The 72,089-nt window shown below is 44.7% G+C and overlaps 1 long non-coding RNA gene across 1 annotated transcript; it reads left to right on the forward strand.

Annotated features, from left to right (window-relative positions):
- Positions 1-31,120: 31,120 nt before the first annotated feature.
- LOC120990419 lies at positions 31,121-58,330 on the forward strand. The gene is made up of 3 exons (XR_005776414.1): positions 31,121-31,219; positions 57,823-57,830; positions 58,222-58,330. It is a non-coding gene; the product is annotated as an uncharacterized LOC120990419 (long non-coding RNA).
- Positions 58,331-72,089: the final 13,759 nt, after the last annotated feature.

Genomic DNA, 72,089 nt, shown 5'->3' on the forward strand with positions numbered 1-72,089 from the left:
GAAAGAATAAAGTTACGTTAAAACCAAGTTTTTCTTGTTTTTCTTGTGAAATTCCCAATAAGTTTGATGTGTCACATGACCCTCTTCCTATTGAAAAAACAAAAGTTGGATTCAAAATGGCCGACTTCAAAATGGCCGCCATGGTCACCACCCATCTTGAAAAGTTTCCCCCCTCACATATACTAATGTGCCACAAACAGGAAGTTAATATCACCAACCATTCCCATTTTACTAAGGTGTATCCATATAAATGGCCCACCCTGTATAATGTCAGCCTGTTTAATAGCGGAAATTGTGGTGACAGAAACCCTTTAAGGAGGTCATATTTAATCATTGTATGGTGGTAATATTTGATCAGGTTATAGTGGTTTTATTTGATAATTGCATTAAAATGCTTTTATGTGTGTGAAGAGACATGCCGTATACCTTGGGATTTTTCCGATCTTAGAAATGCCCCTGTGGACGCACTAGAGATGTGAGCCGCGGGTCTCTGAATGCCGTCTTCTCTGAATGGACTGAATGTGACTATATTGTTGGTTCACTATTTAAAAATTTGGGGTCCCACTTATAATTTTGCCCCAGGTAATGCTTGGTCTAAAACCGGTCCCACTACTAATACTACCCCAACACAGCCACACACACATCTACTTGCCGCCATGTCTGTTCCATGCTGTGCTGCTCCTGCTGGCTCTACTATCTCAAGGACAGGTGTATCTATAATATATTTATCTTTTTATTATTTTTATTTAGTATTTTTATTTATTTACATATTTTTCATTCCATTGTAACAATTTGGATTATTTTCTCAGGCCCATTACATAAAATCTAAATTAAACTCCATTTAAATTTCAGGTTGTATTGCAACAAAATAGAAAAAAAAAAATACCAAGGGTGCAACACTCTGTATATCTTCTGACAGTTTCCATTTAATGAAACACGTAACATGAAGAAGATAAAAGTCGCTATAAATACGAACAGCCAGCGATTTCTTCACTCTGGTGATTACAGACCTCAGATGTCCTTGTGTAATGTGTGTTTAGAATTTCTATACATTTCGTATTCTATTTCCTCCCCCCATTAAGGAAGTTCGTGCAAACTTTGCAAATGCAATAATTAAAAATCTTACAATTCCCAGTAAGATATTGATGCTCAAAAAAAAATTAAAAAAATGGAAAAAAAACCATCTCTCTTCAAAGAGTCGTGTTCAGCGAGACTGGCCGCCATCCAGAAGAGTCAATAGAGAGGCCTTTATGTCATTGTTAGATGAGCGTTATTAGTATCAGCATTAAACATGGCCATTAAAGCTCGGCACAGAGTCCTTTTGTTGCAGCATAATCTACAAGTCATTTTATTTTCTTGCTTTGCTAAAACTAGTTTCAGCTGGGAAGGGTGAACTGCTGAACACATGGAACACAGATTTTACATAAAAATAGTAACCGTAATTTGTAAATTGGCAACATACTCTACAGTGCTGTACAATCAGATGCAGCTGGAATCAGTAATACAAGAAGAGACAAGGGAGCCCTGCACATAAGAGCTTAATGTTAAAGGAGATGATGGGAGTGATACTTTATGCGATGGACCACCTACTGGGATCTTTTATGGCGGCACGTGCTGCCAGTGCCGGCACCCGGTCAGTAATGGATCCGGCAAAGGTATAAAACGCATAGTAATGCTATGAGGGAAGCAATTTTAAGGAGAGCAGATTTGGGTCAAATAGAGCAGAATCCTAGATTTAGGCCTCATGCACACGACTGTATGCATTTTGCAGTCTGCAAATTGCGAATCCGCAAAATAGAGATCCCGTCCGTGTTGCAACTACATTTTTCCGGAGCCATTGACTTCAGTGGGTCTGTGGTCCGTAAGTCTAGGTCATGTTCTATCTTTTTGCCTAATTAGTGTTGAGCGAGGTGCCCTTTGGAGCATAGCCCCGTCTCCGTACAACATTCAAATGTATGGGCTTCGAAGAGGGGAAATTAGTTACATCCGAAGTCTTCATTGAATAACTTCAGACTTTGATTATTCAACTTGAAAAACCATTTTAAGACCGGGATCCGAAGTCGCTTTAGTGCTTTAGTACCGGCTGGTCTGAAGCACGCTTCGATCAACACTAGTAACGGATATATGGCTGCAGAAAGCACACGGATCATCTGTCAATGGGTCCACACAAAAAAAGACAGCACACCAACTGTGTTCGTATTTTGCAGATCTGCGGTTTATGGACCACAAAATGGACATGGTCGTGAGCATGAGGCGTTAGCCTGGCAAAGAACTAGAGCTTTGGCCTGGAGCTGGACTGGAACTTGTTGCTGGAGACTGGATGAAGCAGTAGCTCCAGTTTGGAGCTGGATTAGAGCTGTGGCCTGGAGTGGGACGAAATATTGAAAGGATATGCCAGTAGAAAAAAAATAAGATCTTGGATGGCCATGAAATGGCTATGACACACCTCAGCCAGTGATTGGCTGAACATCATTCTCAGCGGGGGATTTGCAGTGGGGATCCGAACTTTGAAGGGACGGCAGGGGTGGATGATAGAGGACGTGAGTATAATCTAGTTTTTTCAATCATTTCATGGTCATACAATTTTTTATTTTTTTTGTCTACTGTTTTTCCCTTTTAAACCCAGAGCAGGACTGGAGATATGGCCTTGAGCTATAGTTTAGTGCTGGACAGGAACTGGGACCACCACTGATCACAAGAACCTTGTTGCCATATATAAATGGAGCAGATACTTCAATCATCTCATTGGGAATGCCGAAGAGAATGCAAGTATAGCACTTGGCCATTTCTGTCAGTCCCATAGAGTTGAATGGACCTGCACCATGTGGGCTTGACCACTACTCCAGTCATAAGGGGGTAGAGCACTCTCGGTAGTTGGGAGTAGTAGTCCTGTGGACAGCTTAAATCTTGGAACAATGCCTTGAAGCCTGTAGCAACACCACAGATGTAGTCTGCAGTAAAAATTGAGATGTTGCCTGGAGCATGACTGAATACTTAATCTGGACCTGTGCTGAAGTTGTGTCCTGGAGAAACCAGATGTGAACCCTAGAGAAGAACCAGAGATGTGGCTTAGTGTTGGACCACATATAATGCCTGAACCAGCACTGAAGCTGCAGCTTGGTGGCAGGACTAAGGCTATAGCCCAGTACAAGACCAGATGAAGCCTGGAACAGGACTGGAAATATAGTTTGGAGTGGGACTGAATCTACAACTTCGAACAGTGATCACAAGAGTGGGAAGGAATGGGAGACTCCCAACGTAGGTGCTCCAGTACTGCTTCTCATTGTGCCCCTTTCCCCAAACTGTCCTTTAGGGCATATAGTTGTCATCGATAGGTATCACTGGAACTCTACTCTTTGTGCCAGAATGCAGAGCTACTTTTTAAAGGGGTTATTCCATGATTAATGTAAAAAAAAATAGAACCAGCCCTGTACCACACATCGATCCAGATATCTCTCCATTCACTGTTCTAATTGCTCTCTCCCTATGAAAACTCAGGAGGGTGTCCTTTCTGCTTCAGCTCTCTCTATCACAACTCAAGGGCTGTATCCTTTCTGCTACAGCTCTCCCCCTGTAGTTGTCACAGCTTCTAACAGTAGATATGGTTGATGGCAGTTAAAGGATGGAACTCAGGATGTGTGACTACCTCAGAGATGTTATTTCGGTGGACAGAGAAATAAGTAAATAATAAATGGCAGGTGGCGCTATACAGATACATTTTATTGGATAACTCACTTGCTGTTTGAAAAATTGTAAATATTTTTTCTGGGGAAGCTCTCAAAGGGTTCAGTCACAAAAGCAACCCACAGGATAGGGAGCAGCAGCATACCTGCTCAACACGTCGCTCCATTCATGTAGGGGGCTGCTTTTCTTGTGATCACTGGGGTTATGAGTAGTGTTGGTCAAGCACTAAAGTGCTCGGGTGCTCGAGTAGAACACCTCGGGATGCTCGGTAGAATGGAAGTCAATAGGAGAACTGTCGGTGGGTAATAATTCAATTAAGAATTAATAATTATGGTCATAAAAATTATTAATCATAAAAAAATTAAATTTATAAAATTTGTCATAAATTCTTAAAATCATGACCTGGTGAATTGTAGACAACCTAATTGATACAATTCACATCTGAGTCCGACTATTTCCTCAGATAAATAAGTTCTTTTTGACGTGAGATGACGTTAATGATAAAATGTAGTTCTACATTATACAATAATACATAGGTATTATAAAAATATGCAGATTTATTGGTTACAAGGTTATAAACATATATAAGTAAATAAACACAATGATACATGCAAATGAATATATATATAGCGTTAATATAAAGCATTACAAGCTTAACAATATATGTGAGTGGAAATAACTTTGTCACATTATACACAAGCTATTATTAGGTTAGGATATCAAAATATGAACATAAGTTATATACATTACTTCTGTTCAGAGAAAACCTCATGATATCAGGATGGGAATGTCTAATCCTAGACATCAATATAGAATGCTAAATACATTCTGCCCCCCTAACCAACTACACATCACATGACTTCAGGCATGGGCAAATCCATTCAAGGATATAACTTAGAAGAGATAACTGTATCCTTCCGCCCCATCCTGGACTATTTTCAAATATATAACTTTGGTAAGACTATTAAGACAAATAACAGGGATCTAGGATTTTGCTAGTCCATATCTTAAATGGGAAGGATTTGATATAAGTCCTTCCTGTGGGAATCCATCACTTAGCTTGGCGAAGAATGTTCTATTTATATATATATATATATATATATATATATATATATATACACATACAATTATTTAATGCTTTGCTAGATTATGAGTCCAGATTCTTCTGCAGGTAGAATGAAGCTTCACAATATCCTAAAACTACATCTCAATATGGAGATGATCAATTAATTTAATTATTTATTTATTCGCCAATCTAGATGGTATAATTTCACCCACACTATCAAATTAGTCTTAATAAAATGAAATATCATTTTCTTTGTTTCTTACCAAGTCCTAGTAGGAATCTCACTTCTGCTCCTAGGAAAGCTGGGTGGTCCTTCATAGCACATCTCACCATGGCTTTCATCTTGATAGACCTCAACTTCTCCTCTCCTTCCTTCTACCTTCTCTTTCTTTCTTTCTTTCTTTCTTTTACCTTCCCTCTATGGCTTATGATCCCAAACTTATCAGTTAGACACACCTTCCTAGTTTGGGAACTTTCCAATCATTGTCGGATGGGCGTGACCATTGATAAAAATTGTGACATCATAACCCTACCCAGAATGCACTTTTGCTACTGTTGTAATGTCACCTACTGATACCTAGGGGGCACTGCTGTATAAGCTATCTGCATCATAGTATAAAGGGTTAACTTATGTAAGTCTGAATATACATTTTGACCTTAGAAGCTTTAATTCAAAGCTATAGGGATTAATTCTGACACTTGTAGCAATTAGAGACAGACCTCTAGGCGTCTCTTTTGAATGGTTCTCACACTTAATTTATGGATCGTAAATGGCTTGTTTTCTCACAGAGATATCAGTACCTCCTCTGTCATACCAAAGATGTGATTAATTGTTACAAAATACACATCTTCACAGACACTCTTCTAATGAGAAATATATACAATATACTGGATACATGTTGCCTTCGTACATATAACAATATAATATAAACAAAAATATATATGTCCTACTGATTGTCTTATGCTAAGGACTAACTAAGGCTCATTAAATGAATACATGAATATTATATATTTTGCTTCATTTATAAATGCCTAATTGTATAGGTAATTATCACCAGCTGCACAGAGCTTATCTTTTTCTCCCGTCATAAATTTAAGTAAGTAAACAAGGAGGCATCTTCTCAGACTGATACATTCATGAGAAGAATAACACTGAAGAGTATAAACCTTTGTGTGACCTTAATTTGGCCTACTCAAGACATACAAAATTGTAACTATAGTCGAGCATGGCTCTTAAAGGAAATGAACATCCATTTTGACAATAATGAATTGGATATCAATGCATTTACCTATGAAAAGGCACAACAGAACCCGAGCATTAAACCAGGCACCCCCTGCTCTGAAGAGGGGAGGGTGTCCGGTTCATAGTAAATGGTCAGAAATTAATGAAAACACCACTAAAATGGTTCGCGAACGGCAAAGGGAGGATGTCTGGATGCATCTTGGACTCCCAGGTCGCTGCTGAGAACGATGTTGTCTGAGTAGTACGCCACTTTTACAGACTGACAATAATACGCACCAAACCGAAGATAAAATCGATTTTAGAGGAAAAATTGTTAGGAAACATTCTTTCCTGTATATTTACTTGTATATAAAGTGCAAGTGCTGTCAAAAATTACAAGGAATAGGCACTCCGATACAGCCTGTATATCACATAAAGTAGGGCCTCATTCACATTGTGGTACAATTGTTCAGGTAGTGGGACTCCTACACTTATAAAGCCTATGCACTAAGTGAAAGGGCTGCCAAAAATTACAAGGAACCGGCACTTCAATACACCCTTTATTACACATAAAGGGGGGCATCATACACACCTTTGAAAAATTATAATTTATGGCCTGCTGGTGACCCTCAAAAACATTAGGAGCAAGAGCCTGCTGGTGACCATTTAAAACATTAGGGGTGAGGGTCTACTGCCGAGCTGACCATTTAAAAAATGTTGTGGGCGAGAGCCTGCTGCTGAGTTTACCATCTAAAAAAGGTTGTGGGCGAGGGCGTGCTGCCGAGTTGACCATCTAAAAATTTAGGGGTGAGGGTCTGCTGCTAAGCTGACCCACTAAAACATTATGGTTGAAGGCCCGCTGCTGAGCTGACCATCCAAAACATTAGGAGCGAGGGCAGCCTAATAAGCATGTTGATATGATGGAGGAGGAGGAGGACAAGAAAAGGGAGATTGAACCATATACCCTTTTTAGTGGTGGAAGGGGTGTATGGGAATACAGTGTATTCAATACACCATAAAAGCCACATTTAAAGTGCCTTTATGTTCAGCCGCTTTCCTTTAGTGGAGTAGAGCAGTCAGGGGCAATCCAGGCCTTGTTCATTTTTATAAGAGTCAACCGGTCAGCATGTTCAGTTGTCAGGCAGATGCGCTTATCAGTTACAGTATTATGCCCCCAGCAGCACTAAATACACGCTCTGACAAAACGCTGGCGACGGGGCAGGACAGCACCTCCAAGGCGTAGAGCGTCAGTTTGTGCCACATGTCCAGCTTGGACACCCAATAGTTGTAAGGCACAGAGGGATCACTGAGGACGCTGACACGGTCTATTAAGTACTCCTTCACCATCTTCCAAAACTTTTCCCTCCTTGTGACACTAGGCCGTGCATTAGGTTGAAGGTGCTGGCGGGGTGTCATAAAACTGTCCCAGGCCTTGGAGAGTGTTGCCCTGCCTCTATTGGAACTGCTGTGTGTTCTCCTCGTCTCCCCTTCTCGGTTGGCCAAGGAACTACATACTCTGCCGCCAGTGTTGTCAGCTGGAAATTTTTGGAGCAATTTTTCACAAGGACCTTCTGGTATTGCACCATTTTGCTCGTCCTCTCCGCCACAGGAATGAGAGATGAGAAGTTCTCTTTGTAGTGGGGGTCGAGAAGGGTGAACAACCAATAATCGGTGTTAGCAAAAATGCGTACAATGCAAGGGTCACGGGAAAGGCAGCCTAACATAAAGTCAGCCATGTGTGCCAGAGTCCCAACAGACAAGACTTCGGTGTCCTCATCAGGAGGATGACTTTCAATCTCCTCATCCTCTTCCTCCTCTTCTACCCATCCACGCTGAACAGATGGAATAAAACTTCCATGGGTACTATCCTCTGTAGCGGAGGCAACCGTCTCCTGCTCCTCCTCCTCATCATCATCCAATTCGCGCTGAGAAGACAAACTGAGGGTGGTCTGGCTATCACCCTGTGTACTTTCTTCCCCCATTTCCACCTTTTCCACATGCAAAGCGTCCGCCTTAATTGTGAGCAGCGAGCGTTTGAGTAGACACAGAAGTAGGATGGTTACGCTGATAATAGCATCCACTGTGCCACCGCTGTCAGGTGGGAATGCCACCAGCAGCGCGTCTACCAGCGTGCGCTTGTACTCGCGCATCTTACGATCACGCTCCAGTGACGGAATTAAGGACGGTACGTTGTCCTTGTAACGGGGATCCAGCAGCGTGGCCACCCAGTAATCAGCACAAGTTAGGGCAACTCGGCGGTCGTTGCGGAGACACTGCAGCATGTAATCGCTCATGTGAGCCAGGCTGCCCAGAGGCAACAAAAATCTGTCCTCTGTGGGAGGAGTATCGTCTGTGTCCTCTGTATCCCCCCATCCACGCACCAGTGATGGCCATGAGCTGGTCTGGGTGCCACCCTGCTGTGAACATGGTTCCTCCTCCTGCATCTCCTCCTCCTCATCCTCCAGAACTGTGCCCTGGCTGGACAATTGTGTACCTTGGGTTTGTGGGTGCAGGAACCCACCCTCAGAGCCACTTGGGAATGACTGGCCGGAAACCCTACGAAATGATCCCTCTTCCTCCTCCTGTGCCACATCCTCTTCCATCATCGCCATGAGCGTCTTTTCAAGGAGGCATAGAAGTGGGATAGTAACGCTGAGAACTGTGTTATCGGCACTGGCCATGTTGGTGGAGTACTCGAAACAGCGCAACAAGGAACACAGGTCTCGCATGGAGGCCCAGTCATTGGTGGTGAAGTAGTGCTGTTCCGCCGAGCGACTCACCCGTGCGTGCTGCAGTTGAAACTCCACTATCGCCTGCTGCTGCTCGCACAGTCTGGCCAGCATGTGCAAGGTGGAGTTCCACCTTGTGGGCACGTCGCATATGAGGCGGTGAGCGGGAAGGACGAAGTTACGCTGCAGACAGGCGAGCAGGCAGCGCAGACAGGCGAGCAGCAGCAGGGTGAGAACGCCTAAAGCGCGCACAGACGGCACGCACTTTATGCAGCAACTCTGACATATCGGGGTAAGTTTTAAGGAATCTCTGCACCACCAAATTCAGCACATGCGCCAGGCAAGGGATGTGCGTCAAACCGGCTAGTCCCAGAGCTGCTATGAGTTTTCGTCCCATTATCGCACACCACCAGGCCGGGCTTGAGGCTCACTGGCACAAACCACTCATCGGTCTGTTGTTCAAGGCCCGTCCACAGCTCCTGCGCGGTGTGGGGTTTGTCCCCCAAACAGATACGTTTTAAAACAGCCTGCTGTCGTTTACCCCTGGCTGTGCTGAAGTTGGTGGTGAAGGTGTTACGCTGACCGGATGAGGAGCTGGTAGAGGATGAGGAAGCAGAGTAGGAGGAGGAAGCAACAGGAGGCAAACTGAAGCGCCCTGCAATCCTCGGTGGCGGAAGGACATGCGCCAAACTGCTATCCGCCTCAGGCCCAGCCACCACTGCATCTACCAAGTGTGCTGTTATGGAGATATAACGGCCCTGACCTTGCTTACTGGTCCACGTCTCCGTAGTCAGGTGCACCTTGCCACAGATGGCGTTGCGCAGTGCACGCCTGATTTTGTCCCCTACTTGGTTGTGAAGGGAAGGGATGGCTCGCCTTGAAAAGTAGTGGCGGCTGGGCACGACGTACTGTGGGACAGCCACCGCTATAAGGCCTTTAAAACTATCCGTCTCCACCAGACGGAATGACAGCATTTCAAAGGCAAGTAGTTTAGAAATGCTGGCATTCAGGGCTAGGGATCGTGGGTGGGTGGGTAGGGGGGTACTTCCTCTTCCTCTCCAGCGTTTGGGATATGGAGAGCTGAACGCTTCTGTGGGACATTGTGGAGATGCTTGGTGACCCAGGTGTTGGTGTTGCTGGCAGATCCTCTGTTTGTGGGGTGACAGATGCCACTGTCACTCCAGAGGTGGATGAAGAGGCCGCGACTGCAGCAGAAGAGGAAGCAGGAGGAGCCAGAGACCTTTCTTGGTTTTTGAGGTGTCTACTTCACTGCAGCTCGTGCTTTGCACTTAAATGCCTGGTCATGCAGGTTGTGCTCAGGTTGAGAACGTTTATGCCTTGCTTCAGGCTTTGATTGCATAGCGTGCAAACCACTCGTGTCTTGTCGTCAGCACATTGTCTGAAGAACTGCTACGCCAGGGAACTCCTTGGAGCTGGCTTTGGTGTGCTCTGTCTCTTGCTGCGGTGGGCAGTAGGAGGCGTACTGTCTAGAGGACGGCCGCTCCGCTTTTGCACCCTGCTCCCTCTTCTGCTGTGCTGGTGGCTCTGTGCGACCACTGCCTCTTCCTCCGAACTACATCGGTCACTCGCATGACCTTGATTCCATGTGGGGTCGAGGACCTCATCGTCCTCCACATCATCTTCCACCCAGTCTTCACCCCTGACTTCCTTGTCTGTCTGCACGCTTTCGAAAGCCCCAGCAGTTGGCACCAATGTTTCGTCATCATCCGAGACGTGCTGCGATGGTCCTCCCATGTACTCATCTTGAAAAATAAGTGTCACTACCAGAGCTTTGGGAAGTTCTCACAGCTCTGTTTCTCCACCCCTGTGATGATGTCACTACTAGAGCTGGGAGGAGTTCTCACTGCTCTGTTTACTTTTGGTCTCCTTCCTCCCAGCTGTTCCTCATGCGTTTGATTTCCCTCTCTTTATATCACCCCTCCTCCTATTGTAGGGCGTGGATTATAGTTCTCATTTCAGTTGTAGCTCTTGCTTTAGTATCTTCACTTGTAGCTATCAGTTTACTGGACCTGTGTTCTGCTGCAGCAAGCACTCCGGATATTGCCAGCTGTCCTTGGATCCGTCTTCTCTGCGGCTGCAACACCTTCAGCTAAGTGTACAGACATTGTTGTGTACCTGTTTATTTTCTGAATGGATCTGAGGTGGCCACGGTTCCCTCCATATACTGAGTAGGGCACCGGTGGCCGTGCCCCTTCCACTATTGTAGGGGTTACAGTGGTCATCAGTCTTAGGCACGTGGGCATGCCTCGTTCCGCCATTTGGATCCGGGCATGTGCTTTAGCAGCATAGGGAGAGCTTTGAGGGTCAAACAGGGGTCACCCTTTATCCTCCCTAGTTTGGGTCCGGTCAGTAGCTCTTTTACTGTGTATACTATTGTTGCTCACATACAGCCGTGACAATAAGTGGTTGGGCATCGGTGCACTCAATCTCTTCCACTTCTGGGGCAGGGCTAGGTGGATGACCCTGGGAAACCCTGCTAACAGAGTCATCAAAAAGCAGAAGAGACTGCTGCATGACTTGGGGCTCAGACTGCTTGGCTGATTTGCAAGGGGGTGAGGTGAAAGACTGATGGACATCGGCTGCAGGTGCTAACTGTGGTCTTTCAGCAGGAGACTGGGTGGGAGACAATGTGAAGGAACTGAATCCACTGTCAGCAACCCAATCTACTATCGCCTGTACTTGTTCAGGCCTCACCATTCGTAGAGCAGCTTTAGGCCCGACCAAATACCGCTGCAGGTTTTGTCGCCTACTCGCACCTGAGGAAGGGGTTTCACTTGTGCATGTAGCTGGCACAGATCGACCACGTCCTCTCCCTGCAACAGGAGCTCCACCAGCAGCACCACGACCTGGTCCACGTCCCTTATTTGACGCTCTCCTCATATTTTTTGAATTTAGGATCTTGCCCTAAATGGGTGTTTAATTAATAGTAAAAAAGAACGACAGTATGTAAAGGGTGTATCTCACACGGCCTGAACCAGACTAGACCTCAATTAAAGATTTATTTGCACAAAAAGGCTGTATTTCAAAAGGCTGTATTTCAAAAGGCTGTATTTCAAATGGCTGTATTTCAAATGCCTAATTCAAACCCCTGTATGTAGGGGGGTATCTCACACGGTCTGAACCTCTGTAGGCCTGAATTCAATATTGGTGCACCAAATGGAGGTATTTAAAATCTCTGAATGTAACCCAAATGTATTAAGGGTGTATCTCACAATGACATCTGCATCAAAGGCTGCCAACTAAATTTTTGGAGCCCAAACGACTGTTTGTTTAACAACTGAATTTGACAGTAGTATATAAGCATATAATTTCACACGTGCTGATGCTGCAAGGCCTGAAAATAGTGTTTTTTGTCAAATAAGTGTGTTTAACACTTGCAGATCTGGCAAATACTGTTTTTTGAAGAAAAAAAGTGTGTTTTTCAAACCCCAGAAAATGATGGGTGTATTTCTACCTTAAATTGCACACTGACTAATCCAGATGTTGTAGTTTGCCCCCAAAAAATGGTGATTTGCAATGTCCCAAAAGCTCAGATGCAGTGCTGGTGCACTGAGCATGCATAAAATGGCCGCCGCCGCCACCCACCTAACTAACAGAATTCTAAAAGTTAGTATATTTGGTCAATGAGCTCAGGGCAGGGTAAAACGATAGTGCCCTGCACCCACAAAACTATTTCTCTGTAGATCGCTGAGTTAGATTCTCTTCTATGCTCTCCCTGAAATCACAAGTCCAGCAGCATCCTCTCCCTACACTTGTAACAGCAGAGTGACGTGCAGCGCTACGTGACCCAAGCTTATATAGAGCCTGGGTCACATGCTGCTCTGGCCAATCACAGCCATGCCATTAGTAGGCATGGCTGTGATGGCCTCTTGGGGCAAGTAGTATGACGCTTTTTGATTGGCTGCTGTGCAGCCTTTCAAAAAGCGCCAAGAAAGCGGCGAACACCGAACCCGAACTTTTACGAAAATGTTCGGGTTCCGGTCTGGGGTCCAAAAATCCTAAAGTTCGGTACGAACCCGAACTTTACAGTTCGGGTTCGCTCAACCCTACTGGTTTCGTATTAAGAGACTGGTGCTGAATAGCACTTGCCCTGTGCTTTGCCTTTGGACCTTTATTTGTGAGAACATTAGCGTTATGTAACATGCTATCATGTGTCTATTCACTAGCAGAAATAGCAGTGAACTAGTGATACAATGTTACATCATGACTTGCCAAGTTTTTCTCGGTTTTCCATCCACTGACACTTTCTGCTCTCACATCCCAACAGCTGCAGCAGATGTGATATTTAGCACCATCTGTGCCGGCCTCATGCTGTCCACAGATAGCCAAGACCACATTGTGCAATTTTATGACTATGATATTCTAGGAGCATTTAAGTCGATGGATGTGATACCAATTATAATAGATTCATGAAAAGCACATCTTTAACATAAAACCTGAACTTTATTTTACAGGAGGAATATGCCATAGAGTTGACCATATGGATGCTGTTGGGCCCATGTGCGGCGTGCCACCCCCCAGGGCCAATCGGGTCCCAGTGTTAGGAGGCCAAGTGATATGTTGTGATCTTAATCATTTGTGTCACAGTGCTCCTACCTGGATAATGTCGCTCCCCGGGGTTAGGCTCCGTAGCAACAAAGGAGTTGTAGTTGGTGGAGTAAGTAGAGTCCAGACTTGGTGAAGTTTAACAGTTTTACTGGAATAAACTTGCAATAAACTTGTGTAATCCAATCAATACTTGACCTTTCTTTTGGCTCCAGCAGGCTAAGGGTAAACTGTCAGGTAAATTTTAATACTTTGCTTTCCCTCTCTGCTGTGCCAATCTCTGGCTTCAGTCTGGTTCCTATCAGCTTCAGTTAATGTTTCTTATGAGAGTGAAAGTATTCTGTGACCCATTTTGCTGAGTAGGGGTCTTTGGCACCGTTTTCCCTCGCAGAGGTACTAAGTCCTTTTATATATCAGGAAGGGGCTGCTCTCTGAGCTACTTTCCCAAAGCTCCTGCAGCAGTGAAGGGAAACGCTCCCTCACCACACCGTGCTACTTCACTCTCTTACTCCAATCTTAACTCCACTTCTCAATTTCTCCACTCTTAATTCCACTTCTCCACTCTCAACTCCACTGTAGTTTGCTCCAACTCCTCCCTTGGTAGGAAACAGGACTAGCCCACTTCTAGCAAAAAGGGGGAGAATGGAATGGTAAGTTCCATTCTATCTAAAGATATTCTCTGCCAGATACATTGCCACCTGCTGGTCAACCAGTCACATTATATGTTATAACAATTGCATAACAATATTATTAAGGCACAGTATCAGAGGACCTGGAAATAAATACACAAATGACATTCTCTGCTAGCCATTAGAGAAAGTAGCTGTCTTTATGTACTACATATGGAGACAGGAGGCTTGGCCTCATCCCCTTGTAGGCAGAACTGGTGGTGTATGACTCCCCTTTCCAAAGAAACTGCATGTTGCCAAATACAGATTGGTGGGAAATTGGTCCAAAGGGTCAGGGAAAGGGGGTGGAGAGGGAAACAAATACTTGGTCCATTTGTCCTGGGTGGCAACAACTTTTACCACAATGGGCCTCCTCTCTTCTATGTACAGTACAGACCAAAAGTTTGGACACACCTTCTCATTCAAAGAGTTTTCTTTATTTTTATGACTATGAAGGCATCAAAACTATGAATTAACACATGTGGAATTATATACATAACAAACAAGTTTGAAACAACTGAAAATATGTCATATTCTAGGTTCTTCAAAGTAGCCACCTTTTGCTTTGATTACTGCTTTGCACACTCTTGGCATTCTCTTGATGAGCTTCAAGAGGTAGTCCCCTGAAATGGTTTTCACTTCACAGGTGTGCCCTGTCCGGTTTAATAAGTGGGATTTCTTGCCTTATAAATGGGGTTGGGACCATCAGTGGCGTTGAGGAGAAGTCAGGTGGATACACAGCTGATAGTCCTACTGAATAGACTGTTGTAATTTGTATTATGGCAAGAAAAAACCAGCTAAGTAAAGAAAAACTAGTGGCCATCATTACTTTAAGAAATGAAGGTCAGTCAGTCAGCTGAAAAATTGGGAAAACTTTGAAAGTAAGGGCTATTTGACCATGAAGGAGAGTGATGGGGTGCTGCGCCAGATGACCTGGCCTCCACAGTCACCGAACCTGAACCCAATCGAGATGGTTTGGGGTGAGCTGGACCGCAGAGTGAAGGCAAAAGGGCCAACAAGTGCTAAGCATCTCTGGGAACTCCTTCAAGACTGTTGGAAGACCATTTCAGGGGACTACCTCTTAAAGCTCATCAAGAGAATGGCAAGAGTGTGAAAAGCAGTAATCAAAGCAAAAGGTGGCTACTTTGAAGAACCTAGAATATGACATATTTTCAGTTGTTTCACACTTGTTTGTTATGTATATAATTCCACATGTGTTAATTCATAGTTTTGATGTCTTCATAGTCATGAAAATAAAGAAAAAAGGTGTGTCCAAACTTTTGGTTTGTACTGTACATTACTGGTCATTTTACTTGGTAGAGCAGCAGCTCTAGAGCTGAGACAAGGAATTGCAATAGTTGGCCACCATTTTTAGGCTATGAAGAACTGTCTCTTGTCACCCAATAACGTGGCCTACATACAGTTATAGACTATTCTCCTCTACCCTACTATCTGTCAATTGTTATTTACAAATTTACCCTATTGTACCTACTGTGTCTACACCAGTCCTCCTATTTTACTGCCCTAGACCATCATCAAACTCTTGACTGGCCAAGATCACACGGAACTTGTGATCCATCAAAGGAGATGACCCTGCACTAGGTAGAGCACTTTGTATTCAGTTTTTCTAAGAGTGTTTCTTTTATTGAAGAGACCTACTGGGTGCATGAAGGCACATTTTCAGGCAATGCTCCATGGGGAAAAAAAAAGTATGCAAATTAGACCATCAGCCCAACCAGAGACTCCTCCCAAAGGAAGTGATTTTTTATATTTTTATTTTTGTTTATTTTTTTAATATTTGCTACTTTCTATATGCGATCGTCTGATACTTTCATACTAGTATATTAGAATACCATTGTAGTCCAGAGATTTTTTCTGGCTGCCTGTCATGCCTTGCCTCAGGCAAGGCTTAATGGGCAGTCTACTGTGGCAGGCTTGGGAGTCTTCCATCAGAGGGCAGAGGGAGCCTCCTTTCTGTGTCTAACTGATCAGATGCCACAATCTCTATTGACCAGTTTGAGGGTATAAAATGACCAGGATCGAAGTTATCTCCAATCCTAGTAATTTTATGGAGTGAAATCAGCTAATTGCCCCTCTCCATATACCTCAAGCTCCCCGCTAATGTAAGGTTAAAGGTGAATTATGAAAAACTTCTCATCTAAGTTTGTTAATGTATCTGAGGTCAAATCCAAATGTATTACCTGAAGGTCTTGCCATGGAGTTTTTTTTCCGAATTTGACCACATATTTTACGCTTTGTAAAATCTAAGGCCAGATTTGCAAATGCTTATAGACTTAATATAGCTGCCATCAGTTATCTTGTCGATAGTTGACCAATCATTAGAGAATATATAACATTTACAGTACATTAGTAAGGATTAATTACAGATAATTATTTTCATTGGGGACAGACCAAACATCGGGATGTGACAGTGACAGGAGAAGACATGGGTGACCCAAAGAAAAAGACAAACAACATCATGGAAGATAGTAAAGAAACTGAGGAAAATAATATAATTATTGAAAAAGGTCACAGGTCTATGAGGGCAAGAGGAGGAGCAGGGTCAGCATGAGATGGTAGGAAAGGAGATTCCAATGATGGTAGAAGAGGAGGTCATTGACACTGAGAGAAGAGTAAGAAGCAGGATCACCAAAGTAAGATATAGACATTATAGAGAGGAAGATCATGATCATGTGGTGGGTCTAAAGCAAGATAAAGAGTAACAGCAAAAAGGAAAGGAGAAATGGAGTACATCAGTGAGGAAACATCAGAAAGAGAAGATGAGAAGAAGAAATTAATAACAAAGACAGTGAGTGTTAGGCTACTTTCACACTTGCGGCAGAGTAATCCGGCAAAACGTATGCCAACTGAGGGCATTAGTAAGAATGATCAGGATCCTGATCAATCTTAAAAATGCCTGATCAGTCAAAAAAAATGCATTGAAATGCCGTATCCGTCTTTCCGGTGTCATCCGGCAAAACGGATCCGGCATTTATTTTTTTCACTTTTTTTCGGTCTGTGGGACGGATCCGGCATTCCGGTATTCTGAATGCCGGATCCGGCACTAATACATTCCTATGGAAAAAAATGCCGGATCTGGCATTCAGGCAAGTTTTTATTTTTTTTCGCCGGAGATAAAACCGTAGCATGCTACGGTTTTCTCTTTTGCCTGATCAGTCAAAATGACTGAACGGAAGACATCCTGATCCATCCTGAACGGATTACTCTCCATTCAGAATGCATGGGGATATACCTGATCAGTTCTTTTCCGGCATTGAGCCCTTTTGACGGAAAAGAAAAACGCTAGTGTGAAAGTACCCTTACTAAATGTCCTCCAGTATGTGGTGGAGGAGGGCTTCATGTTAGTTTGGTGCATTCATTGTCTCTGTTGCATCAGAATAATTATGTGAGTCACAAGCCCGAATTCTCATCCCGACACAGCCTCTCCAGTTTTAATGGCAACAGCTGGATGAATGCTCCTGGCCAGATCAAATGTCATCTTATCATTAAAAAATCCCATTAGTTTTATGCTTCTACATTCCATGAGACATCAAGTGGTAATAGTAGAATAAAAGTCAATAAAACAGAAGTTTACTGGGTACACGGATCGTAACAAGCGAGATATTCTGAGGTCATTCATGGTCACCTCTGGACACGATCTTACAGTTAATTCACCTATACAATGACCCCACATGGAAAGCTGAGCCACATTACAAATACACTGGGGTAGATATACAAATATTGGTGTTTCCTAGGCTAGCCTTGGTCAAAAGTGCACTGGTGTAAGATGCCCCAAATTTATCAGGCACAGGCCTCTTAAACAATTTGGCACAGCTTTTGCTGTCCGTGCCCCAGAAACTGAAATCTACGCCAGCCAGGAGCTGATGTAGACTGCAGCTATAGTTTCTAGTAAATCCAGCGGGCCAAGTGAGGACCCGTCCCTATTCTTGACTATTGAAAAGTGACGAGGAGCTCAAAAATGAGCAAATTATAGGGCAAATATGGCATGCCAAGTTATAGTTTTAGTTTCTTTTTGCCACAATGAGTTAATAGATCTGACACTGGTTTTGGCTTCCAAAACTGCATCAGGAAACCTGACTGTGTGGTCATACCCTTAAGATTCCAGGAGCACGAAGTTGTACATTCATTGGGGGACCCAAACTAACATGAAATAGTAAAAACAAAGTCCTCTGATACGTTGCCTGGATAATTTGCAGCAGCAGGTCCAAAAGTGATGTGGGTTCAATTCACACTCAGTTTAATGCGTTTTGGTGGACCGCGCAAATTTAAACGATTTTCAAGGTAGCCACTCCAAGTTAGAGTCATCCACTCCTGCACGTATGGGTAAAATATTAGTCTCCACAGGGGTCTTTCCTCCTCCAATAGTTCCTATGGAATGTCAGAAAATCACACTGATAGTGAAGTACTGCTGCTATTAGCTGTATGCACTCCTGATAATATACTCACAAGTGCACGTTGGTATGTAGACACTTCAAACAAGAGCTATAGTTACTAGCACATCATGGTCCTCCTTCCCATTGGTGATCCTACAAGGAGTTTGCTCTATTAGTGAAGCACCGTCTCATATGTATATATGAACAGGTATTTATTATACTCACAAACTTCCATAAAAGTATAGACAAGTCAAAGGTAAAACACAGCAGCCTTGTGCACGCCCAGCCCGGGTTTCGTCTCAAGCTTCGTCGGGGGCATAGATCTCAATCATTCACACTTGTGCTTAAGTATCTACCCCAATCTCCTCCTTCATTACACACTATCATTGTGCTGCCCAAATTCACATTAAAAACCATAAGTTATCTCTAAAAAATAATACAAATAATAAAACAAACCCCGTCGGGTTAAGTTATCATATTATCAGTTTTCACTCAATATATTTTCCTCCTTATCTAAAACGACTATAGTTCCATTCATGAAATCACTCCACCCAACCAACCTGTCACATGGTCTTTATGCACCAGTCATAGTTCCGATAGATCAGTAGATCTAAAGCCCTTGTCTTAAACTGCAAAGCATAGGAGCATATTCGTGACTCAAGCGAGGTTTCAAATTAAATTACACATCCTTTCTGGAACTGAATACACTATCGTATTGTCATTGGTCTAATAGCCACCGCTCAGTACGTTCTACAACCATAGACCCATTCATATAAGCGCTCCACCAAGTGATCCAACTAGTAGTCAGTCACATGGTTTTACACCCACCAATCACAGTTCAGATACACCGGTCAGGTACGCTGAACATAGGGTAATTTGTTTTAAACTACAGGGACATATTTCCTAACCAGTCAGACGGGGTTTCAAGTCAAATTCCACATTCAATTCCCGGGGCTGGATCGTGTCCAGATCGTAGATCCACTTCACCTCCTTACGGACTATCTTAGCCACAGCATCTCTCCCCCGCCAATTCGCCTTCACTAATTCAATCCCTGTAAAGGTAAGTCCCCTCAGGGTTTTTTGATGAACAGTGTTAAAGTGTAGCGATACTCCATGTGTCTCTAATCCTTTTTTTATGTTCCTAATATCTTCTTGTATACGTGTTTTAAGTTTCTGCATAGTGCGGCCCACATATTGGAGGACGGCCTTCGTGTTATATTGTGTAAGGAATGTGAAACGGAAGTCCTTCTTTATCCTTTTCTCCCCTTCATTTCCTTTTGAAATTCCTACATCTTCAATATTCCTACTGCAACTTATTAGCTCCTCCCTTTTACATCCCTTTTCCACATATCTATCTTGTATGATCTGACTCTGTTCCCTATATGTGTTAACATCTGAGCAGTTGCGATGGATCCTTTTCATCTGTCCCTTCGGGATGTTCCTTAGCCAGGGGCTATAGTGACAGCTATGAATGTCAATGTAACCGTTCACATCCTTCTCCTTAAAGAAGGTTTTTGTTTTCAGAGTCCAAGGTCCAAGAAGTTCACCGCTTCATTACTGATATTGCTGGTGAACCTTAAGTTCCAGTTGTTTATGTTCAGTACTCTAATGAGAACTGAGTGGAGACTAATATTTTACCCATAAGTGCAGGAGTGGATAACTCTAACTTGGAGTGGCTACCTTGAAAATCATTTAAATTTGCACGGTCCACCAAAACACATTGAACTGAGAGTGAATTGAACCCACATCACTTTTGGACCTGCTGCGGCAAATTATCCAGAGGACTTTGTTTTTACTATTTCATGTTAGTTTGGGTCCCCCAATGAATGTACAACTTCGTGCTCCTGGAATCTTAAGGGTATACACAGTCAGGTTTCCTGATGCAGTTTTGGAAGCCAAAACCAATGTCAGAACTATTAACTCATTGTGGCAAAAAGAAACTAAAACAATAACTTGGCATGCCATATTTGCCCTATAATTTGCTCATTTTTGAGCTCCTTGTCACTTTTCAATAGTCAAGAATAGGGACGGGTCCTCACTTGGCCCGCTGTATTTACTAGAAACTATAGCTGCAGTCTACATCAGCTCCTGGCTGGCGTAGATTTCAGTTTCTGGGGCACGGACAGCAAAAGCTGTGCCAAATTGTTTAAGAGGCCTGTGCCTGATAAATTTGGTGCATCTTACACCAATGCACTTTTGACCAAGGCTAGCCTAGGAAACACCAATATTTGTATATCTACCCCAGTGTATTTGTAATGTGGCTCAGCTTTCCATGTGGGGTCATTGTATAGGTGAATTAACTGTAAGATGGTGTCCAGAGGTGACCATGAATGACCTCAGAATATCTCGCTTGTTACAATCCGTGTACCCAGTAAACTTCTGTTTTATTGACTTTTATTCTACTATTACCACTTGATGTCTCATGGAATGTAGAAGCATAAAACTAATGGGATTTTTTAATGATAAGATGACATTTGATCTGGCCAGGAGCATTCATCCAGCTGTTGCCATTAAAACTGGAGAGGCTGTGTCGGGATGAGAATTCGGGCTTGTGACTCACATAATTATTCTGATGCAACAGAGACAATGAGCTCTTTTATTGGCTCTATTTATACAGCCGTGACAGCCCGAAATAATAGTGATGCTTTATGGGTGACGTTATGATTAGTGTGCTGGGGAAAGCTGCCTGCCAAATTCCTTTGACTTAATAGAGATATCAGTAGATACGAAAAACAAGACTAATATAAACAGCGAGGACATCAAATAGTAGGAGAAGTAGGACTTGGATGCACTTTGACCCACTGTAGAAACCGTGAAGGATGGACTACACTCAAGTATGAAGAAAGCATCCAATAGAAGATGTCAAGTAGTGGCTAGACAGGGTGCAGGAGGGCAGTTCGCCTCTGGCCATACTTGTTTTTAATAGATGAGATCATTACTGGAACCGAGATGAGGCGTCTTTCTACATACTGTACTCATATACTGTAGACCAGCTCTGGTGGCGTGGACGTGATCCTTAATATATTTGCTAATGGTGGAGTGGAGGGATGCTCTGAGTTCCAGAACCAGTTTTCTAAAGCAGAAATAACTTGCAAACATCATTCGATGCATATCTCCAGGTCGAGGTCGTATGACAACAGGGGCAATTGTCTCATAGTGTCCACCACCTAACCTCTGCCAAGCACAAGAACAAGTCCAGCTATAACAAGACATATTCCAAACTAGGACATTGATGGCATACCCCACCGGATACAACAGAAATGTCTGATAGATGCAGGTTCCAGGGACCCAGACCTTTGTGGAGAAAGAGTTCCTTGACTGGTGAGGTAGCTAACTACCACCATACCCAGGTTTGGAAAGAATGAAGTGGTGGCTGCACCCATTAACTTTCATGATAATAAAAAATAAATAAATGGGCGGGTTGGACCCCTTCTTCACATAGGTTAAGGTCCCAGAGGTGAGGCCTGAATCTTTAAGACTAGTATTACATATCCTGTGGATATAACAATTCATAGCAACATTATGGACCTTCAATCCAAATAATGCTAAACCATATCTTTTATTACATAATTTGTAAAACTAATAGCCCCGTATCTAATTAGGGTGTCTGTGCGGATAAGGATTACCTTAATATCTGCTCCAATAAATGGAAAAGTTCAAGATGGTGTGAAACAAAAACAAGGCTGAACCAGCTTAGTAATACTATGAAACTTGAACTGTGCAAGCTCAACCACAGAAATATCTAAATGCCATCAAAAGTCCCAATGCATTTTTCCTGCCTGGCCACCAAAACAGCATCTACAACCAGAAGTTGTGTGGAGATAGGAATATAGACTTATCCTCCATTGATCTAACAAACATGGCTAGACAATTTTATTCAGCTTCATCTTCCTCTGAGGGCACGTAAGGTGTCTGGCAGTGCTTGAATTAAGCACTGAGCCACTTTATAGGATGATAGTCATTATGGATGTGCTATCTTGACCACACCTAGCTGATATCTTGACTCTCATTGTACATACAATGCATTCGGAAAGTCTCCAGACCCTTTCACTTTTTTCACATTTTGTTATGTTGCGGCCTTCTGCTAAAATAAAAGAAAACGACAAAAAACTCTATAATGACAAAGTAAAAACTGAATGTTAGAAACTTTAGCAAATTTATTAAAAAGGAGAAACTGAAATTTTTTCATGTACACAGGTATTTAGACCCTTTGGGATGATACTTGATATTTTGCTATGGGGGCCTCCCATTTCATCATATCTGAACTTGATTGGAGTACACCTTTGGTAAATTCAGCTGATTGAACATATTTTGGAACACAGCCCTGTCTATATAAGGTCTCACAGCTAATAATACGTATCAGAGGAAAAACCAAGCCATGAGGAGGAAATAAGTGCCTGTAGAGCTCAGAGACAGGATTATGTGCAGGCACAGATATGGAGAAGGGGACAAAAACATTTATTCTGCACTAAAAGTTCCCAAGAGCACAGTGGACTCCATAATTCTTAAATGGAAGAAGTTCATAGCGACCAGGACTCTTCCTAGAGCTGGTCGCCTCACCAAACTAAGTCATCAGGGGAGAATAGCCTTGGTAAGAGAGGCGACCAAGAGCCCAATGGTCACTCTGGCTGAGCTCCAAAGATCCTGTGTGCAGATAGGAGAAACTTCCAGAAGGTCAACCATCACTGCAGTACTCCACCAATCTGGGTTTTATGGCAGAGTGGCCAGGAAGAAGCCTCTCCTCAGTTAGGCCGAGTTCACATCACCGTTTTCGTTTTCCATTCTTCTGATCCGTCAGAAGAACAGAAAACAACCAAAAAAACTGATCCTGTATTTTAAGCATCCGTTATGCTCAGTTATACACATTTTGCATCCATTTTAGCCATTTTGAGATCCGTTATTTTAGACGTGGACCTATTGTCCCCATCTAAAATAACGGATCTCAGACGCAAATGGCTAAAATGAATGCAAAAATTTACATAGCTGAGCATCATTTTTTTAGTTTTCTGTTCTTCTGACGGATCATATGAACGGAAAATTAAACGCCAAGGTGAACCCAGCCTTAGGGTGCATTCACACAAATGTATGTATATTACACAACCTGGATCCGCAAATACAGATGGTGTTCATGTCCATGTTGCATCCATTTTATTTTATTCTTTTTATTTATTTTTTACGTACCAACTGTAACAATGCCTATTCTTGTACGCAAAACAGATAAGATTAGTACATGTTCTATTTTTTTCTTTGCGGGACTGCAGAACAGACATACGCATTTGGACAGCATGTGGTGTGATGTCGTCATTTTATTTGAGGCCCCATTGAAATGAATGGGTCCACATCCAATCCGCCAAAAATGCAGACCAAAAATACAATCGTGTGACACATGAAAGAGCACCTGGTGTTTGCACCTAAAGGACTCACAAACTGTGAGAAACAAGATTCTCTGGTCTGACGAAACCAAGATTGAACTTTTTGGCCTCTATTCTAAGCGTCATGTCTCCTGCCCTACTCAATACCATCCCTGCAGTGAAGCTGTGGAAGTGTTTTACAGTGGCTAGGACAGAAAGAATGGTCAGAGTTGAGGGAAAGCTGAATGGAGCGAAGTACAGAGATATTCTTGATGAAAACCCGATCCAGATTGGCCTAGGCCTCAGACTGGGCTGAAGGTCCACCTTCCAACAAGACAATGACCCTAAGCACACAGCGAAGAGAACACAGGAGTGGATTAGGGACAACTCTGTGAATATTCTGCCCAGCCACATCCCTGACTTGAACCCAATCAAGCATCTCTGGAGAGACCACCTCTCTATTGCAATAGATGCCACCTCTCATGAATACGGAAATATGTATATGCAGTCAGTCAGTGCCTAGGAAACGGCGGCATCTTATGGCCAAATAGCAGAACGTCAGTCCAGAACATATAATTTAATTCACACAAACAGTGTTCAACAATGAGAGCTGTTTCCCCATCTCACAGATTGATGGGTAAAACTGGATTTTTTTATATTTTGGAACAAGGCCACCACAAAGCAAAATGTGAAAAAAGTGAAATGATATGAACACTTTCCGAATACATTGGATTTTTGACATCCCGCTCCATTCTGGTTATTTTTTGTCCAAAGCCATGGACTCTCCCTCTATGATGTTCCTATGCTGTAATAGTGAAGGTGGACTGGGGTTGTATAAGGCCATTGTGGATTTTTGTTTGGCAAATCCTGCACACGCTGGATAAAAGCAACAAGGCGTAAATTGACCTGCGGCGCTGATTTGAAATCTGCAGATCTCTCCCTCAGATTTCACCCTTTGGAATGGAGAAGGTGAAGTCCACGGCTTTTCTGCATGTAATAAATGTGGTTTTGTTGCAGTTTTTGCAGCAGAAATGCAGCAAAACCACTGCACATTTTATTGCTGTACTTTCAGTCAGCTCTGAACCCAGCCTTAGGGCTCATGCACACGACTGTATGTATTTTACGGTCCGCAAAACACGGATCCGCAAAACATACGGATGACGTCCGTGTGCATTCTGTATTTAGCTGGCCCCTAATAGAACAGTCCTATCCCTGTCCATGATGCGGACAATAATAGGACATGTTCCTTTTTTTTGCGAACGGACATGCAGATTAAAGATTAGACAAATCTCACGTACACTTTGCTTTTTTTCATCCATGTGGAATTCGACCTGTAATGCGGATTTAGAAATCCGCAGAACGTCAGGTGTTTGAGTGATTTTTTTTTTTTGTGCGGATTTGGTGAGGGAACGCACAGAAATCGGTTCAGTTTTTCTGTTTGTAAGCCTGTACCCTGTGCTGGTACTCTTAATTAGGCTAAATACTGAACACAGTGGCAAGACTTGGGTCAATTATGAAACCTGCAAAGGATTGGTCTCTGGATCAGATTTTTTAGGAAGAATCCTTAAATATTACAGAAAGGTTGTTACATTTTTCAAACCAGCACCTGGATCAAAATATTTTCTTATGTAATTGAAAATTTAGTATAGCCGGTGAACTATCCAATAAAATCTATTTGTGTAGCGCCACCTGCTGTATTTTCTTATTTCTTGTCCACCTCACTGAGGAGGTCGCACATGCTCAATTTTAATCTTCTACTGTTACCAGCCATATGGTCTGATGTGGCAGTTACATGGAAAGAGCTACAGCATAAAGACACCCCCAGAGAAAGGACACGCCCACTGAGCTGCCATAGGGAGAGCTGAGACACGCCCCCTGAGCTGCAGCAGACAGGACATCCCCCTAAGCTGCCAGCTTGATATAAATCTAGCAGAGCAATGACTGTGGAGATCTCTGGATCCATGTGAGGTACAGGGCCGGTTCTAGCTTTGCTAGAAAGAGATTGTCATGTGCTATATGACCTCTGATTTTCATTTTTTACATTATTCGTGGAATAACCCCTTTAACTAGTAGGGACTAGTCGCCTGGTCTACATCAGTATTAGGTAACCAGTTACTCCAGAGCCACAAACTAGAGATGAGCAAAGTTTTGAAAATTTCTATTTGGTGGCTTCGCTGAACTTCAACAAGAAATTCGAGTTGTTACAAATTACATTGTCACGAATCGCTTTCCATTGTATGGAGCAGGCACAATGATGGGGAATGGCGATTGTGCCCCCCTGTCATTTAACTCCTCAGATGCCATGTTCAATGCTGATCTTTGACTCATACTCAGCCTTTCAGGGGTTAATCAGGGGTTAAAAAAAAAATCATACTCACCTCATCCACTTACTCTCAGAGAGGCCGTCCTCTCCAGTCTTGATTGAAGAAAACCCGTCAAAGGACCTGCGGCGAGCATGATGACATCACCACGTGATCACGCTAGGCACACACTGTGATGTCACAGTGCACTCCCAGCGTGATCACGTGGTGACGTCATCATGCTCGCCGCAGGTCCTTTGGCGGGTTTTCTTTAATCAAGACTCTCTGCAAGGAGGTGGATGAGGTAAGTATTTTTTTTTTAGGCCCATGTAAAAAGGGGCTGTTACTATTGTTGATCGAGCACCAAAGTGCTCGGGTGCTCGAGTAGAACACCTCGGGATGCTGGGGTTCTCTACAGAGCACCAGAGCACAATGGAAGTCAATGGGAGAACCCGAGCATTAAACCAGGCAGCCCCTGCTCTGAAGGGAGGGTGCCTGGTTCATAGTAAAAGGTCAGAAATTGATGGAAACACCACCGAAATGGTTCAGGAACAGCATGGGGAGGATGTCTGGATGCATGTAGTACGCAATTTTTACAGACTGACAATAATGCACACGAAACCAAAGATAAAATCAATTTTAGAGGAAAAATTGTTAGGAAACATTCTTTCCTGTATATTTACAAAAATTACAAGGAAGAGGCACTCTGATACAACCTGTATATCACATAAAGGAGGGCCTCATTCACATTGTGGTACAATTGTTCAGGTAGTGGGACTCCTACACTCAAAAACATTAGGAGCAAGGGACTGCTGCTGAGCTGACCCTCTAAAACATTAGGGGTGAGGGCAGCCTAATAAGCATGTTGATATGATGGAGGAGGACGAGAAAAGGAAGATTGAACCATATACCCTTTTTAGTGGTGGAAGGGGTGCATGGGAATACAGTGTATTCAATACACCATAAAAGCCACATTTAAAGTGCCTTTATGTTCAGACGCTTTCCTCTGGTGGAGTAGAGAAGTCAGGGGCAATCCAGGCCTGGTTCATTTTGATAAGAATGAACCTGTCAGCATTTTCAGTTGACAGGCGGATGCGCTTATCAGTTATTATACCCCCAGCAGCACTAAATACCCGCTCTGACAAAACGCTGGCGGCAGGACAGGCCAGCATCTCCAAGGCGTAGAGCACCAGTCCGTGCCACGTGTCCAGCTTGGACACCCAATAGTTGTAAGTGCAGTGTCCCACTACGTGACAGTGGGCACCGCAAACGTGTCTTTATCATGTATTAATGTCATGTGATATGCCTGCATTTAGTATTTTATCTCCTGTCATATTCTCCCATGTCACAATGTGATTCCATATGCAAATATCCTTTACACAGGCCTAGTCAGGGTGCACTACACTTGTTTCTACACAAGATGGATCAGTGTCAGTGTGTATAAATAGCTTAGCTCAGACCTAAGTTAGGCAGATCAGATCAGTTGCTGGTTGAGGTCAATCCAAGTGAGAGTTCAGTTCAAAGCAGTTCTCTCATGAGATTACTCAGAAAGCAACAGCAATGTAGCTGAATACCTGGAGGGAGGCATATTTATAGCCTCTCTACTCTGTCCCTGTCGGCTCCACAGCCCAGGGTAAAGCCTGAAATTATTCTACCTAGAGGTGAGCAATCCACTCCCATAGATCGCTCTTCCAGGGCGACCAATGTCTAAACTGCATGCAGCCGAGTATTTAAGGAATTATCACGTTTATGCAAGACAAAGGATTAGCAGGATTAGCAAGATAGTCATTACATTGGACTTATTAGGCACCTTTGTAGTAGGTGTAGGAGATAGCTTGAAGCATCTAAACCTCCAGTTCAAACTCTGAGGACAGTCAGGCCAACTGTCAGAACAACATTGGAATAGAAGTTTCAGGATTCGGAGAAGCACCTTTAATCAAGGATTAGAATCAGGCCAGAGTTTTGACCAGTGTAAGACTTTCATATTATTACAAGCCTAGTCTGAGCAGTAGTCTTCTTATGTATTACAAGAGCCTGTATTTCATTCAGGACTTGCATTTCCCTTTCCCCATATGTATGGGAGATTGTGCTTAATGCCCGACTGTATCAAGAGAATGTTTTAATGCTTTGGATGTACTGTTATCAGAAGTCATCTTCAGTAAAGTTCCACCTTGAATTTCATCCTGCTTGCCTCAGTCTCAAGTTCCTCCATTAACACTCTAGTAAATGGTTGTACCTCCATATAAAAGGTACTGGCATCACGACTACAAGGGACCTTGCCATAGGCACATTAATACAGACCATCAAGGGCCCCTTAAACCACCATCTGGCCCATGTCCCTTACACCAGAGTGTGCCCCAGAGAATCCTTGTGCCGTTCTCTTCACTTATGCGAGCCTGCCCAGGGACGACATAACCATGAGTAACCAGAACTGTATTTACCTCGGTCCACCTATAGCTCACACCGTGACCTCACACATAATTCCCCTGCAAGATCTGGCATACCGCATAAGGCGCAGAGGGATCACTGAGGACACTGACACGGTCTGCTACATACTCCTTCACCATCTTCCAAAACTTTTCCCTCCTTGTGACACTAGGCCGTGCATCAGTGTGAGGGTGCTGGGTGCGGGATGTCATGAAACTGTCCCAGGCTTTGGAAAGTGTTGCCCTGCCTCTGTTGAACTGCTGTGTTCCTCGGTTGGCCAAGGAACTAGTAAATTTTTGGAGCAATTTTTCCACAAGGACCTTCTGGTATTGCACCATTTTGCTAGTCCTCTCCACCACAGGAATGAGAGATGAGAAGTTATCTTTGTATCCGGGGGTCGAGAAGGGTGAATAACCAGTAATCGGTGTTGGCCAAAATGCGTATAACGCGAGGGTCACAGGAAAGGCAGCATAACATAAAGTCAGCCATGTGCCAACAGACAAGACTTTGCTGTCCTCATCAGGAGGATGACTCTCAATATCCTCATCCTCTCCCTTCTCTTCGGCCCATCCATGCTGAACAGATGGAATAAACCTGCTATGGGTACTACCCTCTGTAGCGGAGGAAACCGTCTCCTGCTCCTCCTCCTCTTCATCGTCCAATTCGCGCTGAGAAGACGGACGGAGGGTGGTCTTGCTATAACCTTGTGTACTGTCTTCCCCCATTTCCACCTCTTCCACATGGAAAGCGTCCTCCTTCATTGTGAGCAGAGAGCGTTTCAGTAGACACAGAAGTGGGATGGTTATGCTGATAATAGCGGCATCGCCGCTCACCATCTGTGTTGATTCCTCAAAGTTGTGTAAAACCTCACAGAGGTCAGACATCCATACCCACTCATCGCTTGTGAAGAGAGGAAGCTGACTGGAAAGGCGACGACCATGTTGCAGCTGGTATTCCACTACTACCCTCTGCTGCTCACAAAGCCTGGCCAACAAGTGGAACGTGGAGTTCCAGCACGTGCTCACGTCACACAACAGTCGGTAAGCTGGCAATTGCAAGAGCTGCTGCAGCTGTAGATGACTTGCGGAAATGGGCACACACGGCGCACCTTCACCAGTAGCTCAGGCGAATTGGGGTAGGTTTTGAAAAACCGCTGAACCACTAAGTTAAACACATGGGCTAGGCATGGCATGTGTGTGAGCTTGCCGAGCTCCAAAGCCACCACAAAGTTACGCCCATTATCAGACACAACCATGCCTGGTTGTAGTTTGATTGGCGAGAGCCACAGCTCAGCCTGGTCCCTTATACCCTGCCACAGCTCTGCGGTGGTGTGCTATTTGTCACCTAAGCAAATTAGTTTCAGCACGTCCTGTTACTGCTTCCCCACTGCAGTGCTACACTGCTTCCAACTACCGACTGATGGTTGACTGGTGCTGCAGGATGAGAATTCAGAGGTGGAAGTGGAGGAGGAGGTGGAGGAGGAGGTGGAGGAGGAGAAGTGGGGGTTGCAGCCACTAACGTAGGTGGTGGCGGAAACCCTGATCGAAGTAGGGCCCGCAAGCCTTGGCGTCAGTAGCACCTGTGCCATCCCAGGGAATGACTCGCTCCCGGCCTCCACAACGTTCACCCAGAGTGCCGTCGGGGAAATGTAGCATCCCTGGCCACAAGAACTTGTCCATGTGTTAGTCGTTAAGTGGACCTTCCCAATAACTGCATTGGTCAGGGTACGGGTAATGTTACGGGACACATGCTGGTGTAAGGCGGGGATGGAACACCAGGAAAAAAGTGGCGGCTGAGTAACGAGGGACAGCTGCCGCCATCAGGCTGCGGAGAGCCTCAGTGTCCACAAGCCTAAATGGCAGCATTTCCAGGGCCAGGAATTTGGAAAGGTGTGCCCGAGCATGCTCGCACAACACTAGCTGTTACCTCTCCTGACATGTTGTGGTGTATAGTCGCATTCCCCATGTAATATCTATTCTGCAGCATCTATTCTTATGACACTATGTTAGGAAATTCCTCTATTATTCCTGTTGGAAGTTTACAAATTAATTACCAGTTGTTTGTAATGAAGGTCCACCTTGCTGTTACCAAGTCACGGTGGGGAGTGGGGGAAACCCCCCACCGTACAATGTAAAGGGATAAGGGATAGCTGCTAGGCCAAGAATCCAGGAAAAGTGAAGCAGGTCACCTACTATAGCGTCCCTAATCCTCTCCCTAACTCCTCACCATATGAGCGGACCCCAAAGGTAGGACGGCTCATACCCTGGAAACCTGGGACCCTGAGTCGCCCTGATAATCGCTCAGATAGGTGCAGGGGGGAGATGTCCTGTTCATCCAAGACACGGAAGAACAAGAGTCTCTAAAGACCTAATAGCAGGGAAAAGGAGAGACCATATACAGCAAGAGGATCGGCAGGTAAGAACACAAGACAACACTTACCTGCCGAAGTCTCCACGACTGGAACCCGTGCATATGTACTGGAGCTCTAACACCAAACAGGATGCTGTACAAGCAGCCCACACAGGTATCCAGCACACCAGACTCTGCCAGGACCCCCATGCTGAAAGGTGCATGGCAGCCCCAGGCAGCGCTGCATACAGGCTAGTGGTTCACCCCTCCGGGAAACCAACCCCCTTCTGGAGAAAACAACACACAGGGAAAACGTCTTACATAGATGCAGGGACAAACACCAACAACAGCCCAGACATGTAATAATAATCAAGACGTACAACACACCCTGAACATAAACCCACACCTAACATACAACAAGTGAGGTAGGGTATAAGGAGAATACAAAAGGAAGACAAATTATGTCCAACAAGGTGGCCCTTAAGGACTGGGCAAGTTCACCCAGGAAAGGAGCAGAGTTCCAACACCAAACTAGGCTGGAGTAAAACTGCCCCCAGCCAGGAAGCCACAGATAAAGTTAAGCCAGATGGCCACACCCAGGACACACCTAAATCCCCACTAGCTAGAGGATTAACCCCTCGCTCACCAAACTGCAGGAAGACACACCTTAAAGGGGAAATGCACGTGCAAACCGACAACAACACGTTGCCACCGGCAACCAGTCTGCACGGCAACCGCGTCACAGTCAAACAACAATATGACCGTGACACTCCCACCCCTCAAAGCCCCCCCAACAGAAAAGGGGAAGCTAGTGGGGAACCCACAAACAACAGGGATGGGGGAAAAAAATAAATAAATAGCAGAATCAGTGTCAGTGCAAGCAAGTCTCCCCGGGACTGCTGCCGGCCCCCGGAACCACCAAGAAACCAGTCAGCCAGCCAACGAACAGCCAGGAGAGACCGCACTGATCACTGCGTCCACACTCAGAAATGTCACCCACCAAGTCGCTGCCAGCATGCATCCCCCACCAGCATACACTAAAGCCAGTTCAACAAGGAGTGCAGCCGACCACCACCAGCCAATGACAGAACCACAGAGACATTGATGAGGGGAGACCCAAACACAAGTGCCGGTTCACAAAATCTGCAACCACTGTTACAGAGAACCGCACTGTTAACAGGATTCCCCTTTCACCCTCCCTACGGAGGATAAGCATGTGCGCCAGAAAACGTCAGACGACACATGCTGCGCCCTCTTCCGAAGGCTAAACAGAGATGCCTTTGTTGGACATACTGTCACGGTGGGGCGTGGGGGAAACCCCCCACCATACAAGGTAAAGGGATAAAGGATAGCTGCTAGGCCAAGAAGCCAGAAAAAGGGAAGCAGGTCACCTCTTATAGCGTCCCTAATCCTCTCCCTAACTCCTCACCGTATGAGCGGACCTGGATGGTAGGACGGCTCATACCCAGGATACCTGGGGCCCTGAGTCGCCCTGAGAATCCCTCAAAAAGGAGCTGAGGAGAGGCGCCTAGTTCTTCCAGGACAGTGAAGAACAGGAGTCTCAAAAGGCCTAGTAACAGGGAAAAAGAGAGACCATACACAGCAAGAGGATCGGCAGGTAAGAACTCCAGACAACACACTTACCTGCCGAAGACTCCACGACTGGAACCCGTGCATACGTACAGGAGCCCTAACACCAAACAGGACACCGTACCAGCAACTAACACAGGTATCCAGCACACAAGACTCCGCCAGGACCCCCATGCCGCAAGGTGCATGGCAGCCCCAGGCAGCGCTGCATACAGGCTTGTGGTTCACCCCTCCGGGAAACTAACCCCCTTCCGGAGGACACAAAACATCTTACAGACATGCAGAGACAAACATCAACAACAGCCCAGACATGTAACAACAATCAAGATGTACAACACACCCTTAACATAAACCCACACCTATCATAAAACAGTGAGGTAGTGTATAAGGAGCATACAAAAGGAAGACAATTTATGTCCAACAAGGTGGCCCTCAAGGACTGGGCAAGTTCACCCAGGAAAGGAGCAGAGCTCCAACACCAAACTAGGCTGGAGTAATACTGCCCCCATCCAGGAAGCCACAGATAAAGTCAACCTAGTAGCCATACCCAGGACACACCTAAATCCCCACTAGCTAGAGGATTAACCCCTCGCTCACCAAACCGCAGGGAGACACACCTTAAAGGGGAAATGCACGTGCAAACCGACAAAACGTTGCCACCGGCAACCAGTCTGCACGGCAACCGCGTCATGGTCAAACAACAATATGACCGTGACATACCAGTTGTGGGTGTGTCCCTGCACAGTCTGACACTAGCAGCACTGATTGGATAGTGTCAGACGGTGAAGGGACACATCCCCAACTAGTAACAACAAGATGACCTTTATTGCAGACTGCTAGTAATTAATTCATATAACTGTAATGACCCACAGTGGGCATTACCATCTCATTTGTACCCCCACTATCTTGGTTGGTGCATCCTGCATCATTTCTGATATTTAATGTAATTTCTTGCAATGTGTGTATATGAATTTCCTTGCCAATGTTATGGTAATATGTAATGGGCCTGGTTCACCAGCAGGTGGCAGCAACATCGGCAGTGTTAGTTTCCCTGGAGAGGAACCTTCTAGTTCCCTTCCAGCCCTCTCTAGAGAGGGAGGAGTTAGTGTGCAGTCTAGCCTACCCTCCTCAGGGAGAGGTTGTGAGTTGGCTAGCAGAGCGCCTCCTGCTCTGCTAGGCCCAGAGGCTCATCTTCTGAAGTCTACATGGTTGTTTGTCCCCTCCTGGGCTTGCATTGCCTTCATCCAAGCTGAAGCTAGAGCTTGAGGTACTCAAAGCCAGGACAAGAAGTTCCTAGGATTAAAGTAAGAGACAGACTACAGACAGCTAAACTAAGTTCCAGCAGAAGAGTAAAAGTTCCTATTTACTCCAGCTAGCATAGCAGAGCTGAGATTGTTACAGAGAAGCATTTGCCTGCCATTTAAGCCAATACCTGCTGATGACCAAGATACCGTTTGGAAACTGTTTGGATTACCGTTTATGCCAAATAAAGCTGTGTTCAATGTTACTACAAGTCTGGTCTCCATTTCTTCCACCTTCTACACCATCCAAATTCAGCTACCTTTTTTGCACTGCTTCGGACTACACCACATCTGGGATCCAAGGATATCCAGTTAGGAGCATTGTGACACGTGTATACAACATCCACAGAGACATTGTAAGCTACTTTACACCACTCTGGCAATCCTACCCTGGGTACTAACATTACCATCTACAAAGGGGACTCCATGTCCTCATTGCTTAACTGCAATCATGTTTATTTGCTCTATCAGACAACATTTTGTAGAAACCTCCTAAGGGGCAAGGGATACCCCAGACGCCCTTCACAGTAGGCCCGTTGCATAACTTCTAGCAGGAATAATACAGGAATGTCACAACATAAAGTCATAAGAACAGATGCTCCAAAATTATTATTATAGCTTGCAGTCAGGAATTAAGGAAAATAATAATTGCACCACAGCAAGCTCTTGAAGGGGTTAATATGTTGGTGTATTAACCCCTTCAAGAGCTTGCGATTTTTTTAATTTTCCATTCACATAGTGGTACGAGGGATTGTTCTTTGCGGCATTCCCTATGCGGTAAAACTGACCCGTGCCCTTGACTCTCTTGGTCAGTACGATTACAGCGTTACCATACAAGTTTTTCTTGTGTTTTAATATAATTTAAAAAAATATAGATATTTTTTTTCTTTTCATTGCCATATTCTGACCCCCATAATTTTTTTTATAGTTACGTCTACAGAGCTGTTTGAGGGCTTATTTTTTGTAGGGAAAGCTGTAGATTTTATCGTTATCATTTTGGAGTATCACTTAATCATCACTTTTTGTTAATTTTTTTGGGGTGAAGCTACAAAAAAAAAAAAAGTGACTGGTCATATAGATTTTTTTTTCTACTACAGCGCTCATCATACTGGATAAATACGGTTACATTTTAATAGTTTGGGCATTTTGGGATGCGGTGATACTAATATTTTTTGTTATGGGGAAAGGGGTGATTTGAATTTTTATATATTTTTGACTTTTTTTTTTAACTTTATGTTTCCTGTTTTTACTTAGCGGACTCTGGGAGACTCGCTATGTTCCTATGGAGCCCTGTCACAGGAACATACAGTAGCTTTACAGGGCTCAAGGCTACCACAGTCTACGAATGGCTCCCTCAATCTCGGCATAGGGAAGCAGTCGGGAAAAGCCTCTCAGATGCCGGGGTTACAGCTGACAATGGCATCTGAGGGGTTAAATGTCTGTGATTGGCCTTATTGCCAATCACAGACATTAGGCAGGCGACCGATAGCTACGGCACCCGTTCAGCTTGTCAGCGGGTGCCATGTTTAGAGAACCGATTTCTGCCGTACATATACAGTGGAGGTCGGGAAGAGGTTAAGACTTTCTAAGATTTTTATTATGCCAGTCTGAATCACATACTATATTATTCTGGTGTAAGATGCAGCAAATTTATTAAAAGTAATTTGCCTTTTAATCATTTTTATGCATCACAGTATCTACGTGCACCAGAAATTGAAATATATGCCAGATAGGAGATTTCTGGTGTAAATAATGTGAACTTAGTCAAGCTGCATAGTCCCCTGAAAAAGTGGTGAACGTGGCAAAAACAGCAAAATGTTGCAATTTTTTTGTGCAAAAAGATTTTTGGGCAAAAAATCTGAGATGTTTTTATTCTGGAGTAGAATTATTTTTAAAATCACCCACGCCATATATTCAATTCACATTAATACACTGAAATTTGTGTACCATTTTTGTCCAAGATTGTACAGAAAATGCGAAAACTCAATCTTCTATTATCAGGGTTATTTTCCTGTTTGTCCAGCAGGTGGCAGCAGTAGATAAGGTATAATACAGATCAGATCACAGATCGCTTCAGTCTGGACAATCATGTGTTTGTAATGTATCTACTCTCTGGAAATACCCCTAGCATACTCCTGGCCTGCCTATATTTTTGCCGTGGGAATCTGCTCTGCAGTACATATCATTAACAAGTCGGTAGAAGACTATTTGAGACTAATTGAGACTACTTGCAAAGTTGCTTCTTTTATACTTCCTGTGCATTGGGGCAATATAAAAATAGTTGCAAATGCGTTTACCAGCACACCTTCCAGGCTGCCTGCATTCTCCGAACACAGGGTCCCATTGGGTGCCTCTATTAATTCTGCCACATTTGGGTATACCTCAGACATGACCCCTACACCAACCTCTGACTCAGCACTGCCGCATATCTGGCCATAGCCAGGGGTTTTACAGTCCTTTTATATTGATGGACTATCTGACTAAGGCCTCATGCACACGACAGTTGTTTACCTCGGCCTCCGTTCCGTTTTTTTTGCGGATAGGATGGGGACCCATTCATTTCAAAGGGTCAGCAAAAAAATGCTGATAGTTCATCCGTTTGTGTTCCGCGTCCGTTGTCCGTGTTTCCCTTCAGCAAAAAAAATAGTGCATGTCCTACTTTTTTCACATTTACGGACAAGGATAGGCATTTATTACAAGGGATCTGTGGGAAAAACGGATCCTCCAAAAAAAACGAATGCCGCATCAGGTGTGCATGAGGCCTAAGAATGAGCAACCAAATTCTGATCAGCAGGGGTCCATCACTATCAGTGAAGCAAGCAATCATTAGGCTGAAAAAACACCACAAACCCATCAGAGAGATAGCAAAAACATTAGGCCTGGCCAAAACAACTGTTTGGAACATTCTTAAAAAGAAGGAACGCACCGGTAAGCTCAGCAACACCAAAAGACCCAGAAGACCACAGAAAACAACTGTGGTAGATGACCGAAGAATTCTTCCCCTGGTGGAGAAAACACCCTTCACAACAGTTGGCCAGATCAAGAACACTCTCCAGGAGGTAGGTGTATGTGTGTCAAAGTCAACAATAAGGAGAAGACTTCACCAGAGTAAATACAGAAGGTTCACCACAAGATGTAAACCTTTGGTGAGCCTCAAAAACAGGAAGGCCAGATTAGAGTTTGCCAAACGACATCTAAAAAAGCCTTCACAGTTCTGGAACAACATCCTATGGACAGATGAGACCAAGATCAACTTGTACCAGAGTGATGGGAAGAGGAGAGTATGGAGAAGGAAAGGAACTGCTCATGATCCTAAGCATACCACCTCATCAGTGAAGCATGGTGGTGGTAGTGTCATGGCGTGGGCATGTATGGCTGCCAATAGATCTGGTTCTCTTGTATTTATTGATGATGTGACTGCTGACACAAGCAGCAGGATGAATTCTGAAGTGTTTCGGGCAATATTATATGCTCATATTCAGCCAAATGCTTCAGAACTCATTGGACGGTGCTTCACAGTGCAGATGGACAATGACCCAAAGCATACTGCAAAAGCAACCAAAGAGTTTTTTAAGGTTAAGAAGTGGAATGTTATGCAATGGCCAAGTCAATCACCTGACCTGAATCCGATTGAGCATGCATTTCACTTGCTGAAGACAAAACTGAAGGGAAAATGCCCCAAGAACAAGCAGGAACTGAAGACAGTTGCAGTAGAGGCCTGACAGAGCATCACCAGGGATGAAATCCAGCGTCTGGTCATGTCTATGCCTTCAAGACTTCAGGCTGTAATTGACTGCAAAGGATTTTGAACCAAGTATTAAAAAGTGCAAGTTTGATTTATGATTATTATTTGGTCCCATTACTTTTGGTCCCTTAACAAGTGGGAGGCACATATGCAAACTGTTGTAATTCCTGCACCGTTTACCTGATGTGGATGTAAATAACCTAAAATTAAAGCTGACAGTCTGCAGTTAAAGCACATCTTGTTTGTTTCCTTTCAAATCCATTGTGGTGGTGTATAGAGACTAAAATATTAGAATTGTGTCGATGTCCCAATATTTATGGACCTGACTGTATATATATATATATATATATATATGTTATAGAGGACAGTACTATATATATTACAGAGGACAGTATACTGTATATATTCTACAAATTACAGTATACTGTATTTATACTACAGAGGATATACAGTCAGGTCCATAAATATTGTGACATTGACAATTTGAAATGAAATGAACAAGATGGGCTTTAACTGCAGACTGTCAGCTTTAATTTGAGGGTATTTACATCCAAATCAGGGGAACGGTGCAGGAATTACAACAGTTTGCATATGTGCCTCCCACTTGTTAAGGGACCAAAAGTAATGGGACAGAATAATGATCATAAATCAAACTTTCACTTTTTAATACTTGGTTGCAAATCCTTTGCAGTCAATTACAGCCTGAAGTCTGGAACGCATAGACATCACCAGACGCTGGGTTTCATCCCTGGTGATGCTCTGCCAGGCCTCTACTGCAACTGTCTTCAGTTCCTGCTTGTTCTTGGCGCATTTTCCCTTCAGTTTTGTCTTCAGCAAGTGAAATGCATGCTCAATCGGATTCAGGTCCGGTGATTGACTTGGCCATTGCATAACATTCCACTTCTTTCCCTTAACCCCTTAAGGACTCAGCCCTATTTCACCTTAAGGACTTGGCCATTTTTTGCAAATCTGACCAGTGTCCCTTTGAGTGCTGATAACTTTAAAACACTTTGACTTATCCAGGCCATTCTGAGATTGTTTTTTCGTCACATATTGTACTTCATGACACTGGTAAAATGAAGTAAAAAAAAAATAATTTTTTCTGTATAAAAAAAATACCTAATTTACCATAAATTTGGAAAAATTTGCAAATTTCAAAGTTTCAGTTTCTCTACTTCTGTAATACATAGTAATACCCCCAAAAATTGTGATTACTTTACATTCCCCATATGTCTACTTCATGTTTGAATTATTTTTGGGAATGATATTTTATTTTTTGGGGATGTTACAAGGCTTAGAAGTTTAGAAGCAAATCTTGAAATTTTTCAGAAATTTACAAAAACCCAATTTCTAGGGACCACTACAGGTCTGAAGTCACTTTGTGAGGCTTACATGATAGAAACCGCCCAAAAATGACCCCATTCTATAAATTACACCCCTTAAGGTAATCAAAACTGATTTTACAAACTTCGTTAACCCTTTAGGTGTTGCACAAGAGTTATTGGCAAATGGGGATGAAATTTGAGAATTTGCCTAATTTTCCATTTTAACCCATTTTTTCCACTAACAAAGCAAGGGTTAACAGCCAAACAAGACTGTATCTTTATTGCCCAGACTCTGCCGTTTACAGAAACACCGCATATGTGGCCGTAAACTACTGTACGGGCACACAGTAGGGCGTAGAGGGAAAGGTGCGCCGTATGGTTTTTGGAAGCCAGATTTTGCTGGACTGTTTTTTTGACACCATGTCCCATTTGAAGCCCCCCTGATGCACCCCTAGAGTAGAAACTGCATAAAATTTACCCCATCTAACAAACTACACCCCTCAAGGTATTCAAAACTCATTTTACAAACTTTGTTAACCCTTTAGGTGTTGCACAAGATTTAATGGAAAATAGAGATACAATTTCAAAATTTCACTTTTTGGGCAGATTTTCCATTTTAATATTTTTTTTCCAGTTACAAAGCAAGGGTTAACAGCCAAACAAAAGTCATTATTTATGGCCCTGATTCTGTAGTTTATAGAAACACCCCATATGTGGTCGTAAACTGCTGTACGAGCACACGGCAAGGCGCAGAAGGAAAGGAATGCCATACGGTTTTTGGAAGGCAGATTTTGCTGGACTGGTTTTTTTGACACCATGTCCCATTTGAAGCCCCCCTGATGCACCTCTAAAGTAGAAACTCCAAAAAAGTGACCCCATTTTAGAAACTACGGGATAGGGTGGCATTTTGTTTGGTACTAGTTTAGGGTACATATGATTTTTGGTTGCTCTATATTACACTTTTTGTGCGGCAAGGTAACAAGAAATAGCTTCTTTGGCACGTTTTATTTTTTTGTTATTTACAACATTCATCTGACAGGTTAGATCATGTGGTAATTTTATATAGCAGGTTGTCACGGACGCGGCGATACCTAATATGTATACAATTCTTTTTATTTATGTAAGTTTTACACAATGATTTCATTTTTAAAACATAAAAAATGTTTTAGTGTCTCCATAGTCTAAGAGCCATCGTTTTTTCAGTTTTTGGGCGATTATCTTAAGTAGGGTCTCATTTTTGAGGGATGATATGACGGTTTGATTGGCACTATTTTGGGGTAACATATGACTTTTTGATCGCTTGCTATTACACTTTTTGTGACGTAAGATGACATAAAATGGCTTTTTTTACACAGTTTTTATTTTTATTTTTTTACGGTGGTCCCCTGAGGGGTTAGGTCATGTGATATTTTTATAGAGCCGGTCAATACGGACGCGTCGATACCTAATATGTATACTTTTTTTTATTTATTTAAGTTTTACACAATGATTTCATTTTTTAAACAAAAAAAATCATGTTTGAGTGTTTCCATAGTCTAAGAGCCATAGTTTTTTCAGTTTTTGGGCAATTATCTTGGGTAGGGTATGATTTTGCGGGATGAGATGACGGTTTGATTGGTACTATTTTGGCGTACATACCTTTTTTGGGAAGTAAGGTGGGCAAAATTTCAATTTTCTCATAGTTTTTATTTTTCTATTTTTATGGCGTTCACCGTGCGGGGAAAGTAACATGACCGTTTTATAGATCAGGTCGTTACGGACGCGGCGATACCTAATATGTGTAGTGTATTTTTTTTAAAAAATTTTTTATTCAGTGATAAATGTGTTTTTTTTATCTTAACTTTTTTCACTTTTTTTTAACATTTTTTTGACCCAGACCCACTTGGTTCTTGAAGATCCAGTGGGTCTGATGTCTGTATAATACAGTACAGTACACTATATAGGGTACTGTACTGTATTTTACTTACGCTTTGTCTGAACAGATCTATGCCTTTAGCACAGATATGTTCAGCACCATGGACAGCAGGATGCCTGAGAAGCCGTCCTGTTGCATGGGAACCTTCCCCGTCTGCTCAGTTGTAGCCACAACTTTGCAGACGGGGAAGGGTAAGGACGGGGCTGTCTGGGGGCTCTCTCCCTCTCCATCGGGGGGCTGCAAAGGCACAGCAGCCCCCCGATGGGAGAGGGAGGGTGCTCCCTGATCTGTTAACCTTTTCCATACAGCGGTCCGTACGGACCGCGGTATGGAAAGGGTTAAACGGCTGACATCGCATCACCGATGTCAGCCGTTTATACCAGGGTGTCAGCAATGTGCTGACACCCTGGTATACCACTGCACACCAACGAATTTTCAAGGGGAGGCGGGCGGGGGATCGCGATCCCGCCTGCCGCACCGCCCGCCTCCAGCACCGCCCGCACCGCCTGCAACACCCCCCCCCTGCACCACCCGCCCACATAAAATCATTCAGGGGTGCAAGGGGGGGGGGGGTTAATAAAACTTTATTTAGGGCATTTTAAAGTTTGATCTCCGCGGTCAGAGACCACGGGGATCAGAATCGGCAGAAAGCGCAGCAAGCCGCAGGTCTGAATTGACCTGCGGTTTGCTGCGATCGCCGATACGGGGGGGTCACATGACCCCCCCGGCATTGTGACAGGATGTCGGCTGAATGATTTCAGCCGGCATCCCGTTCGGATTAACCCCCGCAGCGCCGCAATCTCATTTTAAACTGATGACGTACCGGTACGTCATGGGTCCTTAAGGACTCGGGAAACATGCCGTACCGGTACGTCATGCGTCCCTAAGGGGTTAAAAAAACTTTTTGATGACTTTTGCAGTATGCTTTGGGTCATTGTCCATCTGCACTTTGAAGCGCCGTCCAATGAGTTCTGAAGCATTTGGCTGAATATGAGCAGATAATATTGCCCGAAACACTTCAGAATTCATCCTGCTACTTTCGTCAGCAGTCACATCATCAATAAATACAAGAGAACCAGTTCCATTGGCAGCTTCACTGATGAGGTGGTATGCTTAGGATCATGAGCAGTTCCTTTCCTTCTCCATACTCTTCTCTTCCCATCACTCTGGTACAAGTTGATTTTGGTCTCATCTGTCCATAGGATGTTGTTCCAGAACTGTGAAGGCTTTTTTAGATGTCATTTGGCAAACTCTAATCTGGCCTTCCTGTTTTTGAGGCTCACTAATGGTTGTGAACCCTCTGTATTCACTCTGGTGAAGTCTTCTCTTGATTGTTGACTTTGACACACTTACACCTACCTCCTGGAGAGTGTTCTTGATCTGGCCAACTGTTGTGAAGGGTGTTTTCCATGGTCTTCCGGGTCTTTTGGTGTTGCTGAGCTCACTGGTGCGTTCCTTCTTTTTAAGAATGTTCCAAACAGTTGTTTTGGCCACGCCTAATGTTTTTGCTATCTTTCTGATGGGCTTGTTTTGTTTTTTTCAGCCTAATGATGGCTTGCTTCACTGATAGTGACAGCTCTTTGGATCTCATCTTGAGAGTTGACAGCAACAGATTCCAAATGCAAATAGCACACTTGAAATGAACTCTGGACCTTTTATCTGCTCATTGTAATTGGGATAATGAGGGAATAACACTCACCTGGCCATGGAACAGCTGAGAAGCCAATTGTCCCATTACTTTTGGTGCCTTAACAAGTGGGAGGCACATATGCAAACTGTTGTAATTCCTACACCATTCACCTGATTTGAATGTAAATACCCTCAAATTAAAGCTGACTGTCTGCAGTTAAAGCACATCAGGTTTGTTTAATTTCAAATCCATTGTGGTGGTGTATAGAGCCAAAAAATTTAGAATTGTGTCCATGTCCCAATATTTATGGATCTGACTGTATATCTATATAGAGGTTTGGTCTGGGAAAACAGGTATTTTCCTCCCAGAATGTGCTGCTGGGCTGATTTACAGCCAGGTGAGGCCAAATACCGGACTGGATTTTAAATGCCGGTCCGGGTTTTGGCAGCAATAGGCTGTCCTTAAATAGGCAGCTGGGCTCAGAAGCCATGTCTCTGTGTTGGGATCTGGGAGCCTTGTGTCTGGATGAAGGCTTGCTACCTGTTTGGCATGAAAACAGATTGGTGCTGCTATCAGCAAGGACTCTTTGAGGCAGAATTGCCGCATGTGGTGAATTACCACCAACACCGCAAGGTGACTTTTTGTTTGAATATGACTGCTTGTTTTGTCACTTGCCTAAAGTGTGAATAAAACACTGAACTGTTTGATCCAAAGAACTTGTTGTTGCCTCTATACTGCGTCCGCTAATCTGGTCCACCAGAGCGAGTCCCCACAATATATATATACACTCACCTAAATAAATATTAGGAACACCTGTTCTATTTCTCATTAATGCAATTATCTAGTCAACCAATCACATGGCAGTTGCTTCAATGCATTTAGGGGTGTGGTCCTGGTCAAGACAATCTCCTGAACTCCAAACTGAATGTCAGAATGGGAAAGAAAGGTGATTTAAGCAATTTTGAGCGTGGCATGGTTGTTGGTGCCAGATGGGCCGGTCTGAGTATTTCACAATCTGCTCAGTTACTGGGATTTTCCCGCACAACCATTTCTAGGGTTTACAAAGAATGGTGTGAAAAGGGAAAAACATCCAGTATGTGGCAGTCCTTTGGGCAAAAATGCCTTGTGGATGCTAGAGGTCAGAGGAGAATGGTCCGACTGATTCAAGCTGATAGAAGAGCAACGTTGACTGAAATAACCACTCGTTACAACCGAGGTATGCAGCAAAGCATTTGTGAAGCCACAACACGCACAACCTTGAGGCGGATGGGCTACAACAGCAGAAGACCCCATCGGGTACCACTCATCTCCACTACAAATAGGAAAAAGAGGCTACAATTTGCACGAGCTCACCAAAATTGGACTGTTGAAGACTGGAAAAATGTTGCCTGGTCTGATGAGTCTCGATTTCTTTTGAGACATTCAAATGGTAGAGTCCGAATTTGGCGTAAACAGAATGAGAACATGTATCCATCCTCTGATGGCTACTTCCAGCAGGATAATGTACCATGTCACAAAGCTCGAATCATTTCAAATTGGTTCCTTGAACATGACAATGAGTTCACTGTACTAAAATGGCCCCCACAGTCACCAGATCTCAACCCAATAGAGCATCATTGGGATGTGGTGGAACGGGAGCTTCGTGCCCTGGATGTGCATCCCTCAAATCTCCATCAACTGCAAGATGCTATCCTATCAATATGGGCCAACATTTCTTAAGAATGCTATCAGCACCTTGTTGAACCAATGCCACATAGAATTAAGGCAGTTCTGAAGGCAAAAGGGGGTCCAACACCGTATTAGTATGGTGTTCCTAATAATTCTTTAGGTGAGTGTATATACATATATATATATATATATATATTACAGAGGACAGTATACTGTATATATATACTACATAGGACAGTATACAGTATTGTATATATATATATATATATATATATATTACACAGGATAATATACTGTATATATACTACAGAGGACAGTAAACTGTATATATTCTACAGAGGACAGTATATTGTATATATTCTACAGAGGACAGTACACTGTACTGTATATATATATATATATATATATATATACACACTACAGAGGACAGTATACAGTACTGTAGTATATATATATAGAGATGTCGCGAACATAAAATTTTCGCAAATGTTCGCGAACGGGCGAACTGCCATAGACTCCAATAGGCAGGAGAATTTTAAAACCCACAGGGACTCTTTCTGGCCACAATAGTGATGGAAAAGTTGTTTCAAGGGGACTAACACCTGGACTGTGGCATGCCGGAGGGGGATCCATGGCAAAACTCCCATGGAAAATTACGTCGTTGACGCAGAGTCGGGTTTTAATCCATAAAGGGCATAAACCACCTAACATTCCTAAATTGTTTGGAATAACGTGCTTTAAAACATCCAGTGTGTGTATCTGATCAGGTATGATGTTGTATCGATCAGGTAGTGCAAGGGTTACGCCCGCTTCACAGTCACAGACCAAACTCCCTGTTTAACGCACCGGAAACAGTCCATTTGCACAACCGCAAACTACCCATTTGCACAAGGTTGGATACCAAGCTAGCCATGTCCCGTTTCTTGTCCTCACTGACGTCATTGAAGGTCTCTTCCTCCACCCAGCCACATACTATACCAAGGGTCCCTAAAAGGTGACAACAAGTCCCCCGGGACGCCTGCTGTGGTTGGTCTTCCACCTCCTCAAAGCCACCTTCCTCCTCTGACTCCTCTTCTTCAGACTCCTCTCTCTGCGTTGCCGCAGGTCCAGCAATCGACGACGACAAGGCTGCTTCTGGTGGTGATGGTGACCACAACTTTTCCTCTTCATGCTCATCTACGGCCTGATCCAGCACTCTTCGCAGGGCACGCTCCAGAAAAAACTCATATGGGATGAGGTCGATGATGTTGCCTTGAGTTTGACTGACCAGGTTTGTCACCTCCGCAAAAGGACGCATGAGCCTACAGCCATTGTGCATGAGCGTTCAGTAACACGGCCAAAAAATACCCAGCTCCGCAGAGGCTGTCCTCTTTTTTTTTTTATTTAAAAAAATCTGTTCTTATCAGTTTAATCTCTGTTTTGTCCCATATCAGGGGCCGGTGTATGGAATAGATTTTAGGAATCGGGAGATGGAAAAAGATGCTTGGTCGGTCCTCTTACTTCCAATTTGGGGCACTGCACGTGCGCCGTGTAATGTACTGTGCAATCCCAATATGAGTGGTATGTTAAGTAGTACTATTCCTATCAGTTTAATCCCTGTTACGTCCCCTATCAGGGGCCGGTCTATGTAATAGATTTTAGGAACCGGGAGATGGAAAAAGATGCTTGGTTGGTCCTCCCACCTCCAATTTGGGGCACTGCGCGTGCGCCGTGCACTGTACTGTGCCACCAGATATGAGTGGTGTGTTAAGTAGTACTATTCCTATCAGTTTAATCCCTGTTAGGTCAGGGGACGTGTATGGAATAGATTTTAGACAACCGCAAAAAGTTGTCAATAGTTGACACACTCATAACATAAATTTTATACCTCTATGCGTCAATCTTGGTGTAGTGATGACTGTGCTTGTGCGCACGTTTGGGAGATTGCAGGCAACTGGGTTTTTTCAAAGCCTATGGTCGTGCTGAGGTAGTTCAGTGACAGTTAAGTGACCCAGAAAACAATGATTCTGCAGTGTGGGTCAATTGTTGGCCTAGTAGGCTTTAATGATCACCTTAGATGATCACAAAGAAAATTAATGTTTTTTCTATGCAAAATTATCCAGCCGATCGCTTTTGGTCTGTTCACAATGAAGCAACAACCTTATCATCTGGGGTGTGCCAACATTGCCATTGCCAACGCACTCATAGAGGTGGTCGCTTCATAGTGATACGCAAGCCCCTTCACCACAACAAGGTAACGATCACGAAGGGGAATTGACACATGTACAGTACAGACCAAAAGTTTGGACACACCTCATTCAAAGAGTTTTCTTTATTTTCATGACTATGAAAATTGTAGATTCACACTGAAGGCATCAAAACTATGAATTAACACATGTGGAATTATATACATAACAAACAAGTGTGAAACAACTGAAAATATGTAATATTCTAGGTTCTTCAAAGTAGCCACCTTTTGCTTTGATTACTGCTTTGCACACTCTTGGCATTCTCTTGATGAGCTTCAAGAGGTAGTCCCCTGAAATGGTTTTCACTTCACAGGTGTGCTCTGTCAGGTTTAATACGTGGGATTTCTTGCCTTATAAATGGGGTTGGGACCATCAGTTGCATTGAGGAGAAGTCAGGTGGATACACAGCTGATAGTCCTACTGAATAGACTGTTAGAATTTGTATTATGGCAAGAAAAAAGCAGCTAAGTAAAGAAAAACGAGTGGCCATCATTACTTTAAGAAATAAAGGTCAGTCAGTCAGCCGAAAAATTGGGAAAACTTTTAAAGTAAGGGCTATTTGACCATGAAGGAGAGTGATGGGGTGCTGCGCCAGATGACCTGGCCTCCACAGTCACAGGACCTGAACCCAATCGAGATGGTTTGGGGTGAGCTGGACCGCAGAGTGAAGGCAAAAGGGCCAACAAGTGCTAAGCATCTCTGGGAACTCCTTCAAGACTGTTGGAAGACCATTTCAGATGACTACCTATTGAAGCTCATCAAGAGAATGCCAAGAGTGTGCAAAGCAGTAATCAAAGCAAAAGGTGGCTACTTTGAAGAACCTAGAATATGACATATTTTCAGTTGTTTCACACTTGTATGTTATGTATATAATTCCACATGTGTTAATTCATAGTTTTGATGCCTTCATAGTCATGAAAATAAAGAAAACTCTTTGAATGAGAAGGTGTGTCCAAACTTTTGGTCTGTACTGTATGTGCCTTTTTTTTTGTTTTGTTTTTGCAGCCACAGTGCAGCACCAGAGGCCAGAAAAATTAGGCATGTACACATGCCTGAAAAAATAGGTATTGTTGCAGCCGAGAAAAATTGATATTTTCCAGGCAGAAAGTGCACTAAAACATTGCGGCTTGAACCCTAGTTGGTGGCGGATAAGTCACGCAAGTCATCCGGCATGCAGAGATAAAATACAGCAGCATGTGGACCATTTTTAGCCCAAGGCATCTCATCAGCCCTTTTTTAGTCAAATGTATCGCCCACTGTCAGTTCCTTCGGCATCCATGGCTCATTCATCTTAATAAAGGTGAGGTAATCTAGACTTTTTTGACCTAGGCGACTTCTCTTCTCAGTGACAATACCTCCTGCTGCACTGAAGGTCCTTTCTGACAGGACACTTGAAGCGGGGCAGGCCAGAAGTTCTATCGCAAATTGGGATAGCTCAGGCCACAGGTCAAGCCTGCACACCCAGTAGTCAAGGGGTTCATCGCTCCTCAGAGTGTCGATATCTGCAGTTAAGGCGAGGTAGTCTGCTACCTGTCGGTCGAATCGTTCTCTGAGGGTGGACCCCGAAGGGCTGTGGCGATGCGTAGGACTTAAAACGCTCCGCATGTCCTCCATCAACAACACATCTGTAAAGCGTCCTGTCCTTGCCGGCGTGGTCGTGGTAGGAGGATTACTTTCACCTCTTCCCCTGTTAGATTCTCTTGTGCTGTAACATCACCCTTATACGCTGTGTAAAGCATACTTTTTAATTTATTTTGGAACTGCTGCATCCTTTCCGACTTCCGGTAATTTGGTAACATTTCAGGCACTTTCTGCTTATACCAGGGGTCTAGTAGCCTGGCCACCCAGTACAGGTCGTCCTCCTTCAGCCTTTTTATACGAGGGTCCCTCAACAGGCACGACAGCATGAAAGACCCCATTTGCACAAGGTTGGATGCCGAGCTACTCATGTCCCGTTCCTCGTCCTCACTGATCTTACGGAAGGTCTGTTCTTCCCCCCAGCCACGTGCAACACCACGGGCACCAGATAGGTGACAACGGGCACCCTGGGATGCCTGCTGTGGTTGGTCTTCCTCTTCCTCAAAGCCACATTCCTCCTCTGACTCCTCTTCCTCAGACTCCTCTTCCAGCGTTGCCGCAGGTCCAGCAAGCGATGCTGATAAGGCTGTTTCTGGTGGTGATGGTGACCACAACTCTTCCTCTTCCTCTTCACGCTCATCTACGGCCTGATCCAGCACTCTTCGCAGGGCACGCTCCAGGAAGAAAACAATGGATGATGTCACTGATGGTGCCTTCAGTGCCACTGACTAGGTTTGTCACCTCCTCAAAAGGACGCAAGAGCCTACAGGCATTGCGCATGAGCGTCCAGTAACGTGGCAAAAAAATCCCCAGCTCCGCAGAGGCTGTCCTAGCACCCCGGTCATACAAATACTCGTTGACGGCTTTTTCTTGTTGGAGCAGGCGGTCAAACATTAGGAGTGTTGAATTCCAACGTGTCGGGCTGTCGCAAATCAAGCGCCTCACTGGCATGTTGTTTCGCCGCTGAATATCTGAAAAGTGCGCCATGGCCGTGTAGGAACGCCTGAAATGGCCACACACCTTCCTGGCCTGCTTGAGGACGTCCTGTAAGCCTGGGTACTTATGCACAAAGCGTTGTACAATCAGATTCAACACATGTGCCATGCATGGCACATGTGTCAACTTGCCCAAATTCAATGCCGCCAACAAATTGCTTCCGTTGTCACACACCACTTTGCCGATCTCCAGTTGGTGCGGGGTCAGCCACTGATCCACCTGTGCGTTCAGGGAGGATAGGAGTGCTGGTCCGGTGTGACTCTCTGCTTTCAGGCAAGTCAACCCCAAGACGGCGTGACACTGTCATATCCGGGATGTGGAATAGCCCCTGGGGAGCTGGGGGGTGCAGTTGATGTGGAGCAAGACGCAGCAGCAGAAGAGGACTCAGCCGAGGAGGTTATCGAAGAGGATGAAGTAGGAGGAGTAGAGGAGGTGGCAGCAGGCCTGCCTGCAAGTCGTGGCGGTGTCACCAACTCCTCTGCAGAGCCACGCATTCCATGCTTGGCCGCCGTCAGCAGGTTTACCCAATGCGCAGTGTAGGTGATATACCTGCCCTGACCGTGCTTTGCAGACCAGGTATCAGTGGTCAGATGGACCCTTGCCCCAACACTGTGTGCCAGACATGCCATGACTTCCTTTTGCACAATAGAGTACAGGTTGGGGATTGCCTTTTGTGAAAAAAAAATTTGTCCGGGTACCTTCCACTGCAGTGTCCCAATAGCTACAAATTTTTTGAAGGCCTCAGACTCCACCAGCTTGTATGGTAAAAGCTGGCGGGCTAAGAGTTCCAACAAGCCAGCTGTCAGACGCCGGGCAAGGGGGTGACTCTGTGACATTGGCTTCTTACGCTCAAACATGTCCTTGACAGACACCTGACTGGGCAGATGAGCAGGAACCGCTAGAGACGGAGTGGCGGATGGTTGAGAGGTGGCAAGGAGGACAGCAGTGGTTGACGTGTTTGCACACTCTTGGCATTCTCTTGATGAGCTTCAAGAGGTAGTCCCCTGAAATGGTTTTCACTTCACAGGTGTGCCCTGTCAGGTTTAATAAGTGGGATTTCTTGCCTTATAAATGGGGTTGGGACCATCAGTTGCGTTGAGGAGAAGTCAGGTGGATACACAGCTGATAGTCCTACTGAATAGACTGTTAGAATTGGTATTATGGAAAGAAAAAAGCAGCTAAGTAAAGAAAAACTAGTGGCCATCATTACTTTAAGAAATGAAGGTCAGTCAATCAGTCGAAAAATTGGGAAAACTTTGAAAGTAAGGGCTATTTGACCATGAAGGAGAGTGATGGGGTGCTGCGCCAGATGACCTGGCCTCCACAGTCACCGGACCTTAACCCAATCGAGATGGTTTGGGGTGAGCTGGACCGCAGAGTGAAGGCAAAAGGGCCAACAAGTGCTAAGCATCTCTGGGAACTCCTTCAAGACTGTTGGAAGACCATTTCAGGGGACTACCTCTTGAAGCTCATCAAGAGAATGCCAATAGTGTGCAAAGCAGTAATCAAAGCAAAAGGTGGCTACTTTGAAGAACCTAGAATATGACATATTTTCAGTTGTTTCACACTTGTTTGTTATGTATATAATTCCACATGTGTTCATTCATAGTTTTGATGCCTTCATAGTCATGAAAATAAAGAAACTCTTTGAATGAGAAGGTGTGTCCCAACTTTTGGTCTGTACTGTGTATATATGTATATATATATATATATATATATATATATATATATATAAAAAGAAGAATCTATATATATTACAGAGGACAGTATACTGTGTATATACTACAGAGAACAGTACAGTGCAACAGATGTATCTGGATAGATTGCAGGCTTGGGCAGAGAAGTGGCAGATGAGGTTAAACACTGACAAATGTAAAGTTATGCACATGGGAAGGAATAATGCAAGTCACCCGTACATACTAAATGGTAAAACACTGGGTAACACTGACATGGAAAAGGACCTAGGAATTTTAGTAAACAGCAAACGAAGCTGTAGAAACCAGTGTCAGGCAGCTGCTGCCAAGGCCAATAAGATAATGGGTTCCATCAAAAGCGGCATAGATGCCCGTGATGAGAACATAGTCCTACCACTTTGCAAATCTCTAGTCAGACCTCACATGGAGTACTGTGTACAGTTCTGGGCTCCTGTAAACAAGGCAGACATAGCAGAGCTGGAGAGGGTTCAGAGGAGGGCAACTAAAGTAATAACTGGAATGGGGCAACTACAGTACCCTGAAAGATTATCAAAATTAGGGTTATTCACTTTAGAAGGGGAGATCTAATTACTATGTATAAATATATCAGGGGTCAGTACAGAGATCTCTCCCATCATCTATTTATCCCCAGGACTGTGACTGTGACGAGGGGACATCCTCTGCGTCTGGAGGAAAGAAGGTTTGCACACAAACATAGAAGAGGATTCTTTACAGTAAGAGCAGTGAGACTATGGAACTCTCTGCCTGAGGAGGTGGTGATGGTGAGTACAATAAAGGAATTCAAGGGGGGCCTGGATGTATTTCTGGAGTGTAATAATATTACAGGCTATAGCTACTAGAGAGGGGTCGTTGATCCAGGGAGTTATTCTGATTGCCTGATTGGAGTCAGGAAGGAATTTTTATTCCCCTTAAGTGGGGAAAATTGGCTTCTACCTCACAGGGTTTTTTTGCCTTCCTCTGGATCAACTTGCAGGATGACAGGCCGAACTGGATGGACAAATGTCTTTTTTCAGCCTTATGTACTATGTTACTATGTTACTAAAACAGAAACTAACAGACTGATTTTAAATTGAAAAGAAAATTGTAAAATGCAAAAAATTGGTCCGAAGGTGTCCATACCCTTTTAAGTCACCTGGCCCCTTGAGCTCCCTCAGGCATCTCTCTGTCTTGTACAATACTATAAAAATGTGGTGTACTACTGTGAGGAGGTGTTTTGGGTGATATCATCCAGGACTGCATCAGTCCTACATATTAGAATGGATGTTAAGTGATAATGTAATAATGTATTTACATGGTAACTGCCATCTCATACGTGCCCACTAGATGGCGGTCTTATACCTCTTTTTGTGAATTGCACATTTAGCTTGGCTGACATTACACTGTTATCCCTTGCATTCATACAGGTATAATGTGAATAGGCCGATGCTTACACTATTTACAACAATCTGAAAGCTACAGTGAATTCTTCTTCTTCACTTATTGCCCATAAATATGTGTAAAGGAGAGAAAAAAAAAGTCCTGATATTTATTAGAACACTTACATTTGTGCTTACTTCATAGCACCTGATTATATTCAGAGTAAAGCCAGTGGGTGACTCCTCTAGATCTAATGTTATTGTCACCCACTGCCCTTAGTGACGACACACGCTCTGCATTTGTACCTCCCTATATTATGGCAGCCAACATTTTTGGATTTTAATGTTGATGTAGCTGTATGAGGCCATGTTTTTGTAGCATAAGATATTATTATTTTATTCCATTTTAGGCTAAAGAATTTATTACTTATCAAGTGATCCTGACTTTTATTTTTTTGCTTTGTTTGCCAATTACCCATATATCGATTGTAAGGGTGACTGCAGAAAATCCACGCAAATCCACACACAAATCTGCACTATTTATCATATTTCTGGTGCTTTTTATGTACGTTTTTTTTGGTGCGAATGGTACAGATCTCTCCCTTCCATTAAAAATCCATCCTTAAAAAAGTAACAATTGACCTGCTGCAAATTTCTAAATCCGCACGGCGGGTCTTTTTATTGCACCTAAGAAAAAAAGCAAAGTCTACATCTCATACACTTTGCTGGTAGTGTATTAGGGTCCATTCAGAAGTCTGTAAGTGTTGTGCAGTCCGCAAAATTGCGGATCTGCAAAACACAGACGCGGGACATGTGCGTTCCGCATTTTGCGGACTGCACATGGCCGGCCTTATGATAGAAATACAGGACGTGCCCTATATTTTATGCGGGACTGCGGAACGGAACTACGGATGCGGACAGCACACGTTGTCTTTTGTGGTCCCATTGAAATCTACAAAATTGCGGAATGGATGCGGAGCCAGAAATATGTGTTTTTTTAGCACGAAAATCCATGCAGTAAAGCACACATAATCCGCATCGTGCACAGCCACTAGAGATGAGCGAATCGAATCCCACGAAGTAGAATTCAATCCGAATTTCAGGATAGATTCGATTCACTTCGAATCCAAATTTCCTTGGGCTTTGTGTTTACCTAAAATAGTGTAAAAAACAAAAAATGAGGACGTCATCTCGGGCCGCGCGATATTTCGCACCAGATCTTCAAGCAAGATGGCGGCGGCCAGCCCGTTGCGAGCAAATGGGTAATTTTATTTGATTTTATTAAGTGTTCTTACATGGCAAGACCACTTATTGTTATCTCACATACAGGGAGTGCAGAATTATTAGGCAAATGAGTATTTTGACCACATCATCCTCTTTATGCATGTTGTCTTACTCCAAGCTGTATAGGCTCGAAAGCCTACTACCAATTAAGCATATTAGGTGATGTGCATCTCTGTAATGAGAAGGGGTGTGGTCTAATGACATCAACACCCTATATCAGGTGTGCATAATTATTAGGCAACTTCCTTTCCTTTGGCAAAATGGGTCAAAAGAAGGACTTGACAGTCTCAGAAAAGTCAAAAATAGTGAGATATCTTGCAGAGGGATGCAGCACTCTTAAAATTGCAAAGCTTCTGAAGCGTGATCATCGAACAATCAAGCGTTTCATTCAAAATAGTCAACAGGGTCGCAAGAAGCGTGTGGAAAAACCAAGGCGCAAAATAACTGCCCATGAACTAAGAAAAGTCAAGCGTGCAGCTGCCAAGATGCCACTTGCCACCAGTTTGGCCATATTTCAGAGCTGCAACATCACTGGAGTGCCCAAAAGCACACGGTGTGCAATACTCAGAGACATGGCCAAGGTAAGAAAGGCTGAAAGACGACCACCACTGAACAAGACACACAAGCTGAAACGTCAAGACTGGGCCAAGAAATATCTCAAGACTGATTTTTCTAAGGTTTTATGGACTGATGAAATGAGAGTGAGTCTTGATGGGCCAGATGGATGGGCCCGTGGCTGGATTGGTAAAGGGCAGAGAGCTCCAGTCCGACTCAGACGCCAGCAAGGTGGAGGTGGAGTACTGGTTTGGGCTGGTATCATCAAAGATGAGCTTGTGGGGCCTTTTCGGGTTGAGGATGGAGTCAAGCTCAACTCCCAGTCCTACTGCCAGTTTCTAGAAGACACCTTCTTCAAGCAGTGGTACAGGAAGAAGTCTGCATCCTTCAAGAAAAACATGATTTTCATGCAGGACAATGCTCCATCACACGCGTCCAAGTACTCCACAGCGTGGCTGGCAAGAAAGGGTATGAAAGAAGAAAATCTAATGACATGGCCTCCTTGTTCACCTGATCTGAACCCCATTGAGAACCTGTGGTCCATCATCAAATGTGAGATTTACAAGGAGGGAAAACAGTACACCTCTCTGAACAGTGTCTGGGAGGCTGTGGTTGCTGCTGCACGCAATGTTGATGGTGAACAGATCAAAACACTGACAGAATCCATGGATGGCAGGCTTTTGAGTGTCCTTGCAAAGAAAGGTGGCTATATTGGTCACTGATTTGTTTTTGTTTTGTTTTTGAATGTCAGAAATGTATATTTGTGAATGTTGAGATGTTATATTGGTTTCACTGGTAAAAATAAATAATTTAAATGGGTATATATTTGTTTTTTGTTAAGTTGCCTAATAATTATGCACAGTAATAGTCACCTGCACACACAGATATCCCCCTAAAATAGCTAAAACTAAAAACAAACTAAAAACTACTTCCAAAAATATTCAGCTTTGATATTAATGAGTTTTTTGGGTTCATTGAGAACATGGTTGTTAATAATAAAATTAATCCTCAAAAATACAACTTGCCTAATAATTCTGCACTCCCTGTATATATTCTTATTATAGCCAAATTTACCACCCTAACTCCTCGCACAGTTTTTACACTACATAGACAGTAATATACCGAAACGTGCGGATTGTTCCCGATTGGCGTGCTATTACTTTGTAGAACGTTTCGCCGAATGGTTCACGAAATATCGGAGTGTGAGGTGAAAAATCAGGACATGATTACTAAACTGCCACCACTCCCTCATTTTCAAGCCCACCTACACAAATCGTCTGCTAATGTTTTTATAAATGTATGTTTTATTGTAACTGTGAAGCATTTTGGGCAACAACATTGCAATTAAATGTGCTATGTAAATAAATAAAAGTTGAAATGCATTTCTCACTCTATCAAGCTCGCCATGTGCACTTTTTACATTTCATCAATCAATTGTTTAGTGTAATGTTTACTATCTTTTAGGGTTGTCCCGATACCACTTTTTTAGGACCGAGTACAAGTACCGATACTTTTTTTCAAGTAGTCACCGATACCGAATACCGATACTTTTTTTAAATGTCATGTGACCGTTTTGGGGGATCTGTGGATGACGCGCTGTCATGTGGGGGATCTGTGGATGGCACTGTTATGGGGGACCTGTGGATGGCACTGTTATGGGGGATCTGTGGATGGCACTGTTATGGGGGATCTGTGGATGGCACTGTTATGGGGGATCTGTGGATGGCGCTGTTATGGGGGATCTGTGGATGGCACTGTTATGGGGGATCTGTGGATGGCGCTGTTATGGGGGATCTGTGGATGGCACTGTTATGGGGGATCTGTGGATGGCACTGTTATGGGGATCTGTGGATGGCACTGTTATGGGGGATCTGTGGATGGCACTGTTATGGGGATCTGTGGATGGCACTGTTATGGGGGATCTGTGGATGGCACTGTTATGGGGGATCTGTGGATGGCGCTGTTATGGGGGATCTGTGGATGGCACTGTTATGGGGGATCTGTGGATGGCACTGTTATGGGGATCTGTGGATGGCACTGTTATGGGGGATCTGTGGATGGCACTGTTATGGGGGATCTGTGGATGGCACTGTTATGGGGGATCTGTGGATGGCACTGTTATGGGGGATCTGTGGATGGCACTGTTATGGGGATTTGTGGATGGCACTGTTATTGGGATCTGTGGATGGTACTGCTATGGGGTGGGATATCTGTGGATGGCATTGTTATGGGGATCTGTGGATGGCACTGTTATGGGGGATCTGTGGATGGCACTGTTATGGGGGATCTGTGGATGGCACTGTTATGGGGGATCTGTGGATGGCACTGTTATGGGGGATCTGTGGATGGCACTGTTATGGGGGATCTGTGGATGGTGCTGTTATGGGGGATCTGTGGATGGCACTGTTATGGGGGATCTGTGGATGGCACTGTTATGGGGGATCTGTGGATGGCACTGTTATGGGGGATCTGTGGATGGCACTGTTATGGGGGATCTGTGGATGGCACTGTTATGGGGGATCTGTGGATGGCACTGTTATGGGGATCTGTGGATGGTACTGCTATGGGGTGGGATATCTGTGGATGGCATTGTTATGGGGTGGGGGGATCTGAGGATGGCATTGTTATTTGGTGGGGGATCTGTGGATGGTGCTGTTATAGGGGATCTGTGGATGGAACTGTTATGGGGAGGATCTGTGGATGACACTGCTATATGTCATCCACAGATCCCCCTCATAACAGTGTCCCCCAATACACCGGGCCCCGCCGCTCACCGAAGTATTTATAAACGTGAATCCTTATCCTGTTATTAAGTTGAACTAACGCTGCCCTCTCCCATGTTCCCCTGTATCCCCCTGTATCCCCACAGCACTTACTTAAGCTTCCATAGCAGGCAGAGCAGACGGCAGCAGTAACGTCACTCACTGACGTCGCGCGCCTGCTCCACCCACTTTATGAATGAAGCAGGCGGAGCAGACGCGCGACGTCAGTGAGTGACGTTACTGGTGCCGTCCGCTCTGCCTGCTATTGAAGCTTACAGGGGGATACAGGGGAACATGGGAGAGGGCAGCGTTAGTTCAACTTAATAACAGGATAAGGATTCACGTTTATAAATACTTTGGTGAGCGGCGGGGCCCGGTGTAAGAGTACAGTGACTGCACCGGGCCCCGCCCATAGTTACGGACTACTCCAGCCCCTCCTCTCTCCCGATGCTGCATCTTTGCCGGGCCGCAAAAATATTCATTGCGGAAAAAAAAAAAGTATTCTATTTATGTATCGGGGCGGGGTATCGGCGACTGAGTACCGCCGAGAAAACTCGGAATCGGTCCCGATACCGATACTAGTATCGGTATCGGGACAACCCTACTATCTTTACTCACTCCAAACACTCTACACAGTTACTCCATAAAGTTACTCTGCCCAGACCATCCTTTCCACAGTTACTCCAGCCACTCCAACCACCCAACAGTTATTTAAGCCACCCTCTCCAGTTGTAGACTACTGGTGGAGGCAAGAACACTTCACAAAATTTCCCCAGAAATTGTAGCTTTTCTAGTTTATGTTAATTTTACACAGTTTTTACACTCAGGTGACGTGATCATGTATGAATGCGGCATCTGAGGGGTACAACGCTCCCTGTCAGAGGGCCCCCCCCTTGCCCGTGGTACTGTACTTTTCCCTTTATACGATGCAGTGCATCTTATAAAGGGAATACTAGCGAGCGCTTCCATAATGGAAGCGCTCACTAGTCTGCAGGAGGAGGGGGAGAGAAGCGCTGTGAGCGCTGTACAGTACTTATCCCCCCTCCTGCTCGCTCTTCTCAGGGCCCGCGCTGCTGTGTCCTGGCTGCCTGCAGCGTCAGGACGTACAGAGCGCACTCTGACCTGACGCTGCAGGAGGTCCGGTGACTGTGCAGTACGGGCCCTGAGAAGAGAAGACAGCCAGGACAAGGAAAGTGGCGACAGGAGAGGTAAGTTACTTTATTATTTTACAATCTGATCTGAGGTCTGATATGGAGGTCTAATGGGGGGGTCTGGAGAGGTCTCACTGGGGGTCTGGAGAAGTCTAATGGGGTCTGAAGTGGTTTAATGAGGGGGTCTGGAGGTCTGACTGGGGGGTCTGGAGGTCTGACTGGAGGTCTGACTGGGGGGTCTGAAGTGGTCTAATGGGGGGGTCTAGAGGTCTGACTGTGGGTCTGGAGAGGTCTGACTGGGGGGTCTGGAAAGGTCTGACTGGGGGGTCTGGAAAGGTCTGACTGGGGGGTCTGGAGGTCTAATGGGGGTCTGATTGGGGGTCTAGAGATCTAATGGGGGTCTGATTGGGGGTTTAGAGGTCTAATGGGGGTCTGGAGGTCTGATTAGGGGTCTGGAGGTCTAATGTGGGTCAGATATGGGGGTCTAGAGGTCTAATGGGGGGGTCTTATCTGAGGTCTGATATTGGGTCAGGGTCTTACATGGAGGTCTAATCTGAGGTCTAAAACTGGGGTTTTATATGGGGTCTGACATAGAGGTCTAAAGGGGGTTTGGTCTGAGATGGGGGATTCTCATTTAGGGTTTTATATGGGGTCTGATCTACTAGAGCACAATATAAAGGTGTGTTTTTGTACTGATACGCTATCTGTGTGGTACCAGTATTTTCAGGCGGACTGTTTCTGCAGGAAAGTATTGGGGAGCACAGTGGACACAGTATTGGGGGTGGCAGGATGGGGTGTTGAGAAGGTGAGGAGGATGATGGAAAAATAGGAAAGTAAGATCTCTGTTTGTTAAACTCTGCAGAGAGGAGGCGAGGAGGCGCGGCTGAAGAAATCACCATGGTGGTCTGGTCTAACAGGAGAAGAAGAGGAAAGAGAATATCTACGGTACATCAGAGACGCCACTGGATGTAAGAGGTACATATGTGGCGCTGTGTGACCCTGTATGTTCTGTAGCACTGTATGGAATGTTTTCCAAGTATGTCTATAAAGGGGTTGTCTGCTTTTTATTTTTGTACGAGCGCTGCCTTCTCTCCTCTGTTTACCTGCTGATCACTGCAAATGCTACAGCGAGCAGGTGAACAGAGCAGAGAAAGCAGCTCTCATATGAGCGCTGCCCTCTCTACAAATAGCTATCGTCGGGGGTGCCGGAGGACCCTGGCTGATCTGATATTGATGACCTGAGGATAGGTCATCAGTAGTAAAAAGAGGACAACCCCTTTAACAGTAGGACTGGAGGGAGGGGGGGGGCATTTCAATATTTGCCTTGGGCAGCAGAAAAGCTAGGTGCACCAGCGCTGAGTACAGGGGGGCCCAAGCTGAACTCTTGCACCAGGGCCCATGAGCCTTTAGCTACGCCCCTGGGGGCAAGGCTGCTGTGGAGGTATGCTGTGGATGCATAAAGGAGAACATGGCTGCTGTGGAGGCATAACGGGGGACATGGCTGCTTTTTAGGGGAACAAAAGGGAGCATTACTGCTGTGTTGGTCACATAGGAGGAAATTTCTGCTCTGTAGGGGAACAAAGCAGGGCATTACTGATGTGGAGGGGGCATTATCATAGTTTGGGGCACTGGTGTAGCATCTTATAAAGGGAATACTAGTGAGCACTTCTATTATGGAAACGCTCACTAGTATGCAAGAGGCGGGGGAGTGAAGCGCTGTGAGCGTTGTACTTACCCCTCCTCCGGCTCGCTCTTCTTAGGTCTCGCCCTGCTGTGTCCTGGCTGCCTACAGTGTCAGGACGTACAGAGCGCACTGAGAACAGCAAGAGAGTGGGAAGACCTCTGGACCAGGAGAGTGGCGACGAAGCAGGAGAGGTAAGTTACTTTATTTATTTTAAAGTATGATCTAAGGTCTATGGGGGTCTGAGAGGTCTAATGGGGTCTGGTCTGAAGTCTGATATAGGGGTCTGAGAGGTCTAATGGGGGTCTAAGAGGTCTAAAGGGTCTAATAGGGGACTGAGAGGTCTAATAGGCGTGAGAGGTTTAATTGGGGTCTGGGAGGTCTAATGGGGTTCTGGTCTGAGGTATGATATGGGGGTCTAATGGGGTCTGGTCTGAAGTCTGGTATGAGGGTTTGAGAGGTCTAATGGGGGTCTGAGAGGTCTAGTCTGAGGTCTGATATGGGGGTCTAAGAGGTCTAATGGGTCTAATAGGGGTCTGAGATGTCTAATGGGGGTCTGAGATGTCTAATTGGGATATGAGAGGTCTAATGGGGTTCTGGTCCGAGGTCTAATATGGGGAATTGAGAGGTCTAATGGGGGTATGAGAAGTCTAATAGGGGTCTGAGAGGTCTAATGGGGGTCTGAGAAGTCTAATGGGGATCTCAGAGATCTAATGGGGGTCTGGTCTGAGGTCTGATATAAGGGTCTGATCTGAAAGGTAAGGGGTATTATTTTTTTACTAGTGCACACTATAAGGAGGTATTTTTTTGTACTGGGGCACATTATAAGGTGGTATTTGCACTGACACAAATTATAAGGAGGTAGTTTTTGTACTGGCACACATTAGGCGGTATTTTTCTATTGGCACACATTATAAGGAGAAGTATTACTACTGGGGGCTATGGGGAACATGATTACTAGTATGGGCACAATGGGGCATTATTACTATTAGGGGCACTGATAATTTTTTCTATTGGTGGGACTTTGGGGAGCGCTATTACTGTGGTGGACGCCCTGGCACAATTATTTTTGGGGGACATTATATTTATACTATTTGTGTTACACTATTTGCAGGACGCAGTTATTTTTTAGGGCACTGTGTGCCAATAATTATTGAAGGGGGCACTATCTGTGTGGTACTAGTATTTTCACGGGGATTATCTGTTTCTGCAGTATAGTATTTGGGAGCACAGTATTGGGGGGGGGGGGGGCAGGATGGCGTGTTCAGAAGGTAGAAGGATGATGGAAAAGTAGGAAACTAAGATATCTTTTTGTCAAACTCTGCCGACAGAAGAGATGGCTCAAAGACATCATCATGGCGGTCTGGTCTGAATGGAGAAGATGAGGAAAGAGAACGTCTACATCCGAGGAGACATCACTGGATGTATGTGGTGCTGTATTTTCCTATATGATTTGTAGAGCAGTATATAATGATTTTCAAGTATGTCTTTTTAAAGGGGTTGTCCGCTTTTTACTATTGATGAACTTTCCTTAGGATAGGCCATCGATATCAGATCAGAAGGGGCCTGGCTGCCGGCACCCCTACCGATCAGCTGTTAGAAGAGAAGGCAGCGCTCTGTCTACCTGATCGCCACAGCAGTTGCAGTGGTGAGCAGTAGTAATTACAAGTATGGCATTCCTATTCACATGGGATGGTTCTGTAGTATTCATTTGAACAGACAGAGCCATCCCATAGAAATAAATAGGGACGCCACACTTGTAATTACACCTGCTGAACGCTGCAATTGCTGTGGCAAGCAGGTAAACAGAGCAGAGAAGGCAGCATTCTTAGGAGCGTTGCCTTCCCTCTCAGCTGATCGGCGGGGGTGTAAGTCGTGGACGGAGAGGGCTCCCCAGTATACAGCAAGGCCAGACGGGTTGATAAGGAAACTTTGTACTTTTATTCCTAACAAATCAAACCTAGGAAACACCACAGAAACAACAGTATGGCAATATATGTATTTACAGTTCTGGGAGAACTCACCCTGGTGCTGCGCCACTCGCCGGAATATGTAGTGAAAGGTGTTTCCCAATTTAACTAAAGTCAAGACCGCGTTTACAACTGTCAGAACTATATTATGTCCCTTTAGCGTTATAGATCCGCTGTAGTGTCTGCAGAGCCATCCGCCGGTGGCACAGCAAGGGGTTCGCAAACTTAGCACCCGGCAGAGTATCAGACTCAGACCTGCCGGAACCTCTATAGACCAAAACTCCACACAGCAATACAGAGATACACAGAGTACCTTATACTCCAGACCCGAAGTCACTGCTCCTGTCCGGCCAGACGAACCTAACTGGTGGCGTGCACAGCAGAGCCTACAAGTAGATACTGTGCCGCTGAGAAAGAACAAACCTAACTGGTGGCGCGCACAGCAGAGCCTATAAGTCAATACTGTGCCGCTGAGTCACCGGTGTAGGCCTACACAGAAACAAGGTAATCCTCTACTTTTAGTGTGCACGCTGTTCACAAGTCACCAGATCCGGATCTGCGATGGCTCACGGTGCCGGCGGAACCCTTCCTTCCTGAACTCGTCACAGGCTACTGGTATCAGTTGTAGTATGGATCCAGAACTCCAGCACAGCTCCTCAGAGAAACAGTTTTTAAGGGTCCATTCACACGTCTGCAAGTGTTATGTGGTCCGCAAATTGCGGATCCGTAGAACAAGGACACCAACCATGTGTATTCCACATTTTGCAGACGGCACTTGGTCAGCACTTTAATAGAAATGCCTTTTCTTGTCCGTATCTGTGGACAAGAATAGCACATGTTCTATTTTTTGTGGAACGGAAGTGCGGATGCGGAACGGAAGTGTGGATGCGGACAGCACACTGTGTGCTGTCCGCATCTTTTCTGGCCCCATTGAAAATGAATGGGTCCGGATCCATTCTGAAACATTGCTGAACGGATCCGGATCCATTTTGCGGACGTGTAAATGGACCCTTACACTGAATAATCTCTCTCAGATTCCTGCACCACAGGTCCTTGTCTTTTCTGTTCCCTTCACCGAACACCCTTTTCTCTGCCCTGCAGCACAAACAGAGTTTCTCACTTCCTGCAGCCTTTGAACACAGTCTAGCCAGCTCACAAGGGATACAGCGGCATCTGGTGGCTGGAGTTAGTACTACTGGCAATAACAGTCTATAAGTTCCTAAACTGAACTGATGCAGCCTGTGTGTTTCATAGGAGCACCCTGCAAATAATCCCAGTTCACATGAAGGGTATATCCTCACCTTCTCACCTGTGGGGGGCTGTATACTGTGGGGGGGCTGTATACTGTGGGGGGCCTGTATACTGACTGTGGGACCTGTATACTGTGGGGGGCCTGTATACTGTGGGGGGGCTGTATACTGTGGGGGGCCTGTATACTGTGTGGGGCTGTATACTGTGGGGGGCCTGTATACTGTGGGGGGGCTGTATACTGTGGGGGGCCTATATACTGTGAGGGGGGGCTGTATACTTTGGGGGGCCTGTATACTGTGGGGGGATGTATACTGTGGGGGGGCTGTATACTGTGGGGGGCCTGTATACTGTGGGGGGCTGTATACTGTGTGGGGGGGCTGTATACTGTGTGGGGGCTGTATACTGTGTGTGGGGGGCTGTATACTGTGTGGGGAGCTGTATACTGTGTGGGGGCCTGTATACTGTGTGGGGCTGTATACTGTGGGGGGCCTGTATAGTGTGGGGGGCCTGTATAATGTGGGGGGCTGTATAGTATGGGGGGCTGTATACTGTATACTGTGGGTGCTGTATATTGTGGAGTGCTATACTGCTGTACTGTATACTGTGGGGGGCTGTATAGTGTGGGGTGCTGTATCGTGTATAGTTTGGGGTGCTGTATACGGTGAGGTGCTATACTGCTCTACTGTATACTGTGAGGTGTTGTATACTGTGGGGTGCTGTATACTGTGGGCTGCTATACTGCTCTACTATATACTGTGGGGTACTGTATAGTGTGGGGTGCTATACTGCATACTGTGTGGTGCTGTTTACTATAGGGTGCTATACTGCATACTGTGGGTTGCTGTATACTATAGGGTGCTATACTGCATACTGTGGGGTGCTGGGGTGCACTGTAATGCTAGGGTGAGCCGAGCCCCGGTCTCCTTCCTGCAGAGTGGTGCCCACTTCCAGCCTGAGCCCAGCTGCCCAGAGCACTGATCCTGAGCCGCTGGAGTCTTCAGAACTGGAAGTATTTACAGTCATTCACTGTACTCTACCAGATGTGTGGATTTTTTTGTGTGTGTTGTGGTGGAGGGCGTGATTGCCTGCTAAGGTGTGGGAAGGCGGGATTCAGGGGGCCCAAGTAAATTTTTGCCCAGGGTCCAATCAATATTAAAGACGGCCCTGAGAGGGGATGTTACATTTACTGTCTTCAGGAATGTGGTCAGCTCAGTGCCAGTGTAGAACTGGTACCACTATATGATCACAGTATGGTGGTAATATTAGTCTTTGCACAGTTTTTGTTAGGCTACTTTCATGCTTGCATTTACATTTTCCGGTATTGAGATCCGGCAGATCTGTTCCATTTGGTTGCGTTCCCATACTGGAGAGTAAACGGCAGCTGCGGTTTTCTTTCCATCATGGGATGCGGAGCAAAACGCATCCGGCATGACTCACAATGCAAGTCAATAGGGACAGATCCATTTTCTCAGACACAATAGATAACGGATCCGTCCTCCACTGTGGCAGGCGCAGCACTATGAAGTGCCTTTTGCGCTGTGGCATTAGAAGAATTTTGATATCTCTGACTTTTAGTCTAACCAGACTTAGAGTTGAGCGAACACCTGGATGTTCGGGTTCGGCATGTTCGGCCGAACTTGAAAAAAAAGTTCGGGTTCGGTACTCGAACTTGACCCCGAACCCCATTGAAGTCAATGGGGACCCGAACTTTTGGGCACTAAAATGGCTCTAAAATAGTCCTGGAAAAGGCTAGAGGGCTGCAAAAGGCATCAAAATGTGCTTACGAGCATGACAACTGTTCTGCAAACAAATGTGGATAGGGAAATGACTTAAAATAACATAAACATAGTAACATAGTAACATAGTACATAAGGCCGAAAAAAGACTTTTGTCCATCCAGTTCGGCCTGTCATTCTGCAAGTTGATTGATAGCATCGCTGTATAGCCATGTTTTATCATAAGAAATGCTGATAATTGAAAACAGTTGTATATCAGAAGCATAGGTATGAGGATGTGCGATTTAGAGATTCTCTCCACATATCCATACAATTTAGGCTATAAACTTCTTTTCCCCCCTCCCCTGAATCAGCACTCCTCCCCATGTGGCTCAGGTGCTTTTTAATTAGCAGAAGTCTGCAAAGGGTTTATATATTCCTACCACATCTCAGTTGGAGTTCCTGAGAGGCTGTGAACAGGTGAGCCATTTGCACCAGTTCACATGCGGCGCTGGACGGCGGCCGTCTCTGCTTCTGTGCCGTGCTGGTGGAGTGATGGGACCCGGGGCCCATGTGGCCTCACTGTACAGTGGGGCCGCTGTGCGGCTGCTGGATCCCATTGCCTGCTGGAGCGGTGTGGAGGCGTGTCGGTCGCCGCACGGCTCTGCGCCATGGTTAGAGTAGGTTCCCACTTAAACAAGAGGCATCCTTGTCGCGGTAAGTGGGCCTATGCGCTTTGATCAAACTGTATACTAATTGCCTCTCTATAGTGCACAGCAAATGATTGATAGCATCGCTGTATAGCCATGTTTTATCATAAGAAATGCTGATAATTGAAAACAGTTGTATATCAGAAGCATAGGTATGAGGATGTGCGATTTAGAGATTCTCTCCACATATCCATACAATTTAGGCTATAAACTTCTTTTCCCCCCTCCCCTGAATCAGCACTCCTCCCCATGTGGCTCAGGTGCTTTTTAATTAGCAGAAGTCTGCAAAGGGTTTATATATTCCTACCACATCTCAGTTGGAGTTCCTGAGAGGCTGTGAACAGGTGAGCCATTTGCACCAGTTCACATGCGGCGCTGGACGGCGGCCGTCTCTGCTTCTGTGCCGTGCTGGTGGAGTGATGGGACCCGGGGCCCATGTGGCCTCACTGTACAGTGGGGCCGCTGTGCGGCTGCTGGATCCCATTGCCTGCTGGAGCGGTGTGGAGGCGTGTCGGTCGCCGCACGGCTCTGCGCCATGGTTAGAGTAGGTTCCCACTTAAACAAGAGGCATCCTTGTCGCGGTAAGTGGGCCTATGCGCTTTGATCAAACTGTATACTAATTGCCTCTCTATAGTGCACAGCAAATGATTGATAGCATCGCTGTATAGCCATGTTTTATCATAAGAAATGCTGATAATTGAAAACAGTTGTATATCAGAAGCATAGGTATGAGGATGTGCGATTTAGAGATTCTCTCCACATATCCATACAATTTAGGCTATAAACTTCTTTTCCCCCCTCCCCTGAATCAGCACTCCTCCCCATGTGGCTCAGGTGCTTTTTAATTAGCAGAAGTCTGCAAAGGGTTTATATATTCCTACCACATCTCAGTTGGAGTTCCTGAGAGGCTGTGAACAGGTGAGCCATTTGCACCAGTTCACATGCGGCGCTGGACGGCGGCCGTCTCTGCTTCTGTGCCGTGCTGGTGGAGTGATGGGACCCGGGGCCCATGTGGCCTCACTGTACAGTGGGGCCGCTGTGCGGCTGCTGGATCCCATTGCCTGCTGGAGCGGTGTGGAGGCGTGTCGGTCGCCGCACGGCTCTGCGCCATGGTTAGAGTAGGTTCCCACTTAAACAAGAGGCATCCTTGTCGCGGTAAGTGGGCCTATGCGCTTTGATCAAACTGTATACTAATTGCCTCTCTATAGTGCACAGCAAATGATTGATAGCATCGCTGTATAGCCATGTTTTATCATAAGAAATGCTGATAATTGAAAACAGTTGTATATCAGAAGCATAGGTATGAGGATGTGCGATTTAGAGATTCTCTCCACATATCCATACAATTTAGGCTATAAACTTCTTTTCCCCCCTCCCCTGAATCAGCACTCCTCCCCATGTGGCTCAGGTGCTTTTTAATTAGCAGAAGTCTGCAAAGGGTTTATATATTCCTACCACATCTCAGATGGAGTTCCTGAGAGGCTGTGAACAGGTGAGCCATTTGCACCAGTTCACATGCGGCGCTGGACGGCGGCCGTCTCTGCTTCTGTGCCGTGCTGGTGGAGTGATGGGACCCGGGGCCCATGTGGCCTCACTGTACAATGGGGCCGCTGTGCGGCTGCTGGATCCCATTGCCTGCTGGAGCGGTGTGGAGGCGTGTCGGTCGCCGCACGGCTCTGCGCCATGGTTAGAGTAGGTTCCCACTTAAACAAGAGGCATCCTTGTCGCGGTAAGTGGGCCTATGCGCTTTGATCAAACTGTATACTAATTGCCTCTCTATAGTGCACAGCAAATGATTGATAGCATCGCTGTATAGCCATGTTTTATCATAAGAAATGCTGATAATTGAAAACAGTTGTATATCAGAAGCATAGGTATGAGGATGTGCGATTTAGAGATTCTCTCCACATATCCATTCTGCAAGTTGATCCAGAGGAAGGCAAAAAAAAAACTGTGAGGTAGAAGCCAATTTTCCTCACTTTAGGGGAATAAAAAATTCCTTCCCGACTCCAATCAGGCAATCAGAATAACTCCCTGGATCAACGACCCCTCTCTAGTAGCTATAGCCTGTAATAATTTTTACACTCCAGAAATACATCCAGGCCCCTCTCTAGTAGCTATAGCCTGTAATATTATTACACTCCAGAAATACATCCAGGCCCCCCTTGAATTCCTTTATTGTACTCACCATCACCACCTCCTCAGGCAGAGAGTTCCATAGTCTCACTGCTCTTACCGTAAAGAATCCTTTTCTATGTTTGTGTACAAACCTTCTTTCCTCCAGACGCAGAGGATGTCCCCTCATCACAGTCACAGTCCTGGGGATAAATAGATGATGGGATAGATCTCTGTACTGACCCCTGATATATTTATACATAGTAATTAGATCTCCCCACAGTCGTCTTTTTTCTAAAGTGAATAACCCTAATGCTGATAATCTTTCAGGGTACTGTAGTTGCCCCATTCCAGTTATTACTTTAGTTGCTCTCCAGCTCTGCTATGTCTGCCTTGTTCACAGGAGCCCAGAACTGTACACAGTACTCCATGTGTGTGGATAGGGAAATAACTTAAAATGAAATAAAATATCTAAAAATTACAAATTATTAACCTGCAACTCAGAGAAGGAGGTGGATATGGAGTCGGAGGTTGAGGAGGCGGTGAATGTGGTGTTGTAGGAGGAGGCAGCCAACAATGTTTTTTTTTATTTTTTATTGGGGTAGGTAGCCCCCAAAATATTGGGACAAATAAAAAAAAAAAGAAAACAAAGAATCATTGCACTTGACTTGAGTAGAAGAATGTATGTTTCATGGTGGTATAAATGTCTATTCTGCACAAGGTACAGACAAGTCTTGTGGGATCCAAGCCTGGTTCATTTTTATGAACGTGAGCTTGTCCATGTTGGCTGTGGACAGGCGGCTGCGTCTGTCTGTAATGACGCCTCCTGCAGTGCTAAATACACGTTCAGAGAGTACACTGGCTGCAGGGCAGGCCAGCACCTCCAAGGCATACAGGGCAAGCTCTGGCCATGTGGACAATTTGGAGACCCAGAAGTTGAATGGGGCAGAACCATCAGTCAGTACGTGTAGTCGTGTGCACAGGTACTGTTCCACCACGTTGTTCAAATGCTACCTCCTGCTAACACACTCCATATCAGCAGTTGGGGCCGGTTGTTGCGGCGAGGTGACAAAGCTTTTCCATATGTCGGCCATGCTAACCCTGCCTTCTGAGGTGCTGGCGCTAACACAGCTGCATTGGCGACCTCTTCCTCCTCCCCTGCCTTCGCCTTGTGCTTCCAGCATGTAGTCCCTCATGTGTGCCAGGCTGCCCAGAGGTAAGGACAAGCTGTCCTCTGTGGGAGGCGTATCGTCTGTGTCCTCCGTATCCTCCCAGCCACGCACCAGTGATGGGCCCGAGCTGCTTTGGATACCACCCCGCTGTGAACATGCTTCATCCCCATCCTCCTCCTCCTCCTCATCCTCCTCCTCCTCGTCCTCCAGTAGTGGGCCCTCGCTGGCCAAATTTGTAGCTGGCCTCTGCTGTTGCAAAAATCCTCTTTCTGAGCCACTTCTAAAAGACTAGCCTGAAAGTGTTAGAGATGACCCCTCTTCCTCCTCCTCATCCTGGGCCACATCCTCTTCCATCATCGCCCTAAGTGTTTTCTCAAGGAGACATAGAAGTGGTATTGTAACACTGATAACGGCGTCATCGCCACTGGCCATGTTGGTGGAGTACTCGAAACAGTGCAACAGGGCACACAGGTCTCGCATGGAGGCCCAATCATTGGTGGTGAAGTGGTGCTGTTCCGCAGTGCGACTCACCCGTGCGTGCTGCAGCTGAAAACACTTTTTCTGTAGATCGCTGAGTACATAAACCAGTTCTTGATGAGATTTCTCCCTGATCTTTCGCTCACAGCAGCTGCAGCCTCTCCCTACACTAATCCGAGCAGAGTGACGGGCAGCGCTATGTGACTCCAGCTTAAATAGAGGCTGCTTGCTGCAGTTGGCCAATCACAGCCATGCCAATAGTAGGCATGGCTGTGATGGCCTTTTGGGGTAAGTAGTATGACGCTTGTTGATTGGCTGCTTTGCAGCCTTTCTAAAAGCGCCATAAAAATCGTCGAACACCGAACCCGAACTTTTACATAAATGTTCGGGTTCGGGTGCCAAAAACCCTAAAGTTCGGTATGAACCCGAAATTTACAGTTTGGGTTCGCTCAACTCTAACCAGACTGTCTATTACACTGTATTTCCTGTAGCGCCGTTCTATGGAAACAGAAGGTTTAAAGAGCACACCAAATGCTTGAAATAACTTCTTTATTAACTTCAACTTTTCTTCATATAACACTGCCTCCTCCGCAGCAGATAGTCCATGTACATAACACGTGTTGAAAAGATATCACAAAATGGCAGTATGATTAAGATGGTGGTTCAACTGTTCAATCTTGTCATTCAACATAAAATGGTGGATATATTTCTCTTGAGTATATGTACTCTCACTTTAAGTTATTTAAGCTCTTTATGATCTCTCTGAGAGGTGTATCTGAGGTCTAACTAATAGTTCACTTGCAGTATGCAGTTAGCTTTTGCAATTTGTATCTGGCAATTTGAATTTGCGCTTTGCAATTGTATTAGCAATTGAATTTGTATGGTTTTGGTGTAACTGTAAGTAAACACATATGTATCTAGTTCCGTATACAGTTCGAAACACAATACTAACAATATAAACATTATATAACTGCTTTAAATACCTATATTGGCCTCTTGTTCCCATAAAATTCAGCTCTCAGTGGAGTGAATGCTTCTTCAGCTCCTGTCTTCTGGTGAATAATGATTCTAGCAGCAGGAGCTGGGGAAATTCCCAGACAGGCTGTCTGTGAGGCTGGCTGTGATAGGTTAAAACTCTTGCTGTATGAGAAGCTGGCTGTGATTGGTCTAGACTTCTGCCCAGCAACAACAGATTAACACTATACTTTCTGTTGTTTCTGCTGTGTTCATGAGTTTACCTTACATAACAAAATGCATCTTAAAGGCATATTATCTTTTTCTGCTTCTGTGAACACAAAATATCTAACAGTTATATGACATCCAAAGCCTGATGTCACAGTAAATAACTCTGCTTTTGTCTTTAACACATAAACATAGGAATTGTATTAAGGCTATTGGCAGGTTTAGCTGTATACACATATAAGCTACACTAGCAACCTAGGACAGGTCTTAGCTGGCCAGCTACACTCCCACCAAAATTACCTATAATTCTATGTTCTTAGTGGTAGGACTTGAACATGAATTTGAGAAATTTTCCATCAGGTTCTCAACTCCCAAATGTCTTTTATCACTCTCAAGTAGAACAACTAACTTCTGTATAGGACATTCCAACTTGAGTGGAGTAGTGAGACGTTTTCCTTTTTTGTCAAGTTTTGAGTCTCCAATTTGTAACAACATTCTTCTTACTAGTTTGTCTTCATCCTTTTGAACTTCTAGAACTTTGGCCAATTTCCATTGACTTCTAGGTAAATCTTCTTCTTTTACTAACACTATGTCACCAACTTGGACATTTCTTCTGGGTGTTTGCCATTTACTTCTTCGCTTCAGATTGGCTAAGTACTCTTTCCTCCATCTATTCCAAAACTGTTCTGATAGATATTGAACTCTTCGCCATCTCCTTCTGGCATATAAATCCTCTTTGGTGAACTTGCCAGGAGGTGGCTGTATGTAATCAGACTTAAGGTGAAGTAGATAGTTGGGAGTTAAAGGGTCCAAACTTGTTGGATCGTTGATGTTATTAGCTGTAAGTGGATGACTGTTAACAATAGACATTACTTCATAGAATAGGGTCCTAAGTGAAGCATCATCTATTCATCCGGCATTCTTTTTCAACACTGAACTTAACACATTTCTTAAAGTTCTGATTTGTCTTTCCCTAACTCCTCCTGTATGACTTGCATGTGGAGCATTCATTTGAAAATCGCACTGTTTCTCTAACAAATACTCAGTTACTTTTTCTTTATCGATCTCTTTTAGAGCTTTCTTCAATTCATTCTTTGCTCCGACAAAATTAGATCCTTGGTCAGATCTAAGATCTCTGACAGTACCTCTAATGGCTATGAAACATCTCAGTTGACATATCTTCTAACTAGTGTTGAGCGAACAGTTCGAGCATAGTTCGGGTCCGTACCGAATTTTGGGGTGTTCGTGACACGGACCCGAACCCGAACTTTTTCGTAAAAGTTCGGGTTCGTCGTTCGGCATGTATTTTGGCGCATTTTGAAAGGCTGCAAAGCAGCCAATCAACATGCATCATACTACTTGCCCTAAGATGCCATCGCAGCCATGCCTACTATTGGCAAGGCTGTGATTGGCCAAGTGCAGCATGTGACTCAGCCTCTTTATAAGCTTGTGCGCACGTCGGGACGTGCTCACTCCCGATGTGAATAGAACAGGGATAGACGCAGCTGATGCTAGGGCGAGAATAGGCAGGGATAATTGAATAACTGGAAGCAAATTTCTCTCCTCCACCTGTGATTCATCTGAACAACTGCAGCTGAGCTGCTTTTTTGATAGGGATTGGCTATTTTTAGAGTGGCCAGAGTGATTTTTCCATCCACATGTACCTGGGCTGACCGCCGGCCGCCATTTTGCGACTTGTAGTGCTGCAGCAGAAGCTGCCACAGTGTGCATTCCAAAGCTCCAAACAAGTCAGACATCTACACCTGGGATTCAGACCAATAGCGATTTAGCAGCACAGTCCAAGGCTATTTTTTTTAAAGGTTGTGCAGACCATTTTGTGGCACATGTTACTGGGCTGATAGGCGGCGGCCATCTTGGGACTAGTGCTGCAGCACAATCTCTCCCAACGTCCATTAATCACTTGTAATAGTGGTCTGTGCCATAGAAATCCTACATCAGGGACTTGGGTGTGCTTGTGTCACCCCTACTAATACCAGTCCACCTGTAATCCATACAGTGAAAAGCCATAAAGTATTCCAGTGAGGGAATTTTTATTTTATTTAAAAAAGGCCAAGTTAGTTTATCTGGCGTTCAATATACTAGATACAGTTAGGCCTGCGTTTCATACATCTGGAATTAGCAAACTAATGTGCTGGGGTTGGGAAAACATATATGTACCCATACTAGAATCTGTCAAAGAAAGCGGTACTCACATATAACAGTCATTCCATCTGTAATCCATACAGTCAAAAGACTGAAAGT

This window comes from Bufo bufo, chromosome 2 (genome assembly GCF_905171765.1).
Source record: "Bufo bufo chromosome 2, aBufBuf1.1, whole genome shotgun sequence".
NCBI classification, from domain to species: Eukaryota; Metazoa; Chordata; class Amphibia; order Anura; family Bufonidae; genus Bufo; species Bufo bufo.